Source organism: Anser cygnoides, chromosome 1 (assembly GCF_040182565.1).
Source record: "Anser cygnoides isolate HZ-2024a breed goose chromosome 1, Taihu_goose_T2T_genome, whole genome shotgun sequence".
In the NCBI taxonomy this organism is placed as follows: Eukaryota; Metazoa; Chordata; class Aves; order Anseriformes; family Anatidae; genus Anser; species Anser cygnoides.
Window position 1 is genome coordinate 130,779,332 of NC_089873.1, and position 71,030 is coordinate 130,850,361.

At 41.8% G+C, this 71,030-nt stretch overlaps 3 protein-coding genes and 1 long non-coding RNA gene across 6 annotated transcripts in view; 3 read left to right on the forward strand and 1 right to left on the reverse strand.

Annotated features, from left to right (window-relative positions):
- The first annotated feature begins 8,365 nt into the window (after positions 1-8,365).
- Positions 8,366-19,092, forward strand: PIGA (phosphatidylinositol glycan anchor biosynthesis class A). The gene is made up of 5 exons (XM_013184011.3): positions 8,366-9,210; positions 9,794-9,926; positions 11,058-11,190; positions 12,704-12,910; positions 14,559-19,092. Exons 1-5 carry the CDS (start codon positions 8,511-8,513, stop codon positions 14,820-14,822), a joined length of 1,437 nt encoding a protein of 478 aa, XP_013039465.3. The 5' UTR covers positions 8,366-8,510; the 3' UTR covers positions 14,823-19,092.
- Positions 19,093-21,122: 2,030 nt separating this feature from the next.
- ASB11 (ankyrin repeat and SOCS box containing 11) lies at positions 21,123-38,714 on the forward strand. 3 transcript variants are annotated; one of them, XM_013183855.3, is made up of 7 exons: positions 21,123-21,522; positions 24,723-24,802; positions 28,142-28,249; positions 30,688-30,838; positions 31,078-31,212; positions 32,155-32,346; positions 33,422-38,714. In XM_013183855.3, the coding sequence occupies exons 1-7, from the start codon at positions 21,273-21,275 to the stop codon at positions 33,544-33,546; spliced, it is 1,041 nt and encodes a 346-aa protein (XP_013039309.3). In that variant the 5' UTR covers positions 21,123-21,272; the 3' UTR covers positions 33,547-38,714. The 3 variants fall into 3 exon arrangements, with proteins under 3 accessions (XP_013039309.3, XP_066837754.1, XP_066837759.1); XM_066981653.1 differs by lacking the exon at positions 21,123-21,522 and adding an exon at positions 22,042-22,879; XM_066981658.1 differs by lacking the exons at positions 21,123-21,522; positions 24,723-24,802 and adding an exon at positions 24,832-26,530.
- Positions 38,715-44,429: 5,715 nt separating this feature from the next.
- LOC136786784 (uncharacterized) lies at positions 44,430-51,841 on the reverse strand. Its single transcript, XR_010826256.1, has 2 exons — positions 51,150-51,841; positions 44,430-46,741 (listed from the first exon to the last, which is right to left on the reverse strand). It is a non-coding gene; the product is annotated as an uncharacterized lncRNA (long non-coding RNA).
- A 5,218-nt stretch (positions 51,842-57,059) lies between these two features.
- Positions 57,060-71,030, forward strand: part of ASB9 (ankyrin repeat and SOCS box containing 9) — an 18,269-nt gene continuing 4,298 nt past the window's right edge. The window contains exons 1-6 of the mRNA XM_048066705.2: positions 57,060-57,674; positions 65,573-65,652; positions 66,397-66,504; positions 67,862-68,012; positions 68,574-68,708; positions 70,054-70,245. Of these exons, the coding sequence (XP_047922662.2) occupies positions 57,581-57,674; positions 65,573-65,652; positions 66,397-66,504; positions 67,862-68,012; positions 68,574-68,708; positions 70,054-70,245 (760 nt within the window). The 5' untranslated portion in view covers positions 57,060-57,580. The remainder of the gene's footprint in view (positions 57,675-65,572; positions 65,653-66,396; positions 66,505-67,861; positions 68,013-68,573; positions 68,709-70,053; positions 70,246-71,030) is intronic.

Sequence of the window (71,030 nt, forward strand, 5' to 3'; positions counted from 1 at the left end):
ACGTACTTTTTGGACTGTGCCAGCTCACTACTGTGTTGGCAGCACAGGGATCTTACAGCTTATTTCTATTACAATAAATTTCCATCCTGGCAGATCCCCAGCTGTAAGACTCTGTGCCAGTCTCTGCATTGCTGTGTGCCGCACTTTTCCATCCTGCTCTCCTGTATGATGAGAAAATAACCAAAGCTAGAGCACGTACTGGCTATTTATAGCATTCACCCAAGCACCATGTGGAAAAACTCAAGAGTTTAAGCATAATGTTGTGAATGCCAGTGCTGCATGATGATCATCATTGTCACTGTCCAGAGAAGATCCGGATGTTGCTAATACTGTGGCACAGGCTGTAAATCCTTTGCATGGAAAACTATGACTAAAAGGAGGCTCTGGGTGGAGACGGAAACAAAACAGATAATTAGAATTTGATGAGGACTTGTAAGAATTTATAGTGTTATTTGATTTGAGAAATTCTGGAGTCAATCCATTTCAAAATATTCAATAAACTTGGGAATAGAAATGCTTTCTCTTATCTTTCATATCAATACATCAGAATTTAATAACAGAGATTTAATAAAGCAATTCAGGAGACTTAAATGGGGTATGTAAAATTCATGGCAGATCTGGCTTTTGACTGATGTCATTAGCTTTTAACCTATGACTAAATGACCTTCTCAGAGGGAAGGTTATTGAACAGAGGAACGTAGTGTTTGAAGTCTGAAATGCCTTTTATTACCGCGTTCAGCATGACTTGCTTTTTAAACATATGGACATGATTTACAGGTTTCATAGCCAGAATAATAATGCTAAAATTTCCTGTTATGGTGTGTCTCAATTTTTATATAATGAGAGATGTCTTTAATCCGACATTTGGATTATGGCCTCTACATATCCATGTGTATAATAGGAATGACACTACTTAAATAATAACTGTTAATTCTGAATAAAATGTGCATGAAGTTTCTAAGAACATCACTTTCTTTGTGTGGCTAGCTTTCAAACCTGCATGTGCTTTTTTTGGGGGACGGGGCAGGAAAAAGACTGAATGAGCAATATATTCCCATTGCATTTGAAAGAGTCAGGAAATCTTTACCTACTTGTAAAGACTGTACTTGACTTCCAGAAGGACAGAGGTGACACTGAAGAAACTCAAGCAAATCTTGAATGCCCTGCTGCCATTTACTTCGGAAGCTGTCGTATGTCATGTACTGTGACATTGCTTATAGCACGCATTATTCATGGGAAGCTTGACAGACCATACATAAATCCTGTCATATATACTGCAAGCATATACATCCATATGTATCCTTTGGGAATCAGGTCCAGCTGACTCTTAAGTTCCTTTCCTGTTTTCCAGCCATTCTTACCCACATGGGTGCCCTTACTCATCATGTGACTCTCTAGAATGTCTCCTGTCTGCATATGTTGTCAGAAAATAATAATAAAAAAAAGGTATGTTTTTTGCTTTCATGTGCAACTGTAAGCCTGGAGTTATGCTATTTAAATCAATAGTTACTTTGCTTTACAGTAGTGTAAAGAAAGGAAAAGGAAATCCAGAAAACAAAATAAAACAACAGTAGTGGAAGCTCCTTCAGCTGCCATTTCCATTTATATTTTGTAAATAATTGATAAATGTTTTTCAACTTCAAAATATGAAAGGAGCTGTCACCTTCTAATTTGGGACTCATGGAATGAATAAACCTTTGTGGAAGTACGAGGTGGTTACCAGGACAAGTGAATCCATGTTCTCATTTATTACACTCTACATTAAAAAACAAACAAGTCAGGGGTTATAAATGGTGTACTGCCATTTGTTTCATTTCTGTCAGACTCCTACATCAGCAGTTACTCAAAACTTCAATAAAAATTTTTCACTCCAGGAGGGAGAAAGTCTGTTTTAAATTAACTTAAAAGGAAACTGCTCCTTTAGCCAATAAAGCAAAATGAGTACATAAAAAGATGCTGTCAGGGCTTGGTCTATATTTTGACTTCTATGCCATTAACACCCTTCTTGGTTTTCACTTTTATCATACTTTACGATACCATTCAATTTGAAAGGTCCTCCCAGGTTCACAGCATTGAGGATTCATGACTTAGTGTGAACTATTTCATATCTTAAACATCAAAAGCTACCTTTGTCACATTTACAGCTGAATAATCAATGATTTTATTCTAGTCTGCATTAGTATATGCTATATATTTTAAACCATAACGATTATATCAAAAATATGAGGTTATTGAGTATAATTACAAAGTAAGTGACAAGAACGTAACAAAGAAGGAAGCATTTCCCCTAGTCTTCTGCCCCACTTGTTTTGCAAAGTGGTATTTTTAACTGGTGAGGACTGCATTTCTAGCATGTACCTTAATTTCACAGGTTCAGCTGAAACTGATGCAAGATAACCAGACTAACCCATCACACTCTGTCAGGTGACTCAATGGTAAAGTATTTATCCAGAACTTTCCCTTGACCCCTGATCTGGCTGTCTAAGCACATTCATGTGCCTCCTTTGTTCTTCTTTCTTTCTCAGGAAAGCTTTTCTTACTCCCTATGAATGGGCTAACTGTTCAGATTTGTGTTTCATTTCTCAAACGTGGTTGCATAGCTGTTATTTAGCTTCACCGTTGAGAATAAAACAAACAATACAAGTCACAAAACACAAGGAAAGGCTCAACATTTCACAAGAACTATGTAACACTTCTTATCAATACTGCCTCTGTAATAAACGGCAATATTCTCCCGTAACTCAATTACACAGGCATATTATGAAAAACCCTTTAAATTAATCCGGTCTCTCTCTGCTCTGGCGTTTTCCTGTGCATACTATTTTAAAACCGTCCACAAATCACCCCTAAAGATTTCATAGCTAATAATTGCTTACCCTCTCTACCTGTCGCCTGGAGGGCTATCACCTTATCACCTTGCTCTGCTCCACGGTAATTAAATTATACTTGCAGCAATGTTTCCAACCTGCAGAAAGCCTGAAGCCTGTGGCTTCCCTTTCAAACCTCAAAAAGAGTTTGTGCGCCTGAAAGCATCTGTAAAAAACAAACAAAAAAACCAAACTGTTAGAGTTTTGCACACTCTAACAGTCAAATAAAAATTACTGCTTCCTCTAGAGACTTTGCCTTGTTTTTATTTTTACATATTCAAGGCTACACTACTGCTATGAACTTAAAGAAACACTTGTTTGGATGGATTTTAAAGTACATGTAAAATGAATTCTACTTGCTTTACAGTTTAAGACCAGATACAAACTATTGAAATATTAGATTTATTATTTTTTATTTTAAATAAGAAACTCATTTTTCTTTTAATTCAAACTGCGTAGAAAGCAGAGGCCGGTATTACAATAACGGGTACCATAAACACAAAGAACAGTGCTGACAACATTCTGGAGCTTATGTATGGTGGGAGCATTAGTAGTCGGATATAAAACGTACCAGGTGAAGGTTCTGCAGCTTTGTACAGAGAATATTTTGCATCCCCACCAGGACCAAGATTTAAAGTTTCCAATAGCTCCATCTGCTGTTGTCACTGCACTTCTTTTTTATTTTTTATTTTTTTTTTCTTTCCTCCACTAAGTCCTCAGACTTGTTTAATTTTCAATAAAACCCATATTGCTAGCATTTTAATATTTGAACCATCTGGGAGTTCCGGCACTTCATCTTGTATTGACTCTTTGGCAATAAATTTCCAAGATTTTTTAACGAGTTTGTCAAGTCCTGTCTTAAAGGTACAAACAGAAGAAGTGTAAGACAGGCCTTCTTTTCTACCACAGACGATGTGCAAATGCTAAAGCACAGAAATGGCCTCAAGGCTGCAGAAATGGAAATTCAGACCTGCAATTAAATAGACTTTAAAGTGTAGCAAAACTAATTAAAAAAAATAAATAAATAGTAAAGCCAAGTCTAGTCCAGTCAACAGACTGTGGCTTCATAACAATTGATACCAGATCTGCCTGTTACTGTATCATATGTGATCCACATCGGATACTGGCACGACTGCATTTCTGTCACGTTAGATTACTTGTCAAAGACCTGATGCCGCTTGTATGCTGGCTGCAGGACAGATATCCATTAGGTCTGCCAGTACAAAGCTAACCCACATTTCTGACCGATTTGAGCTGTCAGGGAGAGCCCAGTCATCACTTTGTATTGTTTGCCCGGGAATTTTTTCTGTCCCATGTGGGGAGCCCCGAAGCAGGATCACTGGCTCTGCTGAATAGGCAGAAGACAGCCAGCAGCCCAGATCTGCTTCCAGGGACTGCTCCTGCTGGGCACAGGGAAGGGCTCTGAGACCAGGCACTCACCAAAATGGTCCCTGAATGGAATCATAGAATCATGAAGGTTGGAAGAGACCTCCAAGCTCACCTGGTCCAACCATCCCCCTACCACTAATGTCACCTACTGAACCATGTCCCTAAGCACCACATCCAACCTTTCCTTGAACAACCCCAGAGACGGTGACGCCACCACTTCACTGGGCAACCCGTCCCAATGCCTGACTGCTCTTTCTGAGAAGAAATGTCTCCTCATTTCCAACCTGAACCTCCTCCCCTGGTGCAACTTGAGGCCATTCCCTCTAGTCCTATCACCAGTTACCTGCGAGAAGAGGCCAATCCCCAGCTCCCCAGAAGCTTCTCCACTCTGCCCCAAGCCTGTAGCACTGCCTGGGGTTGTTGTGGCGAGAGTGCAGGACCCGGCACTTAGCCATGTTGAACCTCATCCCATTGGACCCTGCCCATTGACCCGTCCTGTCCAGGTCCCTCTGCAGGGTCTTCCTACCCTCCGGCAGATCTACACTTCCCCCCAACTGGGTGTCGTCTGCAAACTTACTGAGGGTGCACTCAATTCCCTCATCCAAATCATCAGTAAAAATATTAAAGAGAATGGGCCCCAACACTGACCCCTGGAGAACACCACTGGTGTGGTGAAGGATCAAAAGAGGATTATACACAGCAACTGTCGGCCACTGTGAGCTAGTCTTGTGCTGGTGAGGACAGAGACGTGACCTGTGTGTGAGCTCAGGGGACCAGAAGCCGCTCCTTGGTATATGTACCCTGATGCCTCCCAAGCCCTCTGGCTCTTCTCCCCCATCACCATCATGATTTGAGGGGGAAGTGGACCTGGGATCTCGGCTGGGTGAGAGCTGAAGTGCACAGAGGGTGACTGAGAGATCAAGACCTCAGGACGTGCCTTAGGAGCACAGGGTAGAAATGGATGTGAGACCTGACAGACACAGAGCTGCTGATCAGCTTCTCATGTCTATTAGCAAATTCACCTGCCTTAGATATTGTTCTTAGAAGGGAGACGTGCCTGTAAAATGGAAAGAAAACTTACTGCTCTATGAGCAGAGCACTATTTCTTGTTGTGGCATTTATTTTCCAGGACCACAATTGCTCCCTCACCATAGTATCAGGATCTGGAGCAGTACAGTTCTTTTGTGAACTACTTTGTGAACAACCGATTGTTCTTGCCAATTACTAATGTTTTGAAATAATAAACTGCATGCTTTAGACATATTTGTATAAACAAATGTGTTAATTTAACACACCAACTTATTACATGCAGCAAAGGCACTCCACCAAACCGATATTTTGTGCTCAAGAAAGATTTTCAATAGAAGCAATGTTGTACGTCAGGCTGGGGCTGTGACACTCAGCGTGAGAGGAGGCTGAGAGGGAGGTGATTTAGCGTGGTACCTGGTGAAAAGTTCTCCTGTGTTTTCAGGAGCACTGAAGTGATCTCCTTGAGGCAAGGTGACATCTGCTATCAGAACAACGCCACAGGAGTCTCTTTAAGCCTCCTCCATCATCTCTCTCCTTTAACTCAATTCATGAGGGTGCTTAAGGGAGCATTCAAGGACCAGGCTTGAAAGCAGTAATTACTCTGCTATCACTGTTTTTTACTGTCTACTGTTACTGTCTTTGCTCACTACTTTACATATTCCACAGTCTTACTCTGACCTTGTATGTACTTTTAACGAGGGAGTGAATGCATCGAGTTCAGGCATTTAGGAAAGAACCAAACCTGATTTCCTCTTCAGCTGCTGGTCCCTTCATAGCAGCTCAACCTCAGATCAGGGCAGGACCGATTCTGAATATGCCCAAGATTAATGACAATTTTATGAATATACAACACAGTAACCCAGCCAGGGAAAAGCATGTGGTACCCCAAGCTCATGAAACAGTTGTGGATAGAAAATTTAGCAGTATCTTTGCCAACTTTGCAGTAGCAAAGATGTCTTTCCTTTCCATTACAGGTTTTTCCAGGCTCACAGGTAGACAAAATTTTCAGGATAGTTTGAATATGACAAGGGGAGGAGCTTTCTGGTACAGGGTGACAGAATTGGACTGACGATATGACACTAAACATAACTAGACATCTTTAACATAGAACATGGATGTCCGAACATCAAAGTTAACATGCAAGATCAAAGGCAGGAAAGCTTCACTGTAATACTTTTCCTGACCTCCCTCAGAAAGACATTCCAGAGCCTACGGCCAGCTGCTGAGAAAGCACTGAATCCTCTCCAAAGTTCAGATAAGTAGAGGGCCAAAAAAAATCATAGCCGTCCCATGGCATAAGGGGAGGTTTCTGAGATGAAGTGGGTGTATCCTGTGGAAGGTTTTGTAGGTCACTGAGAGTATTTTGGATTTGCACAGGGGTTAATATTGGCTTATGGGCCATGTCAAACTTTACTTCTTTTTTTGATGAGAGGCTGCTGTGTTGTACACCAATTCCATTTCATCTTCTAAGTTTGCATACCAAGAACGACAGTTTCTCGACAGAGCATTCAAGGAGTTTGTTATTAGCAATAGCTAGTCTAAAAAGAAAAAAGGAAAAAAAAAAGTAATTTTCCAGATAGTTTAAAAAAAAAAAGTTTTTTCTTTAGACAGCTAGAGTTGCAGTGAGTACTACAGCTTGATTCTTTGGGGCAGCCTGACCCTGAAGCAGGTTACTACCATAATTTACCAGGGATCACCTCCCAGGGTGCCGCAGCTGAGTACCTCCAAGTACTTTTCTCCTTTTCCTGGCACTACTTTGTGTTTTCCTAGATTTAATTTAAGGCAACTGTTTTACATCCAGGCTCCAGGTTCTGCTGAGAACTAGGATCCCGATGGACCCCTGGTCCTCTGGCTCTTCTTTCACAGCATGGTATCACGAAATTCAGGTTCTTACCAGGCGTTCCACCCAGGAGGAGCACTTGATGACAGGGTCAGATGTACCAATACCCGTCTCACCTTTCTCAACGTGGCAGAACACGGCAATGGGCAACAATTTTCTTATTCAGCACAATAACGTCTTTCAGCTCTTTCAGTCCCAGAATAAAGTGCCTGATTCCTTCCCCATTCTTTCTTGGGATCGGCACCTCTGATCTTTGTCCAGGCTTTAACCCAACCTGGAATCCAACCAGCACTGATGCCTTGGTCAGCTCATACCACCACTCATGCGTAGGATATTTGCATAGGAGTGATGATAGAACAGAATCCGACAAAATTCACACCAGAAATGTTGGCAAGGAGAAGCAGCTGCCAAACATGATTGTAGGAGCATACAGGAAAGACATGAACAACCGAAGCTTGGTGTGATAACGTCAGTTCTTGGCAGCTAGCGGTGGACAAGCCAGTGTTGGAGGTGGGAACTGCTGATTTCAAAGCTCGTTGAGAAGACCAGAAAGGCACAGCCGAGCGATGCCAGCTCCCGGTGACAGAGCACATCTCACACTACTCTGCTGCTTTTCTCAAACTCCCGGATTGTTTGTAAAAATGGTGGGTTTTATTTTCAGTTACAGAGAAACAAAACTTGCAGCAAGAGGCTTGAGAATGTTTTGTGAGCTCCTACTGTGACTGACAAGACCCAAAAGAAAATGAGGAGACTTATTATTATTTATTAACTTTACTATTATTATTTTTTATTTCGCGAGACCCCACTGTGACTGAAAAAAAAACAAAAGTAAATCAGTTTTATTATTATTATTTATTATTGTCATATTTTTTATTGTTATTATTTATTTTATAATAAATAATTTTACTTTATTATTTATTTTATAATAAATAAATTCCTGTTTCGTGCACAACCTCTCCCAACAACAACTAAGGCCACTGGCCGACGAGACGGAAAGAGGAGGGGAAACCCCGCCAACTCCGCCCAACGGCCGCCGAGCGACCGTTGCGCCCGCCCCGCCTCCCTCCCTTTCTCCCTCCCGCCGCCCCGCGGCCGCTCCGATTGGCCGCTCCTTTTCCCGCGTGACCTGGCTCCGGGCGGCGATTGGCCGCGGCGGGCCGGAGGGGCGGGCCGGCCGCGCGGTTACCGTGGCGACAGCGGCCGTACCCGGAAACGTGGAGGGCGGCGGGGAGCGCCCGGGGAGCCCCGGTGGGCGGCCGGTGCGGGCGCGCGCGCACGCTCCCCCTCCCCTCCCTTGTTCAAGGGTGCCGCCCTCTTAAAGGGCCCGCGCCAGGCATGGCCGGGCCTGGCGGGCCCGATGGGGCGGCGGCGGGCGTCGGTCCGTGATGGCGCCTCGGCGCTCCCCGGGCAGCAGCGGGCCCGAAATGGCGGGCGGGGGGCGGGCGGCGGGGGGGGTCCCGGCGCAGAGCGTGTGCATGGTGTCGGACTTCTTCTACCCCAACATGGGGGGCGTGGAGAGCCACATCTACCAGCTGTCGCAGTGCCTGATCGAGCGGGGCCACAAGGTGCTGGTGGTCACCCACGCGTACGGCGGCCGGCGGGGCGTGCGGTACCTGACCAACGGGCTGAAGGTGTACTACCTGCCGCTCCGGGTGATGTACAACCAGTCGACGGCGACCACCCTCTTCCACAGCCTGCCCCTGCTCCGGTGCATCTTCGTGCGGGAGAGGGTGACCGTCGTCCACGCGCACAGCTCCTTCTCGGCCATGGCGCACGACGCGCTCTTCCACGCCAAGACCATGGGGCTGCGGACGGTGTTCACCGACCACTCGCTCTTCGGCTTCGCCGACGTCAGCTCGGTGCTCACCAACAAGCTGCTGACCGTGTCCCTCTGCGATACCAACCACATCATCTGCGTCTCCTACACCAGCAAGGAGAACACGGTGCTGCGAGCGGCCCTGGACCCGCGGATCGTATCCGTCATCCCCAACGCCGTGGATCCCACCGACTTCACCCCAGACCCCTCCAGAAGGGATGACAGGACCATAACGATCGTCGTGGTCAGCAGGCTTGTTTACAGAAAAGGTAATGGGGGCTAAAACACAAGCCTGTCCTCGTTATCGCGTTCTATAGACTATGGTAAGAAAGGTCTTGGAGAGTTACCAGGAACATGGGATTTATGGCGTGGATTGAAGTGGGAGTTTCACTGCTTCGTGAGCTGACAATGTTGGGCTTTTGTGTCTCTGCATGCAAGAAGAAGGAATCCACACTTTAATTTGCACGTGTTGGATTTAGAGGTCTGTTTTTCTTCCAGCATTGCAGGTGCTGGAGTTTATGAAGTGAAAGGTTTGGCTTAAATGGAAGGTATGGTCTAGGCCCTGATCTATGTATTCTATTAAAAATGATTCAACTGTTTTTTTTTTAATCAAGCAACATCAATTTAAGTCATTGTTCATCATATTTGTCTCCTAATAGATCACATATTGTTGTGGTTTTTTGTTTGTTTGTTTTGTTTGCTTTCTTTTTTCTTTTTAAGAGTTTTGTGTTCAGCAGTACAACTGCGCAAGAGGCTTTTCCCATCCTGAGTAGCGCTAACACAGTAGGCTACATCATGATAACTTCTAACATCAAATACAATAACAGCTTGTCCTAAATTCTGTTCTCTTAGGTATAGATTTGCTTAGTGGTATAATTCCTGAGCTCTGTCAGAAGTATCCAGAGTTACATTTCTTAGTTGGAGGAGAAGGACCAAAACGAATTGTATTGGAAGAAGTCCGGGAAAGATACCAGCTACATGACAGGTTTGTTCTATGCATGTTTATGATCTTTCACTGAACTTTAATGGTGGGAAAGACAACAACAACAACCTTGCTTGCTGCCTTCCTTCTCCTCCCCAAAAAAACAAGCCCCAAAAACCTGAGGCTGGAGAAGATGAGAACTATTGAAGGAAGGCACAACAGATAGACCAAACACTGACTGAGCCCTTGCAGAGTTGGACTATGATCCTGCAAGTTGACCCTATATGAACTTTCATGTGAGTCAGAGAAAATCTGAATTAGACATCGATTTATTGTTTCTCTGAAATGGCAATGTTCAAATCACATCTCCTGGATTACCATATGGTATGAGGTGTTAGCTAGTTTGTGTCACTGCTGCTTTTAAGGATAACTGCTAATAATTTTGGAAGTTTCATTCTTGTTGACAACTCTCTACTTTGCTTCATTTAACTTTTTTATTTCAATGTGGTACTTTTCAGGGCAGGACTTATCCAGTACCTGCCCTTGTAGTGCTACAGAGGTGTTCCTTGGTGTTATTGTGTCACCAAAATGTTTCCATAATGCATATGCATCTGTATATTTCTTTGAGTTTTTGTCGTTCCTCGAAGATAGTTCTATACAGGAAGCAAAAGGTTCTTAATTTTCCATTTCCTGTTGCCTGTTCTGTACTTCAGTCAGTAATTCCTCCTTCTGCGCCTCCCTGGTATGAAATATCAGGGGTTTTTTTGTTTTGTTTAGTGTGCTTCCTTCATCCTCTTCTGGTTTCCCAGCATCTCTTCAAAAGAATAGGTCCTGATCACTGATATCTTAAACATTTTTTTGCCCTTGGACTTTGAGATTGATCACACCTCACACTGAAAATTCAGATAGTATCTAAGCAGAGAAAGAGTGATAAATCTTAATAATTAGCTGCATGAAGCTGTGTTCTCTTCCAGAAACAGCAAGCTCAGTAGCAGTGTTTTGAAGATGGTTACCACATTAAAACAATTGCTGGTCAAAATTTAGAGAAAACAGAACAAAGGTGTCTGTGCTGCTTCTCTCTATATAAATAAGCGTGTACTACTGGAACTCATTTTTTTTTTATATGTGCTTAACATTATATGGCGTTATTACAGTACAAATCTAGTGTTTATCTTATATTTTTCTTATATGCAGGGTGCGTCTCCTAGGAGCCTTGGAACACCAGGATGTAAGAAATGTTCTAGTCCAGGGGCACATTTTCCTCAACACTTCCCTCACCGAAGCCTTTTGTATGGCAATCGTGGAAGCAGCAAGCTGTGGCTTACAGGTAAAAAATAAAGAAGAGACGATCTTAACTACCTAGAATGCAGGTATCAATTTTAAACAAACTTCATGATTAAATAATATGTGCTTGTAACATTTTATTTCATTTCATCTGAAGCTCCGTCTTTACAAAGGTGAGCAAGTATTACCCACACTTACAGATAACCTGGAAGCTGAGACAGAATGGTTTATGGAAACTGCTTACGCTCCCAGGAGAAACTTGTACAGAGTTGGGAATACATGTAGATCTGTTAATTCTCAGATCTCTGAACAAACCAGACTGCCTCTCCAAAGTGCTATTTTGTATGTACTCCTCGGCAGAGTAAAGAGTGCTTGGTGTTCATGAATGCTTACTTTGATGCTGCTTAATGAGGAGTTGCATGGGTTACTTTGGTCAGTCAGACATATTGAATTACCAGACTAAACCATTGTTTGACACCTGTTTTCTTCTTGAACCAAGATCTGACATACATTTTATTTATTTTTAACTGAATGCAGGGATTCAAGGTAGGAGAAGAGGGTTAGAGAGAGAAAGAAGACACTACAGTAATCACGTTAAGAGCTCTTTCTGGCTAATATTCAGCTCAATTTACAAAGTGACAGCTAAAAGCAAAAAGAAATGAACAACCATAAAGAACTGAGATTCTCACATTTAAATCTAAAGAAACTTTTTTATTTTTGAAAGACAGTATTGATACTGTCTTTCAACAATGAAGTACTGATCTGATTGATATTGTTATCACTATCTAATTAATATGGTCAGCGATGGGAATAGGGGAGAGAATTTGGGGTGAAACCAGGACACTTACAAACAAGAAGTATAGAAAACGTGAGGGACTTTTTTCCACTCCAACATTTTTTCAGATTAGTTACTACGTATTTGTGGCATTTGTTCTCTGGTCATTTGTTTTCTTCTGTAGGGGTAGGAAAATTCTGTGGTTTTCCTACTGTTGCCTGCTGTTTAGGGATGATTAAAGAATACGAATCTTAGTAGTTTCTATTTTCCCTTTAAAAACAGTAATTACTGAACTTCTGAAGAAATTTTTGTAAATGTTCAGTATCCTACAAATCATAAACTGAAGGCGATGTCATAAAATTGTCCTCTCCAAGTATAGGTAACAGTTTTCGTGAGCAACTACGGAGAGAAGATCCAAAATGTAGTTACACGGATCTAGTTGTGTATTGTGACAAACACCTTTAGGAAAGATGTCTCATTAAACACACACTAGGCTAATCCGTCTGTCTTATGCTACCAAAGAATCACTCCGAACATTGCTAAAGGTAATCTGCTGTGCTAGGCCCTTTCTAGGGCTTAGACCTTCAGTTCACATGTGCAGGTAAAACTCCCAAAGCTTGATAGCAGTCTTTGCCTTCATGGCAACCAGTCACTGGATTTTTTTTTTCCCCTCTTCATCCTCAGTGCTGAATCTAAACAATCTAAGCAGTGTAATAGCAATATCATCTCTGGACTTTATTGCTATGCAACATATGTAGTGTTTCTTCTGTTTCTTTCAAAGGTTGTGAGTACAAAGGTTGGCGGGATTCCTGAGGTGCTTCCAGAGAGTCTCATTATTTTATGTGAACCTTCTGTGAAATCATTGTGTGATGGTCTAGAAAAGGCTATCGCCCAGCTCAGATCGGGAACGCTACCGTCTCCAGAGGCTGTTCATAATAAAGTAAAGACATTTTATACATGGAGGGATGTAGCCGAGAGAACTGAAAAAGTATGTATAATCACTTTTTTTTTTTTTTAATTCTCTTAAAGTACGTTTCTGAAAAGTGGTTTCTTTGAAACATTACTGTGTGTTCTTTTTGTAATTCTTCAGTTTAACTTCTGAATGTTTTCCATCAAACACATGGTTTAAAAAGGTTCACAAAATACTTCCCTTTTGCCAAATACTTCCCATTTTGTTGTTGTTGTTTTTCCTCTATTTGTATTTTTTTTCTATTACATAACTACTGGTAAGTATTCTGAAGAACAGCCTAGACCTTTAGTTACATTTCTAGTCATATTTTTTTCTCCCCAGAGTCTTCACAATAAGTAGCTCTTCTGGCATGGCTGGAAAACATGCTGTGTAAGATGTATGAAGAGATAGAGTTCATGACACAGTTTTGTCTCTGGCATGCTAATGAGTGGTTTAAAATGATGCGAGGTAGCGTAATGCCAGCAGACATAGCTGAATAAACATGAGCTATGGATGTAATGAAAATAAATTATCATGCTTTTGAAATCATATTTCAGAATTAGATCTGTGCTTTGGTGTGAAAACTCCGTCATTAGCGAAGAATATTAACTGCAATAATTTATTAACTCCTGTGGAGATATGTCACTTTTGACTTTAGCCCCTATGTTTTAGGCAAGAGAGTAGTTGAAACAGATACATCTTAATAACGTTGTACTGTGACTCAGATACATATCTCTCTTACTAGTCTACTTGAAGAAGCGTCATATGCAACCAGTTTATCTGATTTTTTTCAAGTACTGTCAGTACAATTCATCTTATGATTTTTTTAAGCTGCAAACAATATTTCAGGTGCAAAGTTTTTATAGAAGTTAGCCTAGGTTTCCATTTCTTTTAGAGCCCTTCCCTAAGAAATGAAACCAAACTTGGTGAAGGGAAATATTAGCATAACTGGAAGAAGGATGCATAGAACTTAGGTTGTACAAAGGAGAGTTGTTTGTTGGCTCATTGCTGATGTATTTGTAGGATGAAGTCTGTAATGTTCTCAAGGACAAAACTCTTTTGAATGATTTAAGTCTTGAGTCATGTATAGTAGTTTTCTGTTCTATGAAACACTGGACCGGTGGTTGTAGTTAATATGTATATTGTCACTAATACCATGTATTTGCTTTCTGCATTCATTGAATTTTATCATACTAGTGTGTCTTTAAATAAAAATCAGAATCCTATTCTGATTTGCTAGACTGCTCAAATACAGATATTGGAAGATTGCCCACCCAGCTATGTGTTCATCCATCTTCGTGTTGAAAATCTCGTAACTGCGTGTTCAGACTCAGTGCTTGACTGGTGTGTCTAAGAGATTAGAATCCATTCCATTAATTCAAAAAACTCTCTGTAAGATTAGATTAGAGGCAAATTATGCTGTCTTTCTATCTAGTGAAATACTCTCGAGGGCTGTCATAAAATAGAAGATTTCTTTTAATTTTTCTCCTTAACCATTGCATAAATTCTTTAAATTTCTGGAATACTCATAAATCATTTTAAACTTGCAAAGCTTTTTGTTGTAATATTTGTCACATCTAGTTGTTAGGAATAGATACTGTGTTTTGCACACCGACAACAAAGCTTGATTTTTGAGGTAGAAGCAACATCACTCTTAAGATTTCACTCTCTCTTTTCTCCTTTTTAGGTATATGAGAGGGTTGCAGGTGAAAAGGTTTTACCAATGAATGAGCGACTTGACAGACTAATATCTCACTGTGGCCCAGTGACTGGGTATATTTTTGCTCTTTTTGCTGTTCTGAACTTCCTCTTCTTGGTGTTTCTGAGGTGGATGACTCCAGATTCCATTATTGATGTTGCAATAGATGCCACAGGTCCTAAAGGTGCATGGACTAAACAGTATTTTTCTGGGAAAAAAGGAAGAGTTAAAGAAGAACCTCCAATCTCCTAAAATGCTCCAATGGAGAGAAAAAATGAGTTGGTTCCTAAAGGTTTTAAAGCTTGCTGTTAGAGACAGTACTTTTCAAATTCTACGGTTTCTTTCTGAAGTTCTTTGAAAGAAGCCTGGTTAAATGTGCTACCTCAATTTAGGATTATGTTTTAATTTAGTTTTGGATTCTTACAAGTATATGGACATCTCTTTTGCACTTAAAGCTTGGGGGGGGGAACGTGGATTTTTACATGTGTCAAGAGCCTTTGAGACAAAAATATTAGATTTTTCTCTATAACTTGAATAGTACAGACAGTGAGTGTAAACTTTTGTGATATTTGGAAAAGCAAAACACAAAAATTACATCAGTTTACAGTAGTCCCTGTCAATTCCTGATATTTACTGTGATTTTTGAGACCTATTTAAAAAAATTAAATATTGAACAAAACATACCTTTTTTTTTCCTAAGATGAAAATGACACTTGAAGGTAGTCATACTAAGAAATTCCACAGTAATAATTAATTTACTGTAAATTCATTATTACCATGGAAATTTCAGAGACTTAGTTCCAGCAGTTGTGTCCCAGTGACAATGTTTTGCATGCACAGCAATATTATATTGAAGTTTGTCCCTAATGAAAATTAGGTCATTCTGTTGCCAAATCAAAACTCCATAAAGAACGTCTGATATTTTCATCACAAGTATCCTGTTAACTAACACATATGAAAGTGAGGTAAAGCTTATGTCTTTTTTTTTAAAGTACATAGGTGGCTTTTGTAAAAATACATAGGTGAAGGAATGATGTTACTTAGATTAAGATGATAATAATTAGCCTTCAGAATCAGCTCAGGCCTGAAAACACCTCCAGCAGACTATGCCAAAGTATGAAGTAACGTGTGTTTGTGTGTGTGTGTGTGTGTGTGTGTATCTGAATGAGGGAGAGAAAGAAATTTGTGAAGGGCTTAACAAGCCTCAACAAGCACCATCATATTTTCTCTGGTGGTTTTTTTTTCTCCCTTCTCCTTTTGTTCCCCTGCTTTTGACGTAAATGGCATTTCAGTCTGTCTCTGGGAGGGACAGTGTTTAGTGTGCATGATTTCACCTAGACCACACCAGAGACACTGTCAGACAGGTCCTGCAAGTTAAATCTGGGGAAGGCATCCCTTAAATGGAAGTAACCAACAGATAGGCTTTTCTTGAGGGGAAAAAAAAGTTCCTTGCATCTGGTAAGTATATCAGTAAGTAATTTATAGTTGGAACAACAGGCAGCAGAATGTACAAATGTGAGAGGAGGCAAATTTCTCTTGTTTACATCAGACAACCCTCAAACTACCCCCTGCCTAATGCCCTGGGTTAATTTCCCTTTCAAGCATCACTGAAGACTGAAAGTCTTATGATTCTGTGACCCTGAGTATTATGTATCGTTGGCCAATGTATTAATATTTAATCTGTGCAATATGAAAATACTGTTTTCAAACTCTTGAAGGGTAGTATTTGAATCACAGCTTCTGTCAATATCATCTTGTTTCTGTAGAGATACATTTAATTTATGACATTTGATAATTTCATTGAACATATTTTCATGAAACTTGGAAAGGTAATGCGAAATACATGCCATATACAAAGTATTTTCTTTTGACAGAATTTTTAGCCTTTGTTACACAAAGTACAATATGCATTGTCTTACAACTTGAATCATTGAAACTACATTAAAGATCGAGTTTAGCTAAAATGGTGCCCCACATTATTGATAAATGGGTGGAATAAAGGTAATATTTTACTTTTTTAAAAGTTACGTTTTTATAACAACATTCTAGTTTATAACAAATTTTTAAAAATGCTAATTACCATTCCAGGAAATGATGTATTATTTTTTTAATCTTATTTTGTTGTTTCTGGTTTATTTCTTCATTTTTTTTTCCCACATCTGCAAACACAGATTTAACCATGACGATCTATTCAAAATGCTTCTGTTTTTTTTTTCTTTTGTGGAATATTGTGTACTTATGAATAACATAGTAAAACCTTGTTTTAGTCTTGTATAATTTATAGTTCATCGAAATGTTTATTTCCTTTTCAAAATAAAATGGGTATTTTTCATTAATATGTGGGAACATACAATTAAAAAGTACAGAAGTATACTCCATACTGCTGCTTTCCATCACTGGTGTTTGGACTTATTCTGATAAAGGTGATGATTAAAAAAATGTTTTACACGAAGAGAAAAATTTAATCCCTAACTGGTTTAACTGTGAATATACTGTTTCTCAAGTAATACAACTTACATTGTGCATAACTCTTGCAGGACTGATTCACTTGCCTACTTCATGCAGTAGAGTAAGGGATGATGTCACTGTCACTCAATCATTTACAGCTTTAAAAAGCAGCAGTGGGGAAAATGGAAAAGTTTTAAAAAAATAAAGTAATCACAATAATAAGAAACTGAGCAGAGATGATGAGTCTATTTTAGGAATACTTGCTGAGAAGTGAATAAAAATTTAATAAATCTAAAATGTTTTGGTTGTGCTTGTAGGAATGTTTGATGATTGGGAAATACTAAGAAAATGTTACCAAATAGGTGATGATACTGAGTAACATCTTTCATAGAGCAAAGCCTCCTGTGTGGAGGAGGAGGGAACACCCAAATCCTGTCTATACAGAAGCTTCATTGCTGCCATTCATAGAAGGGACCGGGTAGTGCACTCAGAAGTGTTTTGAACAGATTTATTTTAGTGATGAAAATCTTGCATTGGTTGGTAATGAAATTGTATCCCACAAGTACAAGGAGAAATTGTGTTTCCAATGCGTTATACACGGACACTGTGAATTAAGGTATAGACAGCATGTTGATAATGGAAAATTGTATGTAAAATCAGAACAAGTACCCAATGAACTATGAATGTAAGATTCACTTTATAAACTGTGTTTTAGATGATCTGGATAGATCTGTAAGAAGGTAACTGCACTGTAATGAACATATCTTTTGTGATCAACATTTTATGCATCTTTAAAAAACAAGCAAAAAACCACAACTTATTTTACCCCTTTTGATATTTACTTTGCTTTGCTAGTCCTTTTATTCATATCTACTTCAGCTTATAAAAAAATAAGTGTAAAATTGCATCTTTTTGATGCTCCAGCTAAATACAGACTTACTTTTATTACTTATTGTAAACAGATATAAGAACAATTGATCTCAAAAGAAAATGGTTTTACAAACATTTTTAAAAATAAAATACTTCTTTTAAATATTTTTAATATATTGCTTGATTTGCTATCATTAAACTGCTTTTGGCATATTTGCTGCGTATCTTTCACGACACTCAGTAATACACTGACTTGTGTAGGTTTCTAATTACTCTAGCACTGCCATAGTCACTTGGGTGAAAGGCATATATTTGTTGTTAAAGGAATACAACTAAAGGCAAGATGCAGTTATCCACCTGAATCTACCATTTTACTGGAATTATGGATTTTTCCTGTAAACTTAACAGGTAGGTTGGGTTTTCAGGTTCTGACTTGTTTCAACACTGGCATGACTCTGGAGATGATGTTTGTGTGGGATTCATTGAACTTTGCTGTGTATCAGCTGGTTGTCTAGTACGTGCTAGCTATTTAAGCTTGTTGTTTAACCAGAAGTGACGGATGGAATGCATCTAGAGGGTAAGTCATCCTGTGCTAGCATAGGTGTTGGAGACAGACAGAAGGACATTAATTACCTGCTGGAATTCCTTGTTTTCCTGCCCAGAAAGTAGAAGGAGTTTAGATAACCAGAATTTGTGGTGCGATGGGCTATGGTTAGGTGAGATGAATCCTACACCTACCTGCTTGTTTGAGAGCAACCAGTGAGTCACTATATACATGCCTTTGAAAAAGCAGGAGTGTTGTAACTGTGCTGATCTAAGGATGCAATCAGGCAAGGCTTGCATGGGAGGCAATATCATTTATTAGATCAAACTGATAGAAAAAATAGCTAGGCTCTCTAGAACATATTCTTGTTCAGATCTCTTCTGTTAAAGTGATAATCTTTTTTTTTATTTATTTTCAATTATCTCTAGTTGAAAATATTTGATAGTCAAGCTTTCAACTGAATACGTTAGAGATACACTGCAGTAATTCAAAGACTGCCAAGCATAAGAGTAGACTAACTCCTCTTTAATTCTTCATTGAGAGGAGGTTCCCTCTAATCTTTATTCTCTTGCCAAATTCTTCAGGTCACATCTGACATATTTCTTACTCTTGGCTAAAGTTAAGGTGGTCCATAATAAAAATGAATTTTCTTCTAAACTTGGACTGTCTTGTCTTTTGTGCTTATTCCTTACAGACTTGTAAAGTAAGGCTATATAAAAAATAACTTTCCAGTTCTTCAGAGGATCTAGCTAACCTACTATTCATTCACCATGTCATGAGAGTTCTATTGAAGGATTAACACGTATTCTGGATATTTTGATATGACGGTTTGGTAATTTCTGTGGCTGAAAGCTATTCATGGAGTGGTTTAGGCATGCTGCCGCAGTTCTCAATAAGACATTTTTTCTACCATGTGCTGACTTGCTCAGTCCAGCCCTGTAGCCTATTGGTAAGTTGCACAATCCATCCAGTTCAAAACACAACTGTGACAAAGCAGTGAGGGAGGTGATGTTCCTGTTTCTGCGTTGTGCTCTTCCATTGTGTTACACCTCCTTTGCCTATGTTCTGTTGCTCGCCCTCCTTTAGTTTTAGAAATGCCGTGTTTCTCAGCAATCACACCAGACCTTGCTATTGCTTACCTGACTGCCATCTTCACCAGAATTAATGCCATCTTCACCAGAATTAATGCTTTTTAGCTGTCTTCTAAACAATGACTCTAAATTCAATGCAGTCATTTTCCTGGTGTTCTTATGCACTGTAAACAGGTTAAGAGATTACATGAGTTTTTCTCAGATGACTCCATCATTCAACTAAAATCTTTAGCAAGATTCCAACTTAGGATATTCTATGATTATCTAATATTTTTCTAGGGTTAACTGATAATTCTTTCCCTCCTTCTTTTGGGGGCCACCTCTGCTATCTTCTCCTTTTTGTTTCTCAGTTGAGCAAACTTAATTGTATTGGGAACTGTAAGGAACTTGTTTCCTTAGCTGACCTTGTCTTGCTGTGTAATCAGTATATTCAGCTCTCTTGTCATGTTGCAAGCACGATTAAAGTGACCAAAACTTGGTGATTTTCCTATCTTGGATTCATATGTATTATGGTTTCTACCAGTATATTATATTACCGTGGAAGGAAATGTTCACTTAATTTGTATGTATTAGTAAAAACGTGTTATTTTTGTTTAATTCAGAATTTTAGAAAAATGGTTTCACTTGAGAAAAAAAAAAAAAACTTGTAGGATTTTTTTTTCTTTCCAGTCTGTCCACGCATTTTTCACAGAATTCTGGTGCACTTCAGAGGGCGGAGTGCTGTAGACAGCAAAGTACTAAGTCGGTTATTTTTTGCTACAAAACAATTTGGATCTTAAGTGTCCAGGGTAATAATTTGCTGTAAAATTTACTTTTGCATATTCACCAACTCCTTGGGATTTCCCACTTTCCTTTGACAGTTATGTAAGCCGATGGGTAGGAGAACCTGGGTGCAAGGAGGGGATATGAAGTAAAAAATCTCTCTCCTGCTGTACTTAGGAAAAATAGTGATGAAGAAATGTTCAAATAGGAAGGAAATGGGGTGTTCTACAGACATTCACATAAGTACGAGCAGAAAAAATACTCTGTTCTCTATGGAAGCCATGTGTTCTCAGCAAGAAAAAAAGGAAGTTAAAAAAAGGTGCATCTTTTTTAGTTTCAAATATTACACCTCGGATTCAGTGATGGATAATATAAAAATATTTCTGTGCTTTCAAAACAGTCAGATGCTGGTTGTAAGGGATATTAATGGACACCATTCTTTATCCCTGAGTGACAGAAAATATCAGTATGTTATCATGTGTTTCTGATTACACACTTTCAATATATTTTTCCCCTCATAGAGTAACTTTGTCTTCTTGGCCCTTTGTTTGAAAATACACTGGTTTATTTCAGATTCTTTCATGATAATGCTTTTCTTTGATATGCTTGCCTTTGTTCTGTATCTGAGTACTAGCAAGGCCTGTTATCAAGATGGGAAAGGCAGAAGAGTATTCTTCTTGCAGTATCTCTGAACCATTTCTGCAACTTTGCATACATAGCTTTTGTAAATTCAACCGTGGTATCAAAGAATAAATGTAATGTGGATAGGCTTTCAGGTGGTACGGCGAACTTCTGTCTGAAAATGTCTTAGAAATCCATACTCAGGTGGGTTTGCAAAAGAATTTTTTGTTTGTATGCTATATGGCACGAGATTTTCAGATTATTTTATACTTGGTATTGTTATTTGGTATCAAATAGCCATACTGAATAAAAACAAATGTATTTTTGGTAACTGAGGAACAGCAAGTTCTGGAGGGTTTAAAATAGATGACATACGATACCAATAATAGCCCGGTGCAGCTTAGCAGACCTGAGAAACTATTCAAAGGACAAACCAAAATGGAGGGCAGTTCTATACTCCATGCTTTCACTAACATTTATTTTGCCATTTTTGCTTTGTTTTGCTTCAAGCTTTTAATTAAGATTTCCTTGGCTCTGCTGACCCATTTCTATATTGTTAAAGGCAACAGAAAAGAGGCTGCCAGGATAGCAGAAGAGATCTATGGAATAGTCCCAGGTAAAGTAAAAATACTGGCACTCTAACATTTAGATATCTATTTGCTACAAATTTGTTGCTTCGGATTTTAAATATTGAATTGCCATAAAATGAGGAGTCTGTTGCTAAATGCATAGGGTGAATGTTTTAAGCTGAAGTGCCTTCCAGTTCTGAGGTCTTTGCATTGTCAGTATGTGTTGGCATGCTTTAGGTGTGCAAAATATGAGACTCCAACAGTTACCCTGCTTGAATGAGGACGACATTTGCTCAAGGCACTACAGTCGATAAAAAGATTGTTCTAGGAAGCAAGGCATTCGTTAGTGGGGGTTACAGACAGATCTACTAGCTTTACTGTCAGAGACTATAGGGATGAAATTTAGCATGTTGATATTCTGAAAGGAGATACTAGGAGGATATAATTAATGACTTTATGAATCCAAGCCCCAAATCCCCGTTTTGTTAAATCAGACCATAAAAATGAATACAGCTAAAATTATTCTGAAAAAAATATATGGCACAAGAATAGATTTTATTTGCTAGGCTATCTCATAGGTCATTTCACTTTTTTGTGGGGTTAATTTTCTTCCAAGTAATTTTGAAATTATTCCATCGCATCACTGCCATAGTAATGTATAGACAGCCATTTGCATGTCCGGAACTCCAGTAATTAAAATGACACAATATTTTAATTTTACTACTAATGAGAACCTATTTTCCTACTTGAAGATTTGTATTAGCGTTGTGACATCACAGATCTTTACATGACTCAGTTGTTGGACACTTGCTTCATGATGAACTGTGCCACCACGAAAACAGGCACATGAAAATGAGTGGGTGTGAGATGGCCACCCGAAGAAAAGATATTAAGATCTGCCCATAAGAAATGTAGCAGAAAAGCATTCCTTACAGAGCATTTATATACAGGATTTTCTGTCTCAAGGTTATTGACTTATTTGCTATTCTCTGGAATATGATTCCAATTATTTATTGCTGTCACTTTTTCTGAAGTGCCTTCGTGCAGTTGTAGACTAAGGCGTGACACACAGCAGTTTTTCCTTCATACAGGTTTTTATCGAAGTACCTTGAAGTTTAGCAGACTACAACATATTTTTATCCGCAAGTTGCCATTTGCAAAAAGCCATTAAGGATAATCTTTCAAAATATAAGATCATGTGATGCTGTTGCTGGGGCACTGGATTGGATTACAGGCAGAGTTTCACAGCCTCTTCTCTTTGCAGTGAAGTAGTGCAGAAGCAGGGCTTCTTAACTTATCTGTAGAAGTCTAGAAAAGACACGGTGTCTTCCGACATGTCACTCACTGCTGTGAAGGGAAGATGTGCCCCGTATGGGAACTATATTTGCCACACATTTCAGGGAGGTAGGTTGCTGTGGCTAGCATGGAAGTATGCAGCAGCATGTATTTTCTTGGTGAGGCATGTGTGTGCATACACATGTATTTACAATGCATGTGAAATGCGTTTCCACATACTATACAATATGAATAGGAATTTAATTAAGGCACTGTAGCTCTATTATCGGAGTTACCTCTGAACCCTGCTGCTGGATACAACCCATAATTTTTGTCCCTTGCAGTGTTACCAGTCTTCTAACTTTCTGAACTGAGCTTGCCTGTTTCACTTGTCAGCATGAGGTTAGGTTTTTTGGATGTTTTCAGGCAAACCTCTCTCCATCCCTGCCTGGTTCCTGTTTTCAATATTTTACCCAGCAAATCCTACTTGGTCCTTAAGAAACTGGTTGCATAGCATGCTGACTGGTTCTTCCATGCCAGCTTCCTGCCCTAGGAGCCTAGGAACAGCTCCTTACATAAATAGAGACAAAAATAAAAACACTATTTAAAATCATAACACCATGAGGTGAATTGCATCCCACCTCTAGAGTGGTGAAAGCACACTGCAAGAAGGCCAAGGGCTGCTGAAAACCTGGTAAAGCCAGAGAGTAATGCTGGCTTTAAGCCAGAGAGTGGAACAGATCCTTTAGGTCCATCTCGTCTTCTCCTGCAGCTGCGTGGCAGTCAGTGGCATACAGGCACAACGGCCCCTGCATATCTCTGGACTCTGTCACTTCTGCCTTGGCCAGTGAATTTGCCATGTGCACCAGGGTGCCCTTTGTTGGTTGGGCTTCTTGGGCATGGCAGTAAAGGCTTGAAATAAGGTCTCCTGTGGCCAAGGCTGAAATCATTGCTGAGTCCTTGGCCTGAAGTCCCCAGGGATGTTTCTGAGCTTCTCATTGAGATCTCTCTGCTTCAGGTTACACCTGAAATGGAGATGAATCACCTTTTCCTTTCTCTGGTGTGCTGCATAGCTGAAAATATTAAACAGGATATGGGTTTCAAGTACTATGCTTGTAGGGTTACTGTACACCAGGGCATGAATGCAAACATTGGTATTGCTTCCATCCTCTGGCACTATAAATGCACTCACTCCACTTGAGTTACATTTAATATGGGCTAGCTGGCTATAAGTGTAGGTAGTAACTAGGCTAAGGGTTTTTTGTTTTGTGGCACTTGAATAGATTAAGAAAAAGAGCAAGCTAGCTTGCATGAAGGAGTCTGCACAGTTCAGCAACTCAAAATGATTAAGGAAGAGAAGTGAAACCTCAGGCAGGATTTATTTTTTTCATGTCTGTTCTGAAACCTTCTAGTGAGGAGGAGGATGAAATGTGATACCTGCTAGTCTGAGCTGGAGGAAGTTATTTATGAAATTGTTGGTTTGGGAAATAAAACTGCCAGGGTCATGCTAGAATTGGTTTGAGGGACAAGGTGTCTGAGTGTCTCCCTCCTATAAGACTCTTAGTAAAGTGAAGGGGAGCCAGAATATGGGTCATTTGTGACAAAAGCTCCCTAGAAGAGACAGAGGCTTGTATTTTTTTTTGTACAATATGAGAACTGCAGGGCTCTGAAGTCCCTGGGTGAGTCCCAGCAGCACTAAAGTCATAGTCTTTGCTGAAGGGTGTGTTTAGCTGTTTTTAAAAGTTCTGCCAACAAGCTTGTGTTTAGGTCCCTTAATGAGTGGCCTGCTTTACTCGTGGGTGCTGAGCCCTCAGCTGCTCCGCTGAAATCAATTTATCAACAGTTTCACTGCTGACACTGCATTGATTTTTCAAGCCTGGTCTGCATTTATATGCAGATGCATTTCCCTTGTCCTCCCAGGATCTCCTTTTGTTGCGTACCTGAATTAACTCTTATGATTTTGCTGTTTTAGGCAGCTGGGCAGACAGATCCCCTCTGCATGATGCTGCCTTCCAAGGACGCCTCCTGTCTTTGAAAACCTTGATTGCACAGGTAAAAGCCTACAGGTAAAGACAAGGTTGGGAAGCAGCGTGGTTTCTCTTGAATGGTATCTGCAAGTCAGTGAGCAGGTAGTAGACTGCAGCAGTGCCTAAGAAATACAGTCATATAAGTGATATATCCATGTGCACATCTTTAGGCATGTATTGGTTTGCTTAGACAAGATGCTGAGTACAAGCCCAGGACAAAGACTGCTACTGCTTGTAGCTTGCTGTATAATAAACAATGATCCTCGGGCTCTTCTTCAGTGATAAACAGTGTAGACTGGGCTTGAAGAGAATAGGAACAATATATATGTTATATATTTGGAGTTAAAAAAAAAAAAAAAGTTGTAAGAGTATGTCTTTATAAAACAGCAAGCATGGTGTTCCTAAAGAGAGAGCTGTCAGCCTGAAACCCTTTACTCCAACTGTAACCAAGAGTTTAGGCAAGAGGGGAGGAAAAGATATATATTAGAAATGAAAACAGGTATGAAAACGGACAGCTGTGAAGGGTGAGCTATCCTCCTTATCATCTTTCTTTAAACCCAGCTCCTCAATCTGGCACAAATGAGTAATCTCTTCCCCACAAATCATGGTCAATAATTTTCACCAGTGATGGCTGTATGGAGAACAAGGTGAGCCTGCATCTCAAATGGGCAATGTCCTCAAGGAGTGGAGCTGCTGTGGCAAAAGCCTCTTCTCCAGACATTTATCAAGGCACAGCTGCAGTCAAATGAGGTTGGTGCCTAACCAGCAGTTAGGGCACATCACTGAGGGCATTGCCCAAATGCCCCTTGAGCACTGACGGGCACGGGGCAGCACCCAGCTCCCCAGGAAGCCTGTTGCGGTGTGTGACCGCCCTCACGGCAAAGAAACGTTTCCTGATGCCCGGCCTGAACTCCCCGGCGCAGCTCTGTGCCGTGCCCGTGCCCTGCCAGCGGGTCCCAGGAGCGGAGGCCGGCGCCTCCCCCTGCGCTTCCCCTCCTCGGGAGGCTGCGGAGAGCGGCGAGGTCGCCTCTGGGCCTCCTCTCCTCCAGGCTGGGCAGCCCAAGTGTCCCCAGCCTCCCCTCACAGCACATGCCTTCCAGCCCTGCCGCCTGCTGTGCTGGCCTCCTCTGGGCGCTTTCAGGGACCTCAGCAGCCTTTCTGTGCTGCGGAGCCCAGAACTGCACACAGTACTCGGGGTGAGGCCTCACCAACACTGAATACAGCAGGAGAATCGCCTCTTTTGACCGGCTGGCTGTGCTGTGTGTAATGCACCCCAAAATGTGGTTTGCCCTCTGGCTGGCAGGGCACACTGCTGGCTGGTGCTGAGCCTGCCGCCGACCAGCACCCCCAGGGCCCTTTCTGCAGAGCTGCTCCCCAGCCACCCGGCTCCCAGCCTGTGCCTGTGTCCGGCATTGCTCTGTCCCAGGGGCAGAACGTGACATTTCCCTCTGTTAAAGAGGTCCCTTCTGGCCCCTTCTATCTCCATCTGCATTGACTTTACACCATCTTATTAGTGGGAGCCGCCCAGTGTTGTAGTTAAACAGTGGATGCCCCAGTTGTTCACTGGTTGTGGTTACACATGGGAGAAGCACCTGGTGTGGATATACGCTATTTAGTTAATCTACCCTTTCTCCTTCTCCTGAGAACATTAATTTCAGGAGTGAATGATGAGGGTCCTTGCTGATGAAAATAGATTGAGGTAGCAATGTCTGTGGAGAGTGAAATGGAGCTGATTCAGAGCAGTTTGATAAATGTAAGGGCAAAGCTCTTCATGGAACAGTATAACCATTGCTCATCGCTTCCCAGGTGGTTATGCCATTAGCCTGAAATGAAATATGGAGCTATACTTTAGGGTATGGGGCACTCAGAAGTCTCTGCCTTGGGACCAAGCTCTTAAAAAAAATCCAGGACAGTTTTTGCTTCCCAGGAGATGCCCTGATATAAGGGGCTGTTTGTGCCTGTGTGGAAATGGGGCACTGGGGTTTTAAAGGAGCTCAAGGACTCACCAATGCCTGTTCCAGCACCCAAAGGAGTATCTTATTTTTCAGATACACTGGGAAGAATGTAAAATCATATGAACACGAGGCTTAATATCAGTGGTATTTGGGAAACAGCTGTTTTAAGATGTGTAATTTGATTGCCATTTACTAATCGAGGGGACTACTGTTTTGTCCAAGATATCAGTTCTTATTTTTTCATTTGCAATTAATGAATTTCATTTGTTAAATTTATATATGAATAATGAAAAAGAATAACTCTCTTCTTATCAGGCACCTCTAGAAGACATTATTCTCGAAGGAGCATACTGATCAGTAAATATGAAACATCTATACAATGTGAAAATTGAATAATCTCAACATTTTTTTAAGATTTTATCTGTTCCCTTGGAATCGTTGTAACGTGTAGGAACTTTGTGCCATTTTTTAGCCACAGCCAGCCTTTGCATTAATAACATTTTCACATTGCTGAAAAACGATTGGTTTTATATCATAGAATTTCTATCCTAAAGTAATTACAGTGGCTGTTTTTAATGCTCATTGCAGCAGGTTTGGTGACTTTCACAGTGTAACGTTGCTCGCTTGTATTTATCTCTACCGAAAGCATTGCTACCGGCTACCAGGCGGTGCATTGCTGCCACCTTGTGAGCTGCCTCGCTTACAGCACGTTGAGCAGAAGGGGAACAGTGCTACATGATACAGGATGCCAAGTGTGAAATGAAGCTGCTCCCTGGCCTGTTCTCACACGTGGCTGTGAAATCTTACTTACGAGGAGATTAGGCTGTATTTTGGGGACAGCACATATGGCAATTTCTGTCTCCCTGGTGAATATATCTGCTGTCTGTTTTTGTGAGAATAGATGTAAAAACTGTCACTTAGGGAAATGCCTATAATGAGGCGTGTGTAATTCACAGTTCTTTTCTTCCAGTGTAAAACAACTTCTGGGTGGTCAGATAAGAGGAACAGATCTGTGGGTGAGATTTGTCCCACCTCCATTATGGGTCTACTTTACTATACCTGAATGAACCACACTGGGCACCCCATATAATCAGTGGATGCATTTTCAGGATACAATTCATTCGATCTACAGCTATTTCAGGATGAGATGAATCACATCATAAGGGTGTCTGCTTTCCCTACTGATGGAGCCGAGCCAAAGGGTCCAACCAAGCTGCTGGACCACCACCGTTAGCAGCTACCCTTTCTGGTGACAACCACAAACAGCAATAATGTGATCCGTGTGCATCCCTACCCCTGTGCCTCGCGGTGTGGTGCTCTCCATCCAGCATCCAACCACTGCTGGTGCCCTGGGGTTGCTGCTTGGCTGGGCAGGTCCTTCCCCTCACGCCCTGTGCTCTGCCTTGCAGGGTTTCAATGTGAACCTGGTGACGACAGATCGGGTCTCGGCTCTGCACGAAGCCTGCCTGGGTGGCCACGTGGCCTGTGCGAAGCTGCTGCTGGAGAACGGTGCTCAGGTGAGTCTTGGGGCTGCTGGAGGTCTGGGTAAAATGGCTTATCCCTTGGTTTTCTCTGTAACGATCATTGGAATTGCCTCCAGTCTTCCATGGCGTAGTTTGTGAGTCTCATATAAGTAAAAACAGACGTGCTTAAATCAATGTCACAATTTGTCTGCTAATAAAATGCCATTTTGTCCAGCTGGAACTAAGGTAGAATACACGTTAAAAATGGAGATACAGGAATAGGATGAGATATATGAGAACATATTTCATTTGACTGAGTTACAAGCTTTTCAAGCACAATTTACATGGCAAGAAGCTGTGAAACACCAAAACAGGCAATCAAGCTATCCCTTGCAGAAGAAAATCCATTTAGCTTCCCATACTGTGCCATATTTCAGTCCTTTTGAAAGATGGGAGAAAAATAAAATTCTGCGCAGTTTTGGTATACAAACGGTGTTATCTTTTTTATAATTTAGGGGATCACATCTGAACTACCTGTTGCTTACTTAAGAAAGCAGCCTGTTCCTGATATAATATATATAGTCCCAGAGTTTTGTTTTGTTTTGTTTTTCCTTTCCCCTCCCTCTCTGTTCATAAATAAAACCAGCAAGCTGTTGTCTGACTTCTGGGAGAAAACGTTCTGTTTTTCTGCTCACCTTTATTGCTGTGCTTTTTTTTTTTTTTTTTTATTATTAACAAAACCATTTACTTCACAACAGCTGTTTTATCCGTCTTTCCTCTTTTACCAGTCAAACCAAAGCCCAGTGGAGAGGGAAACCAAAGAAGTATTTTCTCTTCTTCAGTTATCTCCTTGCTTACCCTTGCTATAAGCTTGCTTGAGTCTCTGGTGCTGCCGTAAAATGATGCCAACGGACCTCCAGTGCCCCAGCAGCTCTAGCCAGACCTGCCCCATGAGAGTTTGGGGGGCGCAGTGTTGTAGCAAGAGATCTGTCTGAAATATGGATACCCCAAAATACATCCATTCCTTTCCTTCTGCTGTTTTTGAAGCTGTGTAGGATGGGGGATTACTTAGCTTGACAATGAGCAAGAGGGAAGGAAGATCGAGCAAGGGGATGGGATTTGCAGTGACAGTGCTGTTGAAACAGTCTTGGCCAGAGCCCTGCCATTTCACAAAGAGCAAGCTGCATTTTGGGGCTCCAGAATCTGAGCAGACAGACAGACATCCTCATGCTGCAGTGCCTGGCCTCTTCCCATGCTCTGGAGGAGGCACTGAAGGGTAGGGGCTGCCTTCTGTGCTGCTGCAGCTGCCCCAGGAGGAGCGTGACCTCCCGCCGGCTGCTGTGCTCTTGGGGTTTGCAGGAAATGGCCAGGGCTGAAGCACTGAAAGGGGCAAGGAGGGGTCTGTGACTGTGGGAAGCACACCTTGTAAGAAAAAGGGTTAACTTGTAAGGTGTCGTATACAATTCAGTAGGGCAAATGAGCAAGGACGAATAACATTTAGAAAGCTATCAACTGCCTATGGTCCACTGCTGAATTACCCAAATAACTCAATAGTTTTTTAAACATCTCTGCCTTTCTCCGCTTTACAGGCAAAATATTTTGCAAACTGAGTATTTCTCCCCTGGTTCTTCCACCGTCTTGTGATGCTGCTCCTGTTCTTTGGCTGGTAGCAAACTTTGGCTTCTTTAGTGGCCCAGGACTTCTCCAGCTCTCTCTCTCCTATCTTTTTCCTCTTCTCACTGATTTGGAAACCACACAAACTGCCATGAGCTTGCATGATTCATTGTACTTTCTCACTTTGCCACAAAATTAAAGGCATGCAGATTTGCTGCGTAAATTGCCTCTGAGGGCCTGCCAGGCAGCCAAACCTGGCAGCTACAGTGCTGTGCATGGCACAGCCTGGGCACTGTGCTCTCCCGGTGGAGAATGACGGATGGTGGCTCTTGCCAGGTACCTATGTCAGAGGTCAAGGACAGAAATTCTTTCTGTCTTACACACAAACACACACACTCACATGAACACAAACCCGTCTGGCCTCCTTTTCTGTTTGGGATTAAGACTATGTTTTTGTGAATGTGTTATCTGCTGGAAATGTGTTTTCAGGTGAAAGTATTAAACATGAACTATATTTTCATTTAAAAAGCAAAGTCATCTGAGTGTATAATGGATATGTGTTAACGCAAAATAGACAGTCATAACAACACTCAAGTTCTCAATGTAAAAAAGAAATAATCTGCGTTTTCTGAGCAACTCCCAGCAGGCAGTGTTGCTGCCTTACGACACTAGCTGTCTGTGAGAGAGGGCAGAGCTCAAAGTAGAATGTTATATGTGCTGTCCCATAATGAATGACTCTGAAAATTGCAAACAAAATCAATTCTGAGATTAAACAAGGCAAGCATCTTGTTCTGGTGCATTTTCGTTGAGCATATGACGCACACCGCAAGGGCGTTCCTCCTATATTGGATTATTCTGAGCGTGTCCTGCTGTTTCAGGTCAACGCAGCCACTATTGATGGGATCACTCCTCTGTTTAATGCCTGCTGCAGTGGCAGCGTGGCTTGTGTCAACATGCTGCTTGAATTTGGAGCCAAGCCACAGCTCGGGAACCACCTTGCTTCACCCATTCACGAGGCAGTCAAGCGAGGTAATGTTCAGGGTGGGAGTGAAGCTAACAGCAACGCAATGAGGAATGCATCTCTTATTGACTTTAAAACATTCTCTCCTCCATCCCCTCCCCCCCCAAAAAAAAAAACAAAGAAAAAAATCTACAGCATGGATAAATATGCTTGGCTTATTCCCATCTTTTCTTCCTCACTGATTGTATCTGGTTGTATTCTGCTCTGCAGCGCTGAAATTAAGTGGTGGCTCTTTTTCACCACACAGGTCACCGAGAGTGTATGGAGGTCCTTCTGGCCCACAAGGTTGACATTGACCAAGAAGACTTGCAGCACGGGACCCCGCTCTACGTGGCCTGCACGTACCAGAGGACAGACTGTGTCAAGAAGCTGCTGGAGCTCGGTATGCTTGCAGATAGGGGCTGGGAGAGACCTGGGGTGGTGTGAGCCAACACAGCTTATCACCCTGGGTTGCCTCTCCAACACAAACATTACAGAGATTTCTGCAAGAGATATTTGGACAGCCTGAATTTGTGAGACAATTGAAATTTCACCTGTATTCATGAAGAACTTAGGATTTCCTTACTGGAAAACTATAGTTACAGAGACCTACCTGAGACCATCTGAATATGAAAGTAAAGCAGAGTTTATTTTCTAGAATGATGTCAGGAAACATAGAAAGTATCGGCCAATATTGATGACCAAAATCAAGTCTTCTGATTATGAAAAAATTAACTGCCTTGCTAAGCATTGACTTCATCTGCTTCTCAGCTGATGATGAAGATAGTAGTAAAGATGCTTGAAAGTATAATCCCTGTAGGGTCAGGCATAATTTAAGAGCTAGACTACATTTTTGCTGTCAGTGTACATTTGCTGATTGACACCTGCTGGAAGCATGACCCTGCTGTGAATGGCAAAACCTAGGGCATGCATTTTGTTTGCTGTACTCCCAAAATTATTCCAATCAGATACCTAAAGAGTTTTTCCTCCCTTGCCTCTCCCTCACCCATCTCCCTGTAACTAAATTAATATGACCTATGTCAGATTGTGTGATATTAACAAATCTACACAGCATGTGATAGCTTTTGATCATCTACTGGGTTGAAAGTCTAAGAATTTCAGTGGTTGCTCAGCCCTACCTGCTGCAGACTCAGTAGACATTTATAAAGCAGGTATTTGTTCAGATGAGTTTTGAACTGATGGTCCTGAGAGAAATTAGGAAGGGCTGGGTGCCACTGATGCCCTTCAATTGTTGAGGCTACTGGCGGAAGCCAACCTGTGTGATGCAGGGTCAGAAGGCTCCTGCCTCCTCCCAGTGCCAACCACACACTCTTGTTTTCCCAAGGAGCCAACGTGAATGCGGGGAAGCGATTAGACTCCCCTCTCCATGCGGCGGCAATGAAATCCAGCGTGGAGATAGTTGTCTTGCTGGCAGACTATGGTGCTAACCTGAAAGGCAGAAATGCAGATTTCAAATGTGCCCTGGACCTTGCTGTACCCAACAGCAAAATAGAGCAGGCACTCCTACTTCGGGAAGGTAAAGGTTTCCTTTCTTCTTCTTCTTCTTCTCTCTCTCTCTCTCTTTTTATTTTAATAGAGCAGTATTTATTTCTTTTACCTAAGTACTTTTAATCACTGTTTAAAAAAGTAATTCCCTATGTAAGTCCTCTACTGATTTCAAGCTTGTAGCACAGGCCTACTATGCAGAAACAAGCAATATCTCTTTTGTTGCTACATCTGCTGCACAATATTAGTTTTAGTAAGTAAATTGGTCGGTTATTCTGTGCTTTTCTTTCCAATATATGGAAGGAAAGTTATTTTTATTGACTAATCAGGACTCTAAGGACTGAGGATTGAAAATTGCTGGCAGAGTTTATTTACTGATATCAACACAGCTATTTTAGTAGCACCATCTTGTGTTCAGCCAAGCACTCTGACTCAACATCCAGATTCCTGAAGAAAAAGGTACAATGAATGAACGTTTGTGGGGCTGCAGTCCAAGCACAAACCTGCAAGCAAGTGCAGGAAGGCTACAAGTAAGCTGCAGTGCCCTTTGTAGCTTACTTGCAGCCTCCCTACAATATTTGTATTTATCTTCCCAGTCTACTGAAAGCAACTTCTGAGCAGAAATGAATCTAGCTCCTCTTGCGCCATTTTCACCTGTGCCACATATAGCCAAAACTTGGTCCATCCAATAGTAATATTGCTGCGATATGGACATGCTGGATTAATTCCCCTCCAACCATTTTTCCAGCTTGTTCATGCCCACGTAGCTGGCCTGTGCTCCTCGGGCTATGCCTTTCCAGACACAGCTAGACATAGACACAGTGCGGACACCTATATGGCATTTTCAGTATTTGCTCAAGAAAAAGTCCAGAAAAAAACTATGCATGCAGAAAAAGGTTTTTAGTGCTCAAAAGTTTAAAGTTGCTGAAACAGTTTAGACTTCATAAGTCAATAATAGTTTGATTATAGTAGATCTCTTTAACATCAACGAGTTGTTGTGTAGTGCTTGATCTGATTTTCAAATCTTGCTGCTGTTTGTTGCCTTTTGACTTATACTGGGGGTGGGGGAGCTTGATCTTGCTTTTATTTTATTTTATTTTTTCCAGGTCCTGCCAGCCTTGCCCAGCTGTGCCGGTTGTGTATCAGAAAACGTCTGGGTCGGTCGTGCTTATATGCAGTCCCTAAGCTGCACCTGCCTGAGCCACTTGAGAACTTTCTTCTATACCGATAAGTTTGTGACTATATTTACACTGGAAAAGAAAGAGGAACAAATGGTTGTTTACTCCAAAATATTATATCAAAGGAAAAAGAAAAAATCAAAGACATCATTTACTGTCTACTCTGGGTACCAAACATTGCTGCTGAATGTGTAAGTCGAAGCCAATGGAAAACACCTTTTCACAGACACTGAATGGTGTCATGGATTCAGTTCCCCCACAGTTTGTTACCAAACCCACTTATTGCAGGCTGAGAAATAGTACGTGAACAGCTCACTTGAAATGTGTTTGTAGATGCAGACATCCATCCAGCCACAGACACATGCAGAGATTTCCCCTGCATTTAGTGTTATCTAATGATTATGTCTTGTTTTGTTTTTTGTTTGTTTTTCCTGTAATATCTGTGTAGCTTCTTCCTCTTTTCTCTCCAGTCTCACCATCAAAATCAAGGTAGTGGCTGTTATTCTTCCACTAGTGTGGGAATGAAAACCTTCAGCACTTAATGTCAAATGTATTTATATACTTGGCATCTTTTGTCCTCTCTGACTTTGCTTCCTGTCACCTCTTTCCCGTGTCCTAGCGGAGTAGTAGTGACTTACAGCAGGCTCCATCTGTCCAGCTGCCTCATATCTCATCACCCTGGGCCCAGCTGTCCTCAGTGCTAACACATCTTTTCCTTCAAGGTGAGAGTGACATTACCAAGTCAAGTGCCGGGGCTTGGAGTAAGCCCACAAAAATATTTGTAAGTCTGAAGAAGAACACTTGTCTCTTCTAAAAAATCCTTCTAAGCTATCTCACCTGAGATTAGGCTCTGTTTGTTATACAAATAATTTTTCTTACCTTAAAATGAGGGCAGAACTGCAGGTAGTTTCATAGGCACAGTAGGCCAGCTTTCAACGTCTGTCCTTTGCAAAGTTTAAGGAAAAGCAAAGGAATGAGTTGCTTCTCTCCTTTTTGCTTTGAATGCTCTGACATTCCTCAAGATAAGTCCTCAGACCGCAGATCAATAGAGAAGCAGGGTCCCTAAGGATGGTTGTTCATCACTCAAATGTTCTCTTTGTTGGTTATTGTCCACCAGGAGAAGAAGTTGGCAAGCTTGTCTGCTCCTTCATCACTTACTCTGGAGTCTTTCATCACCTCCCTGGCAGAAGGGAATTTTAAACAGCGATTCCGACCACTGTGTTTAAATGGTTTAAATGTTGTCAGGGTTTGTAGCTTGGACACAGCAGAGCTAAAACCACAGACTTCTCTGAGGTGAGATACGTGGGACCCAGTGACTGGTGCAATGCCTGAGTGGTTCTGTAAAGGTTTGTTTATTTTTCATGCGGAAGGTTGTTCTGAGGGCAGAAATGTTTCTGCACACCTGAGTTTTGGTGAAATGAAATGGGCAATGGTGTTTCACCAGCTTTAGTAAAATAGGACATAGAGGTTAAAGGAGAGTCTGCCTACAAATATCTCAGCTATGTGTTGAACCAAGAGGCCTGTAATTTTTCAGATTATGAGGCACAGTGGTTTTATTATGAGCTATGCATGCTAGTACCAGTTTTCACTGCCCATACATGAAGTCAGGGGAAATGAGCCTGCAGCAGATGGTATAGGAGACTGGCTTCCAGCAGGCGCTGAGCTGCTGTCCCAGCTCCAGCAGCATCAGCCTCTGGTCCGGTGCTAATCCCTTAATTTCACCGTGACAGTTTCCCTCTTGAGACGGAGGACTGACCTTTCCTGTAATTTCTCACGAATCATTCAGCACAAGTAAGACAAATTGTGCTCCCAGCAGTTCATGAGACTATACCTGCAGTGTTATAACTGAAAATGAATGTAGTCTTCAGCCTGTGAAAGTAGCCTGTGTTTGCACATATTAAATGCTATCTGACAGCAAGAACTATTGCCCATAAAGTCTTCTGTGACATGAATGACCTTGTATAGTACAGCATATCATGAATCTCAGAGATTTGAACTCTAAATTCTCAAGAGTCTCTGAAAATCAAATGCTATCAGGAAAGAAATGTCTATATTAATTTAATGTCAGCAAATCTCTCTCAGTCTTATCTTTACTGCCAGCTCACCTACTCTGTTTATAAGGCGGCAGTCAGAATACCATCTGCTATCCAAATAGAGAGACAGAGCCTCAGCTGTGTGGGTTGTCAGGCTTGTATTGCAATCAAGGAGCGAAGACAATTTATGGGATCTATTTCAGAATGTGTAATACCGAATTGATTTCCTACTGCGATCATCAATGAAAACAGTATTTCACTTGCATAGGATTTTAAATTGAAAAAATGTATCTTCATTAAGGAAATGCAAAGCCCATTCAGCCTCTCGGAGAGGTTTATGTTATGAAGTAGCAGAAGCTGCCCTATTTTATTGCTGATATTAGCTTTCCATCAAAAAATCACCTCACCTTTGCATCCTCCCAGAGACATCATTCTTCCTGAAATTCCATATATCAGAGATTCCGGGGGAACAGAACTTTAATAAATCAGGAGTGAAGTTTAGAAGTCTTGATGTTAAGCAGTTGCATTGGAAACTTTACCTAGACATTCTTGTTCTTATCACAAGTGTGGTTCAGACTAAAAACTACACATTTAATTTTCATTGGCTATACTTTGTGTTGTAACAATGCACAGAAATATTATCATGGAAGCAGCTGGAGGTTGTATTATTTTTTTTTCAAATACGCCATCTCATGTGAAGATAGGGAAACACTGGTTTAATTTACTAGGAGATTACTGAACCTTGTTGGTGATTTTTCCAAATGAGTTGGGAAAACATCTGTTAGGCGTAGATATAGCTTCTCTTTCCTAGGCAGAAGATGGCTGACTATCCTCACAAGGTCTCTTTTCTTTAAAATGGGTGACATCTTTCATGCCATTTTATGATCATTGACAGAAACCAGTTATTTTGGAGAAATACGTCTTTCCTGGGAATGTAGACATTTTTTTCTGTGTTGCAATGTCCATTGCTATACCACATGCATATGACTTTACCCTCAATGACTGCCAGTACTATCTGCTTCAGTGAAGCATATCTCAACAGGAATTATTACACAATATCCTGGCTAGAGGAAAAGTTTTTTGCAAACCACAAGCGTTTGGTCGTTCTAAGTACGGACTCTGACTTGCAGCTTTGCAGCATGAGCTTAGGGTATGAATGCTCAGCAGCCGTAAAGTCCTCAGTCCCGAGTGCATTTTGCAGAAATGTCTTGAAAAGGTTACTTATGAGCAGTATTAACCCCAAGGATTTCCTTTGATTCTTCTCAGTCTGTTGGACCACTTTCCAGTTTTATTATCCATATCTTATGAGCGAGCAAGTGTGGACTCAGAAATGCTGATGACGTGCACCTCACAGATCTCAGACTGATCAGATGTTGGCTGCAAGCTGTCACTCATTACCTAGTATGCCTGTCATTGGTTGTGATCCAAAGCAAAACAGAGTTAACTGGGCTTTGTATCAGCCCTGTATTTTTCTTTACTCTAAAATAAGCCTTCATATCTATGTTCTTTCTAGGAAAAGATGCATTTCCATGACTCTAAATTTTTTTCCTCACTGTATCTTTTCTCATACTACCAAGCTCTTGTTCGTAAGCATATCTTTCTTCATCAGCTTCCTTCTGGATTCATGTCTTTCTCCTCTGCCTGTAAGAAAATTTTTTTTTAATTTCCTCCTTGAGCAACACGCCTCTTCAACAGCAGACATTTTAGCGAGGGTCAGCCTGTTTCCTTGTCAGATGTGTTACTTCTCTCACTCACCAAGCTGCTGTCTTTGGGTTCCCCACTCCACTCCATCCCTGCACACCTCGGCCCTCCCTTGCTCTGGGGATGGCACTGGTGTTTGGAGAGATGTCACCCCCTTGGCACATTGCTCTTCAGCTGCCATGTCCGTGTGGGAACATGACTGCATTAGCCACCCTCTTCAAGCAGAGCTGGAGCACGTCATTTTGCCATGCTGAGTGCTGTCTGGACTAACTCCAGGCATGGCACCACTATTTGCTTGCATGCTGGCTGCATGTAACTGGTTTTCACCATGTCTGGTCACAGCAGGAGAAAATCTGCAGATGTTTGCAGTTTGCACTGGCTTGTGAAGGTGGTTGTGGGGATGCTCTTCTTGTTCCCCACCTTGTTGCTATTTCAGCACCTTGGCCCAAGACCTGGTTCCAGGCTGCCTGGTAGATTGAGAGCACTTTTTACCAGAATCAGCTGCAAGCAGTCTGGCTAATGAGCCACCCACCTCCCAAGGGACATATGGCAGTGAAAATAAATAGACCAACACATTCTGAAATGGTTTAATAAATGCTATTTATCATGGTAGGCAGGAAAATAAATATTACATTCTAATATGGTCCATAAAAGATCCACATTCTGGTCTCCTGACCAAGCTGTGGAGTTCAAGCAACTCCCAGAAAATCCTCTCTAGGTCTCAACTCTTCATAACAACTGTGCCAGTCCCTGATTTTCTGTCTATCCAACTGAATCTCCCACTCTCAAAGTGAAATTAAAAAGTGAGGAAAATGTTAAGCTGCTGCAGTCGGTGGCCACCCCATAGGAGCTGAAACTCCCCACATATACCTTGAGGTGGAGACACCCCCCTGCCTGGGCACGTGCAAGGCTCAGAGGTTGTCTGTCCTTCCCTCCTCTTGTGACGGGACAAGCTTATGCCCCTTTGGATGGTGGTACCAGGGGCTCATCTCCCCCCAACCTTGTCTTCCACCAGGGAACTGCAGCCTGGTCAACAGCCACCTCATGGTTTGTAGTCTTCTGTTTGCCTCTGATGTTAGACGTTTGTGTTGTGCCAACAACGTCCAAATCTTTGTGAAGGCTGTCCAACACATTTCCATCCCAAATCTCACCTGTCTCCTCCAGAACAACTCTGCTGTTGGCACTTAACAACCCTCCAGTCCTCACTGGGTGAAAAACATCAGCAGTGTGTCCCAGCAGGGCGTTAGGGCAAGGCTGGCTATTTGGTCCCAGTCTAATGAAAATGAAACACATTCGCTGACCCTTGGCTGAAAGATTTGGCTGACCTGTATGCTGTACTGACAGTTTATGATGCCTTTGTATATTTTTTTCTGGAAATTAACTTTTTTTTTGCACAAGCCAATTGCTCCTCATTGTGATTTTTTTTTTTAATTTTCTGCAAGAGATGTATACTATGTTAATGTCAAATACAGATTATTCCAAACAGACCTTCTGTCTAATTTGCTTTGTATTTCTTGAAAATCTCTTTATCCTTGAAATTCATACCATTTGCAGATACTCGTGATATGCATTGCAAACAAAGGGAAAACTACACCCGTTTTGGAATTGAAAACTGTTCAATAAAAGGTATCAGGAATTGTGGAAGAAAACATAATTTACATATTCAGCTGAGAATAACATCTGGAAGGTGGGAGAGATGCATTGGCAGAGAGTATTATTCTAGCATTTTGGTTAACAAGTCAGTCAAATCAACACATTAGACAGCAAGCCATTGCAACTAATATATTTATGTATATATATATATATATATTTACCAACAGTGGATGAAGTCTCATGTGTGGGAGATTCCCTTTTCTTCTTATTTTTAAGTTGATTAGACTTATGTGTGCAGAACTTTCTATCATGGTAATTTGAGCAACACTATTGTATTGTAAATATCAAAACTCAGCACACAGTCAATGTAACAATTTTTGTCATTACACACCTAGTTGGTGACATTGTCTTCTGCAAGTATGGGTTTCCAAAATCACAGACACATACTTGGCTCACTCTCATTCAAGCACAAAACTGAGGTCTGAGAAATACAATTAAGTTCCAGCTATGCTAAAAAAAAAAAAAAAAAAAAAAAAAAAGAAAAAGGAAAGAAACCAGATATTTGGTATAGAAGCATGGAATATCCCAAGTTGGAAGTGACCCACAAGGATCATCAAGTTCAGCTCCTGGATTTAATGTTTTTAGCTGTAAGATGTACCAGGCTCTATGGTGACTCGGAATAGGGGAAAAATGAGACTCCTAAGCCAGTCTTTGAGGGCAAGAGAGGGCATGAATAGGGTTTAAACACATGCTTTCCTGAAATACTCTAATGGACTAATATACAGGGCTCTCTAGTTTCATCTTTTCTCCCAGATGTAGGGATTCAGCGGAAAATATCTGAAGACACAAAGAGAGAAGAAGAAGTATTCCATCCTCTATTGCCTTTTCAGGCCTGGAGGCCGTGGCTATTTCATCTGAACTCCTCCGCAATGCAAGCTGCAGAACCTCACCCACCAATTGCGATAACCCAGACCGTACCCTGGGCTACGGTGCGCTTTACAAAACCTGTAGGCATAGCAAGCTTCCTTGCCTCACCAGCCTCCCAGGGAGCCGTGCCACTGCTGATGCCTCCCCAGGCCAGGGGAGGATGAGGATGGGAGGTTGCCTCCTCCTTCACGTGCATTTGCTCTTGCCCAGAGCTGGAGGTGCTGACACAGCTGTGTGCGGCAGTGCTGGAGGTGTTGCATGGACAAAGCCAGATGAGTTCGTGTCTCAGATTCTGATAACCCAAACCTTTAGAAAAGAAGAGGACACATCATTAGGTGAATAATGACAGGAACTGCCATACCGAGTGTTGGTTTGGGGCATTTGGTAGGTGAATTTTGCTGCATCCTGACTTTATTCAGCTGTATGTTACCTGGGACTTGCTGGCAGTACATTTTTTGTAGTGGATGGTTCATTTTTCTGCCAGGTCTAGCTGCTGGTTATAAAGGTTAATGTGCTGTAACAACACAGAAATTAGACAGGTTGGGAAGAAAGGGAGATTTAGAGATTTCCAGAGAAAACTTGTTCTAACATTTGTTTTATGGTCTAGGAGTCTTTGTGAGTAAAATATATTTGTTTGTTTGTTTTCTCCTAGTAAGAGAAGAATTAAAGGCACCCCAGGCCTTATGACTTACTCATTTTGTGATGCCTATGTCACGCTCCACCAACTTCACAAGCATTAATCCCATCTTTTTTTTTTTTTCCTTTTTTTTTTTTTTCCCTATGATGGTGAGGAATATTCATTTTGCTTTGTATTTGGAAAGTGGTAATGTATGAACTAAGTCCCAGAGAAAGTTAGTTTAGAGCTAGGATGCTGAACATTGTTGTTTGTTGCATTTTTCTTGCACCAGATGCTGACTAAACATTTGTTTTACCCCAGTCACAAGGAACAAATGGGTATAGGTGGTGACAATGGCCCGATTTACTTGAAGGAAGGTGTAGCAATGCCCATGACGGTGTTAGCTCTCCATAGCAGGGTTTTCAACAGTGGAAACACAACATACTTCTTCATATTTAATGAATTCACCAAAAAAGTAATGACTATTTATGTCAACTGGGAGCAAAGTACTAAATGAAGAGTACTAATAGCAGGGTAACACTGAGGACAGGGCACATGATGTGGGCATGTCCAGCATTTTACAGCATTTTCAAATATTAAATCAGGGTATAACTCTTCCAAAATCTGTTTATATTTATATGTCCATGTGGACCTTTGGGAATTGCTGTTGTTTAAAATAGTGTAAACAGAGGTGCTACTGTTCCCTGTTCATGCTGTCTCCACCATAATGTAAGCTGAAATACTTTAAGGATACTGCCCAGAGGCACATTCTTTGCTTACTGTTTGTATCTCATTATCTTTCAGGGAGACGCTTGCTTTTAACTGTTTCAAAAGGTTAGATCCTGCTGCCTGTAGCCTGAGGTGTGTGTAAAGAAACTTTGACTTTGTCCCAGGAGCTTTGTGCCTTCCATCACTGAGCACTTGTCAAGGCCCAATCAACCCCGAATATCCGAGCTGGCTCCTAATTAATGAGAAAGATAATTTAGATTTGCTATTTGTGCTTTAAGTGTCACTACAGATCTACAGCAAGGCATATGTATGTGACATGGGGTCCTGAATAACTACAGTTACTGAGGAATATGTTTTTGGTTCAGGGTTTGCCAAGGTTTCAGTGAAAAGTTTCCACTGAAGCACATCAACTAGTAATGCCAGCTTGTTTCCAAAAGCAGGTTCCCATGGGCTGTTGGCTTAGATAGGACAAGAAATTCCACTCTGAGCCTAGTGGTGTATTTTTTTTAATCTGTATTTTTTTTTTATTTTTTCCTATAAATTAATGTTTTCCAGTTCTGCCCCTGAAGCTCTCCCCTTCCACCCACCATGGGGGCAGGCATGGCAGCAAGGCACCACAGCTGCTCTGTGGGGTGTCCATGGGGACAGCAGTTTGTTTGACATTTATTAAAGCATTTGTGCTGAAATGACTCGTTCTGTGCAGAATTTTTCCCTGTCTGCTACTCTGCCATTGTACATGGGTGAGAAATACCTGGGCTTTTCTTGCCTGCAGCAACTTGGGAACAAGTATATTTTGCTACTGAACATGAAGTCACATGAGGGTTTTTTATTTATTTATTTGGGGGGGGGGGGGTGGAGGAGAAGGGTGTCTCAGGTATTGCAGCTAAAAAGGCTCATCCCTGAGCTATTTTAACAAGTTAATTCTCTTCACCAGTGTAGAACTCAAGCAAACTCAAGTTTGTTATCAGAAGAAACAGCAAGGTGAGGAATGAGGAGGTACTCTAGATCTTCAGATGTCTGCCCCAGTGCTGTTACAAGGAGAGAGGATGAGAAAACAAAATTTGGGTGTAACGTGCCCTAAGATGCCCGCCTTTTCAAAATGGAGAATGATCCGGACAACTCTTCTTTTGTGGTCTGCAGCTGAAGACAACCTCCAGGTCTGCTCTGAAGATGCTGCACACATGGAGATCTGTCCCATGTAAGTGGCCTGAGGGAACGCAGAAGCACATGGGTCTGGCCTCTGCCACCCCCCTGCATCATGTCCTCTCACCAGGATGGGAGCTGGGTGCATGCCTTTTCTGTCCTGCCACCAGCCAAAGGGCAGGCAGGGTCCCGGGGAGGCTCTGCCATTCCTGGTCATGGACACGGGACAATTCCTGGTCTTTATGCTTCAGCTTTGGGTAAGCCTTGCAACCGGTATGTCAGTTTCCAGAGGTGATTTCCCTTCTGTCACAGTATCAGACCTTCAGATAAGTGGCCAAGCTGGATGGGCAGTAACTAGGAAATGCCTGCGCACTTGTCACTGTACTCAGGTCATAGTCTGTTAGGAAGGGATACTCTTATTTCTACAATATCAGCTTTGTGAATCTGCATTCACTAGCTCCTTCAGAGGATCTGCAGCCTCATGCAAAACAAAAGCGAAGATGTGTTTGGGGACAGCAAAGGAAACATCTACCAAGGCACACTACTGTTGTGGATATTTGCTTATTACAGTCCCAGATTTACATTTTTATCTTTCAACGCAGAGAATATGGATAGCTCCTGATCTGATCACCTAACCTGTCAGTGCCAAGGCATATGGATTTCTTTGGACTGAAGACAATGTTGGGAACAGTTCAGATACGAAGGGTTTGACAGGCTATTCCACAAGGCCTCCTTTTCCACGGCACCACATGCTGTCTTCCAGGAGAGGTGCAGGGAGACAAGCGTGGTATTTGGGAGAGTTTAGTAATTTCACACACCTTAGTAATTTGCTAGTAACCTTTGCCAAAAGAAAACGGCAGCACCTGCTAGGTGAGTGGGATGCTAAAGGGAACAGAACCCCATGAAATGTCCAGGGACATTTTTCCTCTCTGCTGTCATTGTCCAAGCATTTGAGCTGACAGCACAGCTTTCTGCAGGCCATTTTTGGAGGCCAACAGAAGTCACAGTTCAGGACATGCATTGAGGGATCACAGGATTTTTTTTTTTTTTTTTTTTTTTTTTTTTTTTTGTGCAAGCTCTTGAATTATGTTTTTCAGTAGTGACAAGATGTTGGTAACTTTGGGATGCCATGGAGAAGTCCTGGGAGGCCATGTGTGTGAGAACAGCTGGGGCATGCTGGCTGTTCCCATCACAGGCAGAAGTGTGGGGACATATGTCACGTAAGGGAAATTTCTAGAGGTAACCTCTAACAAGGACCAGAAAACTGCCTGTGACTGTGGGTGGAAGAGCTTATTGCAATGTAATGTGCAAGATGGGCAGTGAACATCTAACCCCAAGGAGGCTGGGGAGGAGAAGCACTAGAGCAGAGGTGCTCTGAATTAGAATCTGAATGCCCTGAATCAGATTCCTCCAACCCATAAGCTCTTGTCACCTTCTTATCAGCCTTTTTGTTAGTCCTCAGCTGTTACTGCTATTGCATCCTGGTACGGCATAGGTAGTGGGAAGAGAGAGCAACTGGGTGGAGATATAGAACGTCACTTGATCTGGTAAGACCAACCGTGGGCCTTTGGGCCTGGAAAGACAAGATGTTGGCTGGCAGTCAGTGCACTGAGGAATATGCCCACGCAGGTCTGAATGGGGCCTGGCACCATGAGCACTGCTATATGGGACCAAATCAGCTGGCTCCTCTGGTGTTGAGTTTGCTTGTAATTCATTTGGGTTTTCTCCAGTATGGTCGTCTGCTAGTCTAATCAGTGGGAGTGGTGGAAAACTGTCTTTTTTTTTTTTTTTTTAAATGGAAATTGTTCAACAGTTGTTGGGACAAAGCTAATGTCTTTGTGGGAATTGCTCAGCTTTCTTCAGGAATGGTTATGTCTCACTGGAAAGTCTGGGAACCAAAAAGATTTACCAGCAAAACAATGAATTCCCACTTTTTTTTTTTCAAAATTAAAAAAGAGAATTTAGAAAAGAGGAGAGAGAAATTGAAACCTGCTTTATGCCTGGATTTGGATTTCACTTAAATTTGGTATTGCACAAAACCACCTTACAGTTCATCACATTCTAGGAGACTGTGGTAAAAACAAACAAACAAACACACACACAAAAAGAAACACCACCACCACAGCTCTCAAGTGCTAGGTTGAGGTTTTTGCTGCAATTGCACCTACTGTTATAAATGACTGAGTCCCAAATAGGATTACAATCAGAGTTTACAATTTATTAAACGAATAGAGGCAAGCAAACAGCGCTGGGTGCGCCGGGAGTCTCTGCTCCACCAGGACGCACACCCGTTACGTAAGGCATCTACTTTTTTATACTCCTAGGCTAATACATATTTATTACTACTTCTAAAAGAGGCAAGGTTATTATAATTGGTTTCCCGAATCCGATGTCGCCTGCTTATCAGTCTCTGTTACTTTCTCAGGGGCTGCTCGAACAGGGAGACAGGAAGGCCCTCATTCTTCCTCCTTATCTGGTGGTCTCTTGGCCGGCTATCAGAAGTTACTGCACATCCGTGCAAAGTCAGTAGTTTTTCTCCGAAGAAATCCCTTGTTCTTTTCGCGCCTAAACCCAGGCCTCAATGTTAACCCTTCAAAACCCCTTAGTGGCACGAATTGCTGGACCATTTCTTACAATTCCTCCCTTTTTTTTTTTTAATCATCAATTCGTGTCTCTCCTTCAACCTTTGTCAGTAACAATTGGATTTCATCAGTCAGTTCTCGGGGTGTCCACTTCTTAAGCATCATTATCGACACGTCACCTTTTCTCTCCACTGAAGTCATCACAAATTGGGTGCTATTTATTACTCGCCGTATCAACAACGTAAAGCAAGGTATCATACAAGGTATAAACAATAATGTCATTACACCACATAAAAATAAAAACAGCATCCTTTTAACCCATGGTTCACCAGGCAACCATGAAAAGAAATCCCAATCCATACCCTTCCAAGTTTGTACTGGGACGTGGGCTAACTTTCTAATTTCCTTTGTTATCTGCTTGACCACTTTTCCATTATCATCAATCTGTAGACAACAATTAGAATCGTTCAGTTTTCCACATACTCCCCCTTCTTCTGCTAGTAAATAGTCTAAGACCATTCTATGTTGGAATATAGCATTTCTCATTTGAGTGGATTGGTCAGCCAAAAGATCCAAGGCTGTCGCTGTTTGATTTGTTACAACCTCGAGGATAGCTTGCAACCTAATTATTCGGTTCAAATTATAAATAGGTTCTCGGGCTCCTGATATCAACTCATTTGGGTTCCAGGTGGCTGGCCCATAATGCTGTATGATTCTTTCAGGAGGCCATTCATCCTTTCCCCATTTTTGGGCACTACCCCCGGTTAAGGAAGTATCTATAGATCGTTTCACTCTGTTCAGGTCATCATATAATCTTATTCCTAAATGATCTCCTTGTGTTTGTGACAATAAAAAGAACAAGGGTCTTATGTACCCCACATAGCATACTCCCGACCAATTTTCAGGTAGCCTCTTGTAAGCATGTTTGCCACACACCCAATAATGTCCCTTTAGGGCCCATGTCCCATTTGGAAAAGGACCATTCCATCCCTTTTCAGCCCTTGGGGCGTGATAATACAGAGTGTCCTTGTTACCGAGTGGTCCTGTTACAATGTCTGCCCCGTTCGTACTCGTATATGCGCACTTCCAAGCTCCCGCATCGGGTTTCCACTTACAGTCACAATTCAGTTCTCCTTGGTGGCCAGTTATATTATAAGCTGACCAGAAATGCTTAAAGAACACTCGCCTCCCATTTTCATTCTGCCATCTCCAGCGATAGACCCGCACCACATGCTGTTCCTTAGTTGTGTTATCATGTTGACAGTCTAAGATTCGACTATCGAATTGTCCCCCCGCTTGGGCTCTTGCCACAGTTTCACATCCGGATCCAAAAAATTCTCTGTATGAGCATTTTAGCCAAGTCCCATTTCTCAGCTGAACATGTGTGGTGTTCCATTTCCCACTACGTGCTGTACAGTTTATAGGACTACATCCAGGATCGATACAATCATATCCAGGTGACAGAGTCCAATTGCAAATGCTTTTTCCCACCGCCACTGTTCCTGTTCTGTTCAAGCAGTATACACCCCGAGCTGACGAGTGTAACTGCCATGGGCCTCCTTCCTCTTTCCAAAATTGCGTCCCATTATGAACTTCGCTCAGATTACTGACCCACCACTTGGGTTCAACTGGGCCTGCTACCCAGGGCCAACTTTCAGTTCCCCCCGGTCCTCCACAAATCCAGCAGTTACTAAGGTTAAAGGCCCTAGCCACTTCCTCCCCCAAAGTGAAAAAGTTATTCTTCCATTCTTGCCCATGGCCCAATTGCCCCTGTAGAAACAATACCAGAAAGTATAGCATTTCTTATCCTTTTTCGTCGTCCAATCTTGAGAGTGTGGGAAACGCCTTCAATCATGAGGTTGGGCCCGCTTTCAGAGCTTGTGTTACCATTCAGCCCTTCGGGGTGATCCAGCTCCTGGAAAAACTAATCACAATTTCATTATGGGTTTAAGAGATTCTCATGTTACTTTTCTCAGGACAACCTGATCTTAGCGCGGGAGAAGTCCGGTCGAGGCCCTCTCACTCGGCAGTCAATACCCATAGGGGTTGCCTCCCTCGGTAGACCATACACACCGCAGTGGAGGGTCCTACCCCGGTCTTGCCTTCTCCCTTTCCTCCCTTCAGACTTGTCCTCTTTATCCAGTGCCCTTAATTCATGCAGAACCTTATTGCTGGGATATCAGTTCCTCTTTAATCTCAGTTTCAGTTCCCCAGGAGTGGACTCAACCCTCCAGGCTTCGGTAGTTATTGGTCCTTTTATTCTGGATGCGTGGGTCCAACCCCTTTCTGCCGTTCTCACAGCTGTTTCAGTAGTAAGTAAAACAAGGTACAGTCCCTCCCATCGGGGGTTCAATGATTCTTCTCTCCAGGTTTTTATTAAGACCTTGTCTCCTGGTTGTATTTTATGAATAGCAAATCCTAAAGGTGGTGTCTGAGTCATCATCCCAATTTATCTTATCTCCTTTAATCTCCTTCCAATGGTAATTATGTATTTCTGGATACTATGATCCTCAATTACATTGTTCCCTAGGGGCATCCCTTGAGAATAAGGCATACCATATAACATTTCATATGATGATAATCCAGTCTCACTGTATGGTTTAGTTCTTATGTTTAAAAGTGCCAATGGTAAGCATTTCGTCCAGGGCAGCTGTGTCTCGATCATTAACTTAGTCAATTGTTGTTTTATTGTTTGATTCATCCTTTCTACTTTCCCTGAGCTTTGTGGGTGCCACAGAGTGTGGTATTCCCACTGAATACCTTTCAAGGGGTACATCCTTCAAATCTTTGTGGCTGGCGTATGTTCGATTATTTGCACACAACTGTGTTCCAACGGTCCTTCTTCTGGAACAGTTCCTAGAAATACTGCTGGATATAACAGGTTAGTCGTTTTCAAGGTTATGTCATCTTGTTCAGTTAGGATTGCCTGATATTTCACCATCCAGCTGGGTGATAACCAGTGCCCCCCCCCCCCTTTGTTCCAAAACGGTTGTTACCATATGTGGTCCAAAAACTTCAATACGTTTTCCCATTTGAAGGCAAATAATTTTCTACTATCTTTATCAAGAGGTATGCAAAAGAAGGCATCCTTTAAATCTATCACGGTAAACCATTTATATTTCCCTTTCACAGATGTTAACAATGTGTAAGGATTAGCTACTACCGGGTGAATATCCTTTGTTATTTCATTTATTGCTCTAAGATCTTGTACAAATCTATACTCGCCATTCGGCTTCTTTACTGGAAAAATTGGAGTATTGTATTCCGATTTACATTCTTCCAGAATCTGATATTTGAGAAATTTGTCAATAATTTTCACCATTCCCGTGCCTAGCTTCTATCTTAAGTGGATATTGTTTGATTCAAACAGGTTTGGCTCCTTCCTTTAATTCCACCTTTACCAGTTGTGCCAGTTTCGACTTCCCTGGTACATCTGTTTCCCGTACTGTTGCTATAACTGCATTTTCTACTTCTCTTGGAATATTAACAAAGGGTTTATCTTTGATCATTAGGATTTGGCCTACTTTGGACTCAGGTACCTTCATTATTAATTCTCCATCCTCAAAGGTTATTGTTGCATCTAATTTGGCTAATAGATCCCGTCCCAAGAGTGGCATCGGGCATTCTGGTACATACTAAAATTCATGGGTTAGTTCCTTACCCCCAAAACGCAAATCAAGGGGTCGTAAGAATGGCCGTTCCTCCTCCTTCCCTGTGGCTCCAATTATTGTAGTTGTCTTAGTTCCTAATCGTCCTTTTAAACTATTTAACACTGAATATGTTGCTCCTATTACATTTACTGACTAACACAGAGAAAGAAGCTCCCATAACCAACAAAAAATTCAAGCCTCTGTCTTCGTTTCCTAGCTTTATTTCAACTAGTGGACCTGCTAGGGTAGATGCCCCAGGTCCCCGTCATTCCTGACTGTTGTAAGTTTGTCCTGCAGCCTAAGACAATTTCTTTCTGATATCAGGGGCTGATTGCCCTGGAAAGAGGCTAGCCAGTTGCCTCTCTCTCTCTTTTTTTTTTTTTTTTTTTTTTTTTAAGCCAGGTCCATTTTTTTTTTTTTTTTTTTTTTTTTTCATTGCATTTCAAAGTTGGTCCAGAAATTCAAAAATTCCATAAATTCCATAGGGGTTTCTTTTGGACCTTGTTGGAACAGATTCTCAACTCCCAATAGCCAATTTAACCAGATTTTAGTATTTACATAATTTCCGGGGTGATTAGGGTCTCAGTGAGGGGGTCGGTCAGGGGAATGCAATCGTTGAAAGTTCCCTGAGCGGTCCCATTGGCAATCTGAGCTCACACAGGAACTCAGGTTGTTTCAAGAGTTAGCTGCTTTTCTGTTTCCACGACAACTCTCTCGGACCCATCACGGTCCCCCTGCCCCAGAGGGCTCACACCCGCGATTTAGAGATCTCAGCCTCGGGTTGAGACGGAACTATTAACATTCCTACATCCTCCTTCCCTGCTCATTCAACTTCAAACAGCTCTGTTAAATACTACATGCCACACAACCTTTAACACCTTCAACAATCCTTTTAACACTTCCTTTATCTTTCTCCAGCCCGTACTTTTCTAATGCCAACACCAAAGGCTCAGTCAGGGGCCAACTTAATTCCAAACCTTTTCCCTCCAACATGCTGAAACAACATATCACTATACAACATTTCATCCTATTTTCCTTCTCTCCTCAAAAACATTAATTGCAAGACACTGTTATAGTCGATTGATCCATAAAGTGGCCATTTAGTTTATATAGTGGCCACCATTGATTGCAATACTTAGTGGAAGTCCTCTTGCTTTCTGTGCCCCCATTTCTAACAATATCCTTCCAATGTGCCAATATGCACCCAAGGAGGCTTTTTTTTTTTTTTTTTTTTTTAGGACGCCTTTTTTTTTTTTTTGGATTTTCCCCTTTTCCTTGATTTCCCATTCCCTTTTATTTATTTATATTAGTTACTGTCCCTTGTTTCAATTCCCACGCAAACCTTTTTATTGCAGGTTTTTACTATCTTTTCCTAATCTTCTTCCCAAATGTCCCAGTCCTCTGGGATTAAACTCTTCTTTCCACATACAAACTTTACTATTTCAGATTATTAATGAGCCCCATTCCAATCATAAATCCGCAGGACTTCGGAAAAACACCTGAAGCACTCAGCCTTCTGTCTTCTAGACAAACAATAACACCTTTTCCACAAAATTTACATTTCAATAAGACCGAATTTCAAGCCAAATGCTAATTTTTCTCATGCACTTTGTTAGTAAGCCTACACAAAACAAGGAATCACTCCTGTGTATCCGTCAAGATGGGGGTTTAAAAAGGTATTGAGGCCTAAATAAATTCGCTCTCCCCCTTCTTACCAAATTCCCAGGGCTCAGGCCCGAACCACCAAAGAAGTGACTCTCCGTTCTACCACTTTGATAATCAGTCAGCCCCGCTCCCCCGATACTTGGGAAACTGACCGAACACCACCGCGAATATACCCAAACTTCTAAACTGTTACTTAGATAATGCTCCCACCTTCCTCCTTGACACAGTCAAAACATTTAAGAACAAAACAGGATTACAAGATGCACCACCGGGGGTGGATTGTTAGGATATAGAGGTGGTAGGTTATCCAATGACTCCCATTCATCATCTTTTTCTTTTTTCCTTTTTTTTTTTTTTTTATTTTTTATTTTTTTGTTCTCTTCTTCGTCAAACTTCTCGTCTGCTTTTAGTGTAAATATTGAGGCTGGAAAAGGACGTGAGATCCTGATCCATAATCCTGCATAATCACTTTCCTCCTGGCTAAAAGGTTCCTTTGAGTTAACATGTAGATTTAAAGCCTGGCAAACCCAGTCTTCCAAAGATCCGAAAATAGGCCAAAAGACATGTGGTCTTAAAGGCTCCTTTGGCCATTCTATCATACAATACTGAATCATTTTTACTTTGCTTTTTCCTTTTCTGGGGCCCCTATCGTTCCAATTTCTAATCATTATCCCTAATGGACTTTCTGGTGGTATGTCTGGTAATTTGCTCCCTTTTCTCTGGTCCCGGGTCTTCGATTTAATCTGACCCATCTAGGAATTTTACTGTGGCAATTCCTACAGCCCTTGGTTGCCTTAGTGAGAGTGTCTTGCAGGGGGCTTAGGACCTATCACCCACCCACGAATCCTATAGGAATCGCTTCGGTCCTTCACCGGCCAAGTCCCTCGCGGGAGATTGGAACCGCGGTTAGAAGACCTCCACAATCGCTTCGGAACTACGTTCCGTCTCAGTCACACTCTCACACACACAGGCAACCGAAACCCACCCAACCGAACGGTATACACATTAAATACTTACGACTCCGTCGTCTTCGTTCGGATCTTCGCGCGCAGAATTACGGGCAAAATATCGTGCTGCAGCCGGCAAAGGGAGCTCATAAAAAAATCTAAATCTTTGCTTGCCCTTATTCAGGTTCAGGATGGTGTTAGCCCCGACCTGACTCGAACAGGAGCCACCAAATGGTGGGGGCGCCCCTCCTAGATCAAGTCAGAATTCAGGAACCAAGACCATCCCGGACGAGCCCCCAATTGTTATAAATGACTGAGTCCCAAATAGGATTACAATCAGAGTTTACAATTTATTAAACGAATAGAGGCAAGCAAACAGCGCTGGGTGCGCCGGGAGTCTCTGCTCCACCAGGACGCACACCCGTTACGTAAGGCATCTACTTTTTTATACTCCTAGGCTAATACATATTTATTACTACTTCTAAAAGAGGCAAGGTTATTATAATTGGTTTCCCGAATCCGATGTCGCCTGCTTATCAGTCTCTGTTACTTTCTCAGGGGCTGCTCGAACAGGGAGACAGGAAGGCCCTCATTCTTCCTCCTTATCTGGTGGTCTCTTGGCCGGCTATCAGAAGTTACTGCACATCCGTGCAAAGTCAGTAGTTTTTCTCCGAAGAAATCCCTTGTTCTTTTCGCGCCTAAACCCAGGCCTCAATGTTAACCCTTCAAAACCCCTTAGTGGCACGAATTGCTGGACCATTTCTTACACCTACCATCTGCTTACTGGTGTGTACTTGCTACATGAGATAATTTCATCTTATTAGAAATATGGTGGTGTTGATAAACTCTGGTTACAACCCAGAAGACAAGCCAAAAAATCCTAAAAAAGGCTTGGAATCATGGTGATTTGAAAAAAAAAAAAAGTTTCAGGGTTTGAATTCTTTTTGCATGGTCTGTAGTGCAGAAGTTTTAAAACCAGTTCAGAAAACAGTGCCAAGGTTTATTTCTCAGCATACAAAAAAAAAAAAGAAAAAAAAAAAGCAGGTGTTCACTGAGAGATGTTTGGCACCAGATGATGAAAAATGGAGTGTTACTGCTCACCTCTCCATGGGGAAGATGCTTGAATCCCCTCTTTGCCAGAAAGAAAATACAAGAAACTCATGTGCAAACTCATGCTAAGTTTGTCCTGCTCCCCAGGAAATCACGGTACTTCTGTACCTCCGCAATAAGTTAACACACAAACCCAGGTGCTACTGACACAAAGACGTGTTTGCTACTTCTCTCCGAGTTTGTTGGCTTTGATTTAGATGGTGGTTTGTGAGACTCTTGTTAAGTAAAACCGCCAACCTGTATAAGAGAAACAAAAATTCCTTGCAAAAGTCTATTCGGTCCTCAATCAAGCTGACGGCATGTTTGCAAATGGAAGTTTCTGCGAGAGTGAGAGGAAGGGAACATGAAAGCTTTGCATACTCAGAACAATAGTAAGAAAAGGAAAGCCTCTGGAAGAGAGACTACATTTGAGGAAAGGAAAGTAGGGATACAAGAACTGGACAATATTACGAATTTCTTCAAGGAAGGATCTCTTCACTCTTTGTCCACCAGGAAATTTCGCAGCAGCTTTGCAGAGAACACTCAGGTACCGCTGGAGATGGCACTGGTGATTTAGTACTCTTGAGAAGAAGCTCTGGCAGATTTAACTGCCGCGGTTTAAAACATGACTGTCCCAAATGTTTGCCTTGCTCATCAGCTGGAAATTACTTCCTTGGAGGAGAGGCAGCAGAATATGATATATATTAGTGTCTCTGGGCTCAAGTTTACATGCTGGAATAGAAAACTGCTTTAATTGGGTGTTGAGCTACCATAACAGACTATATACAGGCAGCTGAGGTCTCAATTTTTGGACAGTGCTTCCATCCCTTTTAAGGTCACAGATAACCCCTGCTGAAAATGGGGAACAGGGCAGGCAGAAACAGACTAGACTATTCCAGCTAAATCTGCATACCTGTTTGTCAAAATCCTCCTCCTTGAGGTGCAGGTACCATAAAGTCAAGGTCTGTGGGCTCAGGCATGGGACAACATGGACTTCTGCTGGAGGACTCAGTTTGGAGAGGATGTGCTTCCCACTGCACATTGCCATACTTACTCCTGGTGCTCACTTAGGACTGGGGGAATCCGTGGGGATATGTGTGTGTGAGGGGGTGCATTTCGCTTCTTTAAATGATCCTTCCATTTTAAGAAGCAAAGACTTCATCCTGAGCTGTTGCAGCAGAGGTTGTATGGTACAGAGGGCACAGCAGTGCTGACGTGCAGTCAGAGTTGGGTCATTTGGCTGTGAATTTAGCCAGGCTTATAAGGTGGGTTTCAGCTGATTACATGCACACACCTACACCTCAGCTTGTTGTTTAGACTCAGCGAAGGCAGGCTCTCTGGGCTCAGTTCATTCCCTCTCAAAGCAGAAATCTAACCTATGCCAGATGAATCACAATCTCAAAATGCATATTTCTCTTCATTAGCTCTAAAGCAAACCTAGCGACGTCTGGCTTAGATTCTGAAGTTAAACTGAAAAAAATCTCATGTTTTGTGTCCAATTTTCCAAATATTTTCTGTAATTCTGTGGTTTGTATCCTTAGAAACCAAAACTGAATTTGTATACCAATACAGATTTAGCAGCAGTCTATTTCACTGTTGTAGCAAATATTTCCTCTAACAATACAAAAAAAAAAGCATTATATTTGCCCAGAATAGTAAATAATAATAAAGTCTTTTCTTCAATGAATAATTAATATGCATGGTTTAAAAACTGATTAACAAGTAGGAGAACAATCAAGATAGAAGAATATTTCATTGAACTGCTAACAACAATTTACATCTTTGAAAGAGAAAAAAAACACAAGATTCGGTTTATGAGACATTCTGTAAACAGAAAAAGTAATATTGAATGTCGTAGTCTCAACTTTACTGTGCACTTTTATCCATGTAGGATGGTTACATTTGAATAACGATGAAGTGATTTCTGTAGCTAGCTTTGTTTATGTAGAACTTAGAGTTTTAGGTGCTATTTAAATGGAAAATGGTATTGTAATGACTAAAAGCTCTGTGTTGTGTAAACTGTTTCAGGTCTGTATTTGAAGTTGTGTTCTGTTTATCTTGAGATCCAGGCTGATGTTAAAACATGTTCCTTTGTTGTTGGAGAATTTTCTGCTTGCATCCAAAAAGATTTGCAGCTGAGGTAGCTAATTGAGTCAAAACTTTCTTTCATATTCTTGGTGCCCAGCAAGGTTGTATAGGCCCTATAGAAATCCCCTGACTTTGGGATATTTTAGTTATTTTATACATTTAGCTTGATGATGCCATTTGGACCAAAGTGATAATAGAAAATAAGTGGGCCTAGATGGTAAAATATTTTTATTTGTTATACCAGGCCAAAGATAACACACCACCTCTGTAGGCAAATCTGAGCTATTAGCTGAAACAAAAGCCCAAGAGACAGTTAACATCTATCCAATTCTTGATTTATGTATTTTCTAGGTATTCTTTTCTGTAATCTGGCTGCACATCAGCATAAGGGCATCTACAGTGTAATCTGGAGGAGCACAATTCTTGGTCAGCAGAGAAGGTGGCTACACTCTGAGCATGCCTCACACATCCAAATGTAATGAAGGAGAGCTTGAGCTCCCAATACAGCAGAATTTCAGGGCTTGAACCCTCCCTCTGAAACTCTCCAGAGCTCCAGTGACCCATGCATGGTTGCCAACATAAGCATAATCAATATGGCTTCAATGTTGGGAGATAATGGTATGTCTAATTTGTCTTTTTAGGAACCTCACATGCTGATTTCCTGGTTGCCCATACAATGGTGGAGAACACCACAGCAAAGGGAAAGGAATGCAGTTTTGCAATTGGGAAGAAAAACAGTGTTTCTTTGTTTTTCACTCTGTTCTCGGTGTTGCTAATTCATTATGCCTCTATTACAAACTCGTTTAGCAGAATTCAAAACTAGACTCCTCACAAGTGTAAAAAGTACCAGCCTTCTTAATGTATGTGACACAGAAAATCTAGCCAAACAGAAACTAATACTCTGGGGAGAAGGTGTGCATGTGCTGGAGAGAGACTGTGGTGAGACACCACACAGGACAGGGTGTGGAGAGTCAGGAATTTGCATTTTCACAGAGAGAAAAGTATTTATGGACCTGTGCTGGGCTACCCTTGAACTGCCCTAACTCCACTAAGATCCACTAACTGAATCCTGCTCACGTGGTTTGCCCAGGTCTCTGCCTCTTTGGTGCTGTCAGAAGACAAGTGTGATCAAACCAGGAGCTCCTTTTGTGACGCCTGTGACTTTCTACTCCATGAGATACAAATACATATGGACCAGGACACCAACAGACTAGAGTAAAGTGTCTGTGGACTACCAGCCTGTTGTGGGGATCTCAGGGGCCTCCCTTTCAGAGAGGGTGATGGAGACAGGAATAGTTAGAGGCTTCCCACCCTCCTGGGGAAAGCTGTAGTGTTAGATGCTCTCTGCAACATTATCAGCTTCAAGGAAGAGCAGTCTGCAGCTCATCTGTCGAGACATATATAACAAAACATGACCAAAATATGTGCAATTAATACCATATGATTCAAATGATTACCCTAACAGTCAGCAGGTCTCTTGATCAAAGGATCAAATGGCCAAAGTCTTCCTGTCCATGGATGACTAGCGACTAAGAGATTTCTGTCTTGTAGGCCCCTTCTTACTAGTGTTGAATTTAAAGATCTTAGATAATGCTTCTTCACTTACAAGCCACATCATTGCATATTTGGACACAAATGCTGATCCATTTTAGCAGTAGCATTGCTGACATGTTTGCTAATACTGCTAAATAAATGATTAAACATAAGATATAGCAATATAACCACTACACTTAAGCAGTACTAAAGAGAAAAATTGTTTTTCCATTCCTCATTTAACATATTAATCATCAAACCCTATATATAAAAATTTTTTCCACTTAGATATATGCATTTTTTTCCAACAACATTTTAATGCTGTAATTTCAATGGCTGACATAAATTTAATTTCCAGTCAACCCAAAGTGTAAGTCTGCATCCAGAATGTGTTGCCAAACTCAGATGCCAGGAGGGCATCCGGCAGGAACAGCCGTGGAAGGGGCAAACTTTTCCCCTATCCATGTTTTATCAGCAGTTCTGTACCAGCATGTGCCCAGGTTGCCTTCACAGCCTCCCTGCTGGCAGGGTTTGTGGGTGAACTTCAGCTGCTCTTTGTGTCTTTAAATAATTTTTTTTTTTTTTAAGGTATGGGGAAAAAAAAGAATCCAAATCTCTTGCATGGGTTGAAAATGAAACCCTGCTGTTTGGGATCAGCCTAGTTAGGATTTGGATTAGCAGCTCTGTATCTTCAAATACACACATGCAAACTCTGCTCTAGTGGACAATTTTTATTTACATGGGTGAGATTTTTATGTGGAAATTCTGCCTACTTGCTTTTATGCATGAATGAACAGATATTCAGGGACAGCAAAAGGAGTTTGCACTTGTAGCTTATACTCGCTGGGAAAGAAAAAAGTATGCAGAGATAATCTGCGAGGTCAGGATTTTTGCAGACAGACCTAGAGAAACGAGGTGGAGGTGCTCTGGAAAATCTGCTGCTATTTGTTCGTTACTAGGTTTGCAATTTTGGTTTTAGACTGAGAAATTGCTTAAAAATAAAAGGACAGCGCTTGGATATGAAACTCCTGGTGTGACTGTGACCAGACTGAAACAGGGGGAAGGAAATCAGCCCGCTCAGTGCTGCACTCTCCATGCCATGGAGACAATAAAGGGCTTCCAGTGGAAAGCGCAGCCCCGCGAACATGTGGTTTCAATATCCGTACAGCATGCGTCGACCACCGCCGCGTGGAAGGAATTCAGTGCCTCGCTCCTTGCTCAAGCAGGGCGGTGGGCTGCTCCGACGGGAGGGTGGGCTCACACACCACGGGGCAGCCTGCAGAGCGGAGCGAGGCACGGCTGCCCGCAAGCCGCTCGCTTGGGAGTGGTGCGGATCTCACCAGTGTCTCTCTGGGTTTTCTTTGCAAATCCCCCGCAGGCAGAGTTTGCTCAACTAGTTGAACTGGCTCTTTCTCTCTTGTTTTTTTGGCAAACCAAGGATTTCCTTCCTGATAAAATCAGCCGGCCGGCGCCCCGATTGGGTGCAGGGTTGCGGAGGATATGACATCAGGCACATCTCTCGCTTCGTGCAGTGTGGTCTGCCTGATTGCTGGCTGCCTACCAGTGGAGCCGGGGAGGTGTTTCCCTAAACCCCATCCCAGGTACTTGAGTTTCTGCACAAAGTGGTGCTGCACCGAGTCCCAGCCCGCTGCGAGGTTTGTTGGAGTGGTGCACAGGCAGTCTGCTCAACAGATCACTCACGCGTGCAGGGGCTCGCCGAGGACGATGGAATTTGAACCCTCAAGAGCAACGCTGAAGTGAGAAAACAGAAACTGAGCAGACAAGGCTGAGATGGATGATGAGGGAACGAGTCAAAATGCCAGTAAATCACAAGCAGCCGGGGGCCAGGTGTCTGCAACGTCTCCATCATTGCTGCTGATGAGGGGTAAGTAACGCTCCTGCCTCGCCACTTGCCCTTGCCTCTGCCAGCAGACGGAGAGGACAGGGTCAGGCTGTGGCTGTGTGCTCCTCCTGACGTCCCGCTTCCAGCGCGGGTCCACAGCCTGTCCCACATAATGCCCTTGTACTTCAGAAGAGATTTTCATAAGCTATTCATATTTGGCACTGATTTTTATTTTCCCCCCTGTGCATCATGTAAAAGAGTGTCTGATTCTGTAGTGCAGTTTGTGCAAGCGGAAACAAATGCAGTACTTGAACTACAGCAAACTGAAAAAGGAGTTGCAATGTGGTATGTTGAATTTAGATTGCTGCTGGCTGGAAGCTCAGCTTTGGCTCAGTTCCTCTTTTCTTTTTCTTTCCTTTCCTTTCCTTTTTTTTTTTTTTTTTTTCTTCGCTTCGTCCTACCTTCCCTCTGTCACTTCTGCCTCTTCTTTTCATTTTTCTTAATTTTTCTTTTACTTTCTTTTTCCTTTTTTTTTTTTTTTTTTTTTTTTATTTCTTCACCCCTTCCTCCTCCCCCCTTTATTCTTTCCAATGTGCAGACCCAAGTGCTCTTGCACAGGCCAGGCCACCAGCCCTAGTGGGTTCTTCCAGTACTGCCAGGGCATTGTGGTCAGCTGTGACCAATGTTGTTGTGGTCACTAGTGAGCAGTTATTCAGTTATTTATTACCAAATGGCCTCACTCTGGTCATTGCTCTGTTGTCTGGCCCAGGGCCATTGAAAATATGACATGGTGACAAAAGATAAGTAATTTAACCTCACATAACAGTTTAGCTGGATGTGTTCCCTGTAGCCCTGTTTTCTGAGACACTTCTCCTTCTGTTCACGGGCAAAGAAGAAGGAATAGGGAGATAAATTAATATAACACAACTTCGTACCATCCATCCTCTTTTCCTGGGCTATTCAAGACACTTCCATTCTTACCAAATAGAAAAACAGGACACTAAAAAATATACAGAGGCAAGCTATGATACAAAAATGATCAGTATGTTGGCTGTGTTGTCTGATGCTCCTCGTGTTTGTGTGTGTACACACTGAGGCTGGGTGGGACGGAAGGGATGGCGATGTTAACAGTGTGAACCAAACCTGATCTGCACTGGAGGTGAGCTCTGCCAAAATGGAGGCTGGGTGGAGGCAGCCCACAGGCAGCACTGTTGCACATGGGTGGCTCAGTCCCTTGGATGCTGGAGCTCGGTGTGTTCCTCTTGTGCTTGCCTGGTCCTTAGCAGCATCAATAAGCTATGCTGGTGACTTACAGCAGGATTGTATTTGGCAACATGTATCACAAACATTAGGTGAAAGCTTTTTAATATGAAAAATACCATTTGTGGTACTGTTATACATAATGCCATAGGCTTATGTGTATGCAAGAGCATACCTCAGCTGAAAGGATTTCAGAGCCCCTTGTGAGCTGCACTGTGTGAGTGCACCATGAAAGGGAACCAGCCTTGGGACGGGCACTGCGTGCATGGCACCCTCCTCATGATCAGAGGCTGCAGAAAGATACTTTCAGCCACCATCAGAAATGAATGCTCTCCTAGAAGGCTGCTGTGAAGGCTCTGTTGTCCCCAGGCTGCAGTCAGGGCTTGGATGTTCGTGTGCTTACGGGTATAAGGCTCCCCCCATACATGCTCTGCCAGCTCAGGGGCCCAGGTGGAGGCAGAGCAATCAAGGAAGACCAGAGGTGTCATGTAACCTCTGGGTTGCCCGGGGTTTTCAGTGGTGAAAGGGGAACTGGATGGCCCAACGCCAAGGAAAACCAGTGGGTTTTGGATGTCTAGAGGCTGAAAGCCTTGAGGCCTGACTCAGCTTGCCTGTGGATTAAGGTGTGGGTACGTTTCAAATTTGGATAAACAGGCTCATTCCTCCATGAGAGAGCAGCTGTATGCATTTTTGGCAATCAGAAATCCACATTGCTGTGGTGGTACATGCAGCGAACACAACTTCACCACCTGCGTACAATGGCCTTGTTCCTCCATGGACAGCTCAGTGGGCAAAATATTTGGAGTACTTTCCTAAACAATGCTATTTGTGGATTTAAGAAATCCATGGTCAGTTCACTTTGGCAATTCCTAAGGCTTTAATCAGATGCCTATACGTGGTGAAAACAGCGATCATTTATATTACTGATGCTGTACTTACTATGCCAGGCACCCTACAGGCCCTTAGACCCCCTCTGCCCAATGTATCCAAGACTGGCTTAAAGCTACCTGAGGCCTTCATTTCCATTTAGGATAAAGGCCTCAGCCTCTCTCAGAGGTTTAGGACGTCTTTGCACATACCTCATTTTATTTTTCACTGATGCTTATCTTTGACATTCTTCTAGTCACTCTTCTAATCTGATGTTAAGAGTTTATAAAATGACAAGCTAATGGCCAGTTCATGGATGACTATGGTCTGGTCTAGCTCTGGTTTAGAGTCTCAGTGGAAACCTGCCTTTTCTCAAGAAAGCACTGAATGGATAAAGGCTGCATGTGGATATGGCGACATGACCATCCACCTCCTTTATTGTCATCAAAATACTGACATGTTGATATATCATCTTGGTAGTTCATACAAAATTCTGCCTGTATTTTTTTTGGCCAGAAAGTGATCAAGCACAGCTCAGAAAACTTGTTCTTCAGTCTAGATTTTTAGCATAACTTGTAAACACGGTTCCCTTGCAACACATGCAGATCTGGCAATGGTGTTGGTTACACAATGGCATTGGCTACACATCCAGTGGTAACAGTGGCAGGATCAATAAGAAAGACAGCATGACATAGGCAATACCACCGGAGTGGATGCCTGTTAGAACTGAGCTTGGTTCAACATACTGGGAGCGAGATGAAGGTTTGAAGGTGTACTACTACCCTCATTTCAAAAAGCTTCGCAGAATCAAGGGTCTTAGTGATGTTTCTGGGGGCTGGCTTTCACTTGCTCTTATCAATGCTGATTTGGGTCTTCTCACAGGACTGCTTAAAACAGCATGGTGAGGGTTGTTGACAAAGCACAGGGAAATGTGGGACAGTAATCTCAGTGCACCACAATGCACTGTGCCTGCCATTCCTGAGGTGGACAACGAAAACAGAGATTCTTTACAGCTTTGCACCCTAGAAAAATAAATATTTAACTTTACACAGTTGAATGTAATTTAACAAGTGTCATTTGATACTCACGACTTTCGAATAAAAGCTATTTTAGTCAATTAATAATACTGTGGTTTAATAATTGTACCATGGTTTGGCTATCATTAGGAGATGACATATCCTTATGAGAACAGAATCATAGCTTCTGGAAATAGCTGTCCATTTGTTAAAGCCAAAAAATGTTTGTAAACTTACTGCAAACACATGGTTATTGTGGAACACAGCCCATGGGATGTAGAAGGAGGCAGGAAGCGCTCAAATGATGACATTGACAAAGAATATAATTCTCTTTGAAAGCTAATTAATATACAGTACCTGGACTTCCAGAGGTCATTCCTCTGTTCATTTCATGCTCTCAGTACCGCTTGTAAAGCTGTATTGGGGTTACATCTCTTCCTTTGGCTTCCTAATATTGAGGATCCTCACAGTATGGATCACAACTGAGTTGCTGAATCTGTGCCCATGAATTCTGGATTGTTTCTCAGTTTCTTATTTTTTTTTTCCTTTCAGCTCTCACAGTGATAGGAACATAAGGCTTGAAAAGACCTCTTGATTCATGGAGTCTAGTTGTCTGTTTCTATGCTGCTAAATAAAAGAGACTGGGGCCATTTCTGTTTTTGAGACCAAATGGTTCAGGCTGACTTGCCTTCACATTTTCATTTGCTTAAGGCTTGTCCCCTCAAGAGAAGACTGGCTACATCCACACTGCTGGGCTCTGATTTCTCTGAGACATTCATATTATTTTCTGTATATTTTTCCAGTTCAAAGTCTCTGATAAAATATCAGGGTCATGTTGCAGCCCAACGGAATGGTGTTTTCATAACATGAAGCTGCGGCAATGTGTTGCATGACTTTGAGCATGGCAGGAAGGATGCTTGTGTATACAAAGCCTGTTGGGATAGTACTGTTGAGGAAGGCTTGTGTAGAGTGAAGAGCCAAAACTGGCTCAGCTTTTTCTACAAGTACCTTTGGGAATCTTCTCTGATACAAAGTTCTTCCCTGATCTGTGTCTGAGTATTGTTTTGGAGTTGGCTGGACTAATCTACAAAAAGGCTTGAAGCTCAGAATTGGACATGGGTTGAGGACTGGCTCAATGCTGAGTAGTCCTGCTGGATCTCTTTATCTAGCGCTATAAAGTCTGCACACTCTCTGACAGTATCTCACAGTCATGGAATAGATAGTGATTTTCAGTGTCCACCGAACACCTAGTCTGTAGACATGGTCACCAAACACTTTCCCCGTTCTCTGGCAACAAACTTATGATTTGTAGGAAAAAACCCAAACCCCACAGCTGTAATAAATACATATCAAGAGCAGGAGAAAGAGTCAAAACAGTTTTTTCTTTTTTAAAAAGACCCCCCTGGTGAGCACAGGAAGGAGACTCTGCCCCAGGCTTGGAAGAGGCACAGCTGCAGGGCTGATGGTCACTCCCAGCCTTCTTTCCAAGCATCTCTTCTACAGATTTCAAAGCTTATAGGTTTTAACTGCACCCATGAGCAGGACATACTGACAGAGTAATAGGAGATCCATCTGCTAGGTCTGTGTCCTGTCTCCAGCTGTGGTCAGTCTCCAGTAGACCCAAAATAAATCTCTTTTCTGACCCCAAGGAGCACCCAGTGTTGTCTTTGACAATTTAAATGTAAGCCTAGCATAAAACAATGAATTACCTACTGTTTTGTACAACCCCTCCCCCTTTCCCTTCTCTTAACTATGTGGCAGTCATAACTAGAGACAGGGGAATAAGGAGAAATTGTGTGACCATCCTTGAAGGGACCTATTTTCCTAAAGGCCTTTTTTTTTTTTTTAATTTGCTCACAACTCATCCACCTTTGGGCTTCATACCTGTCCTGAGGTTATTTCCAGGATGTCACTGAGATTGTCCTATAAGCCAGGAGTGTGCTGGAGCGCTGTTAGGGAAGGGTTATCTTGAGAGAAGATTAAGCCTTGACTGCCCCTGTAGATTTTTTCTTCATTCATTTAAGAACTGTCACAAGGGCTTCTCTCCCTCTCTGTCATATGTGTGTGACTGCTGTAAATTTGAATTGTTACTTGTATTATTTTGAATGTTTGAATTGTTGCTTTTTATGGTGAGCCACAGTTTTTGGGTGCCCAAGAATGGAAACACTACAATTTACCCATGTTTAATCCATCAATGAGCCATAGTTCATAGACAGTCAAATGCAATATGCATGTATTTGCAAAACTGCTATGCAGATAAACATTAATATGAGCATCTAGTGGCTTAAAAATGGTGTGCAGCAGAAGTAGAAATAAGCTTTTGCTTATATGAATAACTCTAGGAAAATATGCTCTACAGGTATAAAGGATTCTTGCAATAATACCTAAATCTATAGCAGGCTTTTTTGTGGCCATTATAACAGCAGAAGGTCACACTTCTGCCTAACATAGCTATGTAGGTGAAGGTCTTTTGTGTGTAGTAGAGACAACACATTTCAGATACAAACACCTTCAGTCACAATTTATTTAGTGCAGAATATTTCAAACCCAAAGACAATACAAGTCTTGTTATAGTAGATCTTATCTTGTTTAAATCTGTTGTCCCTTATTGAGCACTCTGGGAGGTGAGACTGCAATAGCCCAACAGGGTAGGTGATAGATCACCCCATCCTGGCACACTGTGGCCTAGCCAGATAGGGCAGGACATCAGCTGTGAGGGATTCAGAGCTCCCACATGTGCTTATACTTGAGACAAAGCAGGATATACAGACCTTGCATAAGCACTGACGTCATCAACTAATCTGTGAAAGTTATTTAAGAAATTACAGTATTTTGTTGGGTTTGTAGATGTAAGCAGACTTTTCATTGTTAAGTATCCTATTCCACTCACATAATAATTCACAGAGGTCTAGTCCCTGAAAACCTCAGCAACTTGCCTAAGATGGTCATTGGGATTCTCTCTGTAGTTAGTGGAAAGAGAGAGGGACATCGCCAGAGAGCAGAAAATTGCGTTTGTAAAAGAAAATGGGTGAAATACCATCTGGAAATGCTTTTCTTCCTTCTCAGGGGTACCTGGGCCATTAACATAGAACAGACACTGAGTTTTGAGGCAATGAATACTGAAGGAAGTAAATCTCGCCCAGAGAGATTAGTGTGGCCCTGAGCCATATATATATATATATAGCCATATCAGCTGGCTCTGAGCCATAAATATGTAATACTAAAGAGACCCTCTGTTAATATTTGAGTAGTCCTCAGTACTAAACTAGTTTGTTTCACTATATTGAAATAAACAACAGATACAGCAACTAGGGAAATGAAGTGTAAAGTTGTTGGCAGTATTTCCTCAGACCCCACAGGGTAATTGAGGAAAGGTAGGTATATCTTGTAAAATGCATCAAATAATGCTTTTGCCTGGACAATAAATATTTCTAAAAAACACTCTATGTGACTTGACAGGTTTGATACCAAATTTAACCAAATGGGTGCCCTCCTACACCTCCCTCATCCAACTATAACTATGCTGACTCATTTGCAATACTTATTTTTGGCATGTGGTATTTTTCTGAACATCAGTTTCTAAATATCAAGTTACTTGGAAACAGGAATTAAAACTCTGTTTCTGATGCAGACCTTTTGTGCCTCTTAAGTCACCCAACAAAGTGACATTAAGTCAATCTTTTACATTAAGACCTAACGAGAACAAATATGAATCTGTTTGCTTTATACAGGCACTTTAAATATCAATGTGTTTATCACAGTAGTAGAGTTTCTTTATGACCTCCTTGGGTAAAATTTCTCCCTTCTTGGCCTGGGATTGTGTCCTTACTGCCATGCAGCAGGCATCCTGTCCCATCCCCTGGGAGCTACTTGTGTCTCAGTATGTGCTCCCTCCCTGCCTTGGGGGTTTCCACACATTCGAGGAGTCTCATTTGCTTCAACATCTGTGAGCAGGTCCCCTTGCAAGTCCACATGCTTTTGCTCTTTTTTCTTGCACTAGGGAGGCAAAGCAGCAAATTACTCTCTCCACATGTTCTTAAGATGAAATCCGATCTCTTTCTTAAAATAAAAATAAAATAAAAAATTAAATATAAAATAAAAAACTTTCTGGAAATAGTGTTTTCCACCAAGTCTACTTTGGCTAATCCTGTGTGCTTTCCTTCCTCCACTAAATGTTAAAACTAAAAGCTAAGGCAGACCCTTTCTTTGAGCTTCCCTCCATACCTGCCTTTTTATGGTTTCCATTATGCAGAGTACAGATGTTACTTAAAATGCACCACTGCACAGGCTAACAGCAGACACAAAACAGAGACAAAATCAACAGGTAACACAACTTATCTCCTCGTACTTTGGTACCTTCTCTAGTTACCTATTATTGACTCTAGCCCATCTCTGACCAGGGGTGAATGACTAAGCAGCTGTACCCTTTTCAAAACATACTCCTTTAGAGCTAATTGGTAAAATGTAATGAGCTTGTGAAAACAAAGTCACTGGAAATCATTCAAAGCCAGGCACAAGCTCAGTCAGAACAAGGTGGTGTTCTGTAAATCACTCTCTTATCCTCTGGATGGGAACACAGCTGCTCAGCGCTAACACGGGATGAATTAAAAACACACCCAGAGCGAACCCATCCTGTTTTTTCACTCCCTCCCTGTGGCTGCTCCAAGAAAAGCTTGGCAGTTCAAGTAATAAATTAGAAGAAGAGAGGTTTACTGGGGTCATGCAGTTGAAGTAAAGTACACAAAAGAAACAGTCCATGGAGCTGTTAACCTTTTTCCTGTCTTTCTCTTTACACAGACTTTGTTTCAGACTGGTCTCCTTTACATGATGCCTCTATCCGTGGGCGCCTGCTTACTCTAAAGAAACTCATCAGCCAGGTATCCCTCTGCTAGGTTGATATGATCTCTGATGGGTTTGTATGGTTGCTGAATGCAGTTTGAGTTTCACGGTGAAACATCCAGGGTGAGAAAACTGCTTTGGCCAGAATGCAGTGAGGTCTGCCTGTAATGCATTTTTTTTTTTAAACAAACGGTTCCTTGCCTTGCACAAGCTCTGTGCACTGAGCTAAAGACGTGTAGAAACATCCTGTTTCTGATGCCATCTGAAGTGCCTGAGGGTACTGGGGGCCCCAGTCCCCCCTGCAAAAGGCCACAGCTGGAGAGAAGCAATTTCTGAACCTCACTGCTCCATTCCCTCAAAACTCTTGGATTTAGCCTGTGGAGAGTTATTGGAAACTCTTCCAGCTTAAACTTCTGGAGCACCAAGGCTGCTAGAAAGAAAAGATCCTGTGGTAGAATCAAGCCAGTGGTTTCTGCTATAAGGGTATCTGTATTGTTCCATTGGACAGTCCCCTGCCTGCAGCTTTCTGCATTGATTAGCAGTGGGTGGAAGGCATAACCTTTAGTATGCTCTGACTGTACCTATTCCAGCTGAAGCTGCACAGCCTCTTTCCTTGCTTACCAATTGAGATGAGTAACTCCAGGCTGTTGAGGAAACTGTGATTAAATAAAAATTTCAGGATCATTGAAAAAGGGTGGTGTTTTTTGTTTTTGCTCTTGTTGGTGTTTTTTGTTTGTTTGTTTTGCAGTTGCTTGTAATGATATTTTCTATTATTTCTTCAGGGGAGTGATGTTAATCTTGTTACAACAGACCAGGTGTCTCCCCTCCATGAAGCCTGCCTAGGTGGTCATGCTGCTTGTGCCAGTGTCCTATTAAAACATGGTGCTAAGGTAAGTACACCATGGGCAGGTCACTGTCTCCAGTGTTAGTATGTTTTATAATGACAAAGTATTGCTAGATCACAGGATCACAGAATGGTTTGGGTTAGAAGGGACCTTAAAGACCATCCAGTTCCAGCCCCCTGCCATGGGCAGGGACACCTCCCACCAGACCAGGCTGCCCAAAGCCCCATCCAGCCTGGCCTTGAACACCTCCAGGGATGGGGCATCCACAGCTTCTCTGGGCAACCTGTGCCAGTGCCTCACCACACTCTGAGGGAAGAATTTCCTCCTTATATCCAATCTAAATCTTCCCTCTTTTGGTTTAAAGCCACTACCCCTTGTCCTATCACTACAGGCTCTGGTAAAATGTCTCTCCATCTTTCTTATAAGTCCCTTTCAAGTACTGAAAGGCCGCAGTGAGATTTCCCTGGAGTCTTCTTTTCCCCAGGCTGAACAGCCCCAGCCATCTCAGCCTTTCTTCACTGAAGAGGTGCACCATCCTTCTGATCATTGTGGGCCTCCTCTGGACCCTTTCTAGATGGTGTACAGTTTCACTATTTACATTCTGTACTTATTTCATCCTAAAGTACCTATGTTATAAAAAATAATTCTTAACAAAGCAATCCCAAAAGAGCAACTATAAACAGCAACTATTTCTGTTTTTTTTTTTAGATCAAGGTGCGATATTTTCACAATTTACTGAAAGAATAACTCGGAAGTTCCTCTTGCAAATGGTTTATAATCTTGTAAAAATCAAGCGCATGTTCTATATTTTGCACACAGTAATCCTGTTGGCATCAATATGCAGAGTCTTAAGTAGAAGTGTAATAGTCAAAAGATCAGATGATGATACTATGTGAGGAAATGGGGATATATGCAAAGTAAAGTGATTAAATGAATGTGTCTCATGGCCTCTACTTTTCAAGGTAATGGTGAAATTTATAGTGAATAAGAAAATTAACTCATTGTACATATATTACTCTTCAGTTAAAAAAAATATATTAAAACGGGCTGCACACTTTTAGCTAAAAATGGACGGTTTAGGACAGGGCAATAGGCAGGTGAATTTCAGCTGAGGTAACTGAGAAACGGGCACGCATGTCTCAATAACTCCCAAGAGATCTTGTAGCAGCACCAGCTAAACATTTTTTTTTTGCAGGAGGAAACACTTGGAGGTGAGATTTTTATAGATTTGTTTAATGTTTGTTTTAATACAAGGTTTTAATCCTCAGGAGCAGTAGGCAGTTTTTGCCAAGAATAAAATAAAAATTATTGAAAACCCTGTTTTCTGTTGAGGGCAAATCTCAGCTATTCTGAAACAAACAGAAAGCTTACTTGTGAGTTGTTTTGTCTTTTCTTTTCCCAGGTGAATGGAGTGACTGTTGACTGGCACACTCCGTTGTTCAGTGCCTGTGTCAGCGGCAGTGTGGCTTGCTTGAATTTACTGCTGCAACACGGAGCCAGCCTGCACCCGCCCTGTGACTTAGCATCCCCCATCCATGAAGCTGCTAAGAGAGGTAACCCCGTGGGTGTCAGCACTGTGTTACAAGTTGCTAGCAGCTAGATGAAGTGGAAAAGAGATAAAGAAGATCCTTTTTGTGATTTAGGCCATGAGTTATTCCTCCCTACTTGCTCTCGTCATGGTGCAGTTCCTCCCAGTCGTGGTGCTCATCAAGAGCTGCTCAGCTCAGCTCTTGGGTCCTCTGGGTTCATGTGGTGACACCTGGCGGGGGATGCATTGTCCAAATCAGCTGTTTTAGATGTAGACATCTGTGAGAGTCGTCTGGCCATCTTCAAGAGCAGTGGAGAGAAATATGACATGATTCATCTCATCTTCAGTAGATATCTGAAATGAGTCAGATAAAATGTGGGGGCTTTAGCCTGTTTTCTAACTGTGGATTTGCAGTTCTTGTTTCATGGTTAAAAACACTGGATTAGGGGAGTGGATGAAAGTATTACCCTATCACCTCTTGACAAAAGAGTGAGTCTTTGCCAAATTACACTGCTGCAACAGAGAATTTGGACTGCTGCAAAATGCTTGGTCTCTGTGAATTGACTCTGCCTTTATCCCTTTTAAGGTCATGTGCAATGTGTCGAGATCCTCGCGTCCCATGGGGTGAACATAGATTATAACATCAAACATCTGGGTACTCCGCTTTATGTAGCTTGTGAGAACCAGCAAGTCAACTGTGCCAGGAAGCTGCTTGAGTCAGGTAAAAAGGAAAATAAAGGATGGTGTTCTTTCCTTTCCTGTAGCATACATCATTGGATTCTCTTTGCATCAAAGATTGAGAGCGGTACCTGCTTTTGGACCTGGAGATGTTTTGCTCTCAGTGGCAGCCCTGGATAAACAGGGTAGCAGTGTAAGACAGGACATTCATGACACAGGAACTGAGCTTTACAGCTCCCAGCAAAATGATGGGTGATCCTGGATTTCACGCTGCCAGTGGTGCCTAGGACAATATCTTTTCTGATGTCCATGTATGTGCTGCTGTAGTGTTTGAAGAGGATAGGAAGAAACTTCCTTCTTTGTTCCTTTCTCTTTATCCAAAAGAAATGATTCAATGACTTTTACATACTATTTTTGCAAACATTTTAATTCTCACTAAGTTCATAAAAAGTCTGCAACATTTCCAACACAGAGTAAAAACATTCAGTATTGTATTCTTTGCCTCAAACAAACCTAGTTGCAAATCTAAGCTCTTGGGTTCAAGGTCATTTTTTGTTATCTACGGTAGTTCATCTCTTCTAACCAAAGGAACCATATAACCTAACGTAACCACATAGCTCATACAAAAAAGATGGACCAACAAAACTCCCTTGAAAAACAAACAAGCAAATAATGACACTTGAATGACCTTATGTTTTATATATCACAGTGATTCTTGTTTTAAGAAATCAAACACAATCTAAATATACATTTTTGTCTATTGTTTTTCTTTTCTTTTTTTTTCTGTTCTCTACGTACAGGAATGTGTACTTTAAAAATGTTATAAATAGTTTGGAATTAGTTCTGCAGCTCATCCTTGTGTTTTATGAACCATTAGCCCAGGATAACAGATTGGGAGCACTTGGGAATCAGAGAGTACTTACACTCTACTCTGTCAAGGGCCTCTAGAATTTTCCATCCTCGTGTTTTTTCCCCCAGCACATTGGGTAACTCAGAGCTTGGAAATCCCACCAGTTTAAGCCTCTGGTATAGAGCAGATTGAAATACTGCATGTATTTTAAGGGAATGGTTTGCTGGGGTGGGGAGCAAGGTGGGCCATAGGTGGAACTATATCTTTGCCCTGTTTCAGGAGGGTCTGTGGGCTGGGCTGTGGATGAAAGACTTCCTCGTGCACTGGTTTTCTGGGATAATTTTCTTGGTCACGACTCCACTAGCTTCCCAAACAGCACAAGTCGTGTACGTGCAAACTGTGGGACCAAGCCCTAAAGCACAGAAGTCCATATCTAGGTGGACACTACAGTCTTTAGAGATTATTCAGAGAAATAGCAGCAGGAAATGGAAAGAGGTTATGCTGTAGTCATTATTCATTGTCATCTCTTCATATACAGGAGCAAATGTGAACAGCGGCCAGGGCCTGGAGTCCCCACTGCACGCAGCCGCCAGGAGTTGCAGTGAGGAGCTGGTGATGCTGCTGATTGACTTTGGAGCAGACATTTGGGCAAAGAACGCCAAAAGCAAGAGGCCGATGGAGCTGGTTCCACCTGGAAGCCCTTTGGGTCGATTGTTCCTGCAGAAAGAAGGTGCCCTTTAGCGCTTGTTTTGTTCACTTAATGCATGTGATACTGGGGATATATATATATATATATATATGTATATATATGCATATATATATACATATAGCTACACAGATCTTCTAGTTTATTGGTCTTTATTTTCATTTTTGGGCCAAAACCTTGTGTAGATGCAAAAATATGTTTAAAACAATAGACTCTGTGTTAGCTGTTGTTTTGTGGTGATTAAGGAAAACTAAAAAAGAATGATAAAATAAATATATATATACTAGTTTTTGTTTGTCTTGTTTGTTTGCCTTTAAAGGCCAAAATGATGTGCTTGAATAATCTAGTAGTATCAAGCTGTAGGCTTGCCCCTTAGGAAGTGATTGTTTGGCAGCTGTAAGTGAAATAGTTTCCAGACCATTTTATTTTATTGGTTATGAATACTTCAGTGAATTATGGAGAGAAATTTTACTTACTATTCTTGAGGAAAACTAGAATAAATTCTCTAGTGTCTGCTTGTTGGAGTACTTATGTTCTACTTTAGCTGTTCTCATTCAGTCAGTAAGCTATACACATTGCTAAATAATCTGGATTTTGATTGTTTTAAACAAGTTACTGATGGTGTGGTCCACAATTCTATTATACCAGTTAATATTGATGTGATTGTTGCCATAAACAGATTTACACCAAGGTAAAACTGGCAATAAAGTGATGAATCAGGCCCTGCATTGAACAGTAATATGAAAATAATAGCGTGAAAAAAACTGAGCTGTGTATGTTATGTTATGTGCAGCAGATATTTGGTTTCT

Excerpts from the sequence above, each read along its gene's own strand:
- ASB11 (XM_013183855.3), top strand. The coding sequence starts at position 21,273 with ATGACATACGATACCAATAATAGCCCGGTGCAGCTTAGCAGACCTGAG. Across the intron at positions 24,803-28,141 it reads TGAAAACCTTGATTGCACAG|GGTTTCAATGTGAACCTGGT; the intron begins GTAAAAGCCTAC and ends TCTGCCTTGCAG. Across the intron at positions 28,250-30,687 it reads TGCTGGAGAACGGTGCTCAG|GTCAACGCAGCCACTATTGA; the intron begins GTGAGTCTTGGG and ends CTGCTGTTTCAG.
- PIGA (XM_013184011.3), top strand. The coding sequence starts at position 8,511 with ATGGCGCCTCGGCGCTCCCCGGGCAGCAGCGGGCCCGAAATGGCGGGC. Across the intron at positions 9,211-9,793 it reads CAGGCTTGTTTACAGAAAAG|GTATAGATTTGCTTAGTGGT; the intron begins GTAATGGGGGCT and ends CTGTTCTCTTAG. Across the intron at positions 12,911-14,558 it reads TAGCCGAGAGAACTGAAAAA|GTATATGAGAGGGTTGCAGG; the intron begins GTATGTATAATC and ends TCTCCTTTTTAG.